This window comes from Natator depressus, chromosome 13, assembly GCF_965152275.1.
Source record: "Natator depressus isolate rNatDep1 chromosome 13, rNatDep2.hap1, whole genome shotgun sequence".
NCBI lineage: Eukaryota > Metazoa > Chordata > Testudines > Cheloniidae > Natator > Natator depressus.
In genome coordinates, this window is record NC_134246.1 from 33,087,975 (window position 1) to 33,159,716 (window position 71,742).

Sequence of the window (71,742 nt, forward strand, 5' to 3'; positions counted from 1 at the left end):
CTAAACCTCCCCCACTGCAACTTGAGACCATTACTCCTTGTTCTGCCATCTGCTACCACTGAGAACAGTCTAGATCCATCCTCTTTGGAACCTCCTTTCAGGTAGTTGAAGCAGCTGAGAGTCCCCCCTCATTCTTCTCTTCCGCAGACTAAACAATCCCAGTTCCCTCAGCCTCTCCTCATAAGTCATGTGTTCCAGTCCCCTCATCATTTTTGTTGCCTTCCGCTGGACGTTTTCCAATTTTCCACATCCTTCTTGTAGTGTGAGGCCCAAAACTGGACACAGTACTCCAGATGAGGCCTCACCAATGTCGAATAGAGGGGAACGATCACGTCCCTCGATCTGCTGGCAATGCCCCTACTTATACATCCCAAAATGCCATTGGCCTTCTTGGCAACAAGGGCACACTGTTGACTCATATCCAGCTTCTCGTCCACTGTCACCCCTAGGTCCTTTTCTGCAGAACTGCTGCCGAGCCATTCGGTCCCTAGTCTGTAGCGGTGCATGGGATTCTTCTGTCCTAAGTGCAGGACTCTGCACTTGTCCTTGTTGAACCTCATCAGATTTCTTTTGGCCCAATCCTCTCATTTGTCTCGGTCCCTCTGTATCCTATCCCTACCCTCCAGCGTATCTACCTCTCCTCCCAGTTTAGTGTCATCTGCAAACTTGCTGAGGGTGCAATCCACACCATCCTCCAGATCATTTATGAAGATATTGAACAAAACCAGCCCCAGGACCGACCCTTGGGGCACTCCACTTGATACCGGCTGCCAACTAGACATGGAGCCATTGATCACTACCCGTTGAGCCCGACAATCTAGCCAGATTTCTATCCACCTTATAGTCCATTCATGCAGCCCATACTTCTTTAATTTGCTGGCAAGAATACTGTGGGAGACCGTGTCAAAAGCTTTGCTAAAGTCAAGGAACAACACATCCATTAATTTCCCCTCATCCACAGCAACAGTTATCTCTTCATCGACGGCAATTAGATTAGTCAGGCATAACTTGCCCTTGGTGAATCCATGCTGACTGTTCCTGATCACTTTCCTCTCCTCTAAGTGCTTCAGAATTGATTCCTTGAGGACCTGTTCCATGATTTTTCCAGGGACTGAGGTGAGGCTGACTGGCCTGTAGTTCCCCGGATCCTGCTTCTTCCCTTTTTTAAAGATGGGCACTACATTAGCCTTTTTCCAGTCGTCCTGGACTTCCCCCGATTGCCATGAGTTTTCAAAGATAATGGCCAATGGCTCTGCAATCACATCCGCCAACTCCTTTAGCACTCTTGGATGCAACGCATCCGGCCCCATGGACTTGTGCTCGTCCAGCTTTTCTGAATAGTCCCGAACCACTTCTTTCTCCACAGAGGGCTGGTCACCTCCTCCCCATGCTGTGCTGCCCAGTGCAGCAGTCTGGGAGCTGACCTTGTTCGTGAAGACAGAGTCAAAAAAAGCATTGAGTACATTAGCTTTTTCCACATCCTCTGTCACTAGGTTGCCGCCCTCATTCAGTAAGGGACCCACACATTCCTTGACTTTCTTCTTGTTGCTAACATACCTGAAGAAACCTTTCTTTTTACTCTTAACATCTCTTGCTAGCCGCAACTCCAGGTGTGATTTGGCCTTCCCGATTTCACTCCTGCATGCCCGAGCAATATTTTTATATTCTTCCCTGGTCATTTGTCCTATCTTCCATTTCTTGTAAGCTTCTTTTTTGTGTTTAAGATCAGCAAGTATTTCACTGTTAAGCCAAGCTGGTCGCCTGCCATATTTACTATTCTTTCTACACATTGGGATGGTTTGTCCCTGTAACCTCAATAAGGGTTCTTTAAAATACAGCCAGCTCTCCTGGACTGCTTTCCCCCTCATGTTATTCTCCCAGGGGATCTTGCCCATCAGTTCCCTGAGGGAGTCAAAGTCTGCTTTTCTGAAGTCCAGGGTCCGTATTCTGCTGCTTTCCTTTCTTCCTTGTGTCAGGATCCTGAACTCGACAATCTCATGGTCACTGCCTCCCAGGTTCCCATCCACTTTTGCTTCCCCTACTAATTCTTCCCGGTTTGTGAGCAGCAGGTCAAGAAGAGCTCTGCCCCTAGTTGGTTCCTCCAACACTTGCACCAGGAAATTGTCCCCTACACTTTCCAAAAACTTCCTAGATTGTCTGTGCACCACTGTATTGCCCTCCCAGCAGATATCAGGATGATTGAAGTCTCCCATGAGAACCAGGGCGTGCGATCTAGTAACTTCTGCGAGTTGCCGGAAGAAAGCCTCGTCCACCTCATCCCCCTGGTCCAGTGGTCTATAGCAGACTCCCAACACGACATCACCCTTGTTGCTCACACTTCTAAACTTAATCCAGAGACTCTCAGGTTTTTCTGCAGTTTCATACTTGAGCTCTGAGCAGTCATACTGGTCCCTTACATACTAGGTAGACTTAATCCTGCCTCAGCATGGTGGGGAAAGGGGAAAGAAAATGGACTTCATGACCTCTTGAGGTCCCTTTTATTCTTACATTTTTATGTTTTCTATTAAGGATTAGCCTTTCTCAAAAAATGTTGATTTTTTTCAGCGGGATATACCTGCATCAGGAATCAAATCTAGGAGGTCTGGATAGTAAAGCATAAGCTCCTACTGCCTTGGCTAAAAGATACAGTTCTGTTGAGCAAGGCCTTTGCAACACATCAGCCTCTCCACAAAACCTAGCCTCCACTAGAGGGGGACAGAGCACCCCATCAAGTGAGCTGAGGGTTAGGTGCCTAACTCACTTAGGTGATTGTGTAAATTCCACCAGGTGCCTATCTGCATCTTTGGGTGACTAAATACAATTGGAAATATGCTCTAGTCCCTGAGCTCTGGAGCCAGATTATGTCTTCCTCAGTTCTGTTCAGATGCTTATACTTCAATTATGTTACCCATTGATTTTAGTATATGTGTCTGGGATTTGCAAAGAGGCCTGTGCACCCAACTCACACTGAAAGTCATTCATTTTAATGAGACTTGGCCATTAATATCCCTCCAACAACTTTGTTCTCAGCTGACATCCTTTGCTTCTACAACCTCTACATACCATACTAGTGTTTGGTGTTTCTCATCCTCTCACAAGGAACTATTTCACTACACAAATACTGCTCACTGAAATTGAGTGGTTCTGCTCATAAAAACATCTGCAAATCAGTTGCTTTTCTTTATGCTTTTCAACAAACTCTAGTCCTCACAATATTGTCAATTTCCATCTTTCTGGCAAGCATAGGTCTTGTTTATTTTCTAATTCAAATTCTCAGATGGTACAAGAATCATGTCCCAGATGGAAGGCAATGTCCCTGCTGACAGTTTGGTTGTTGCAGAGAGTGTGACTGTGATAAAAGGTGGCTCATTTGCACACGGTTCAAGGTTTGCTGAGCATCCAGTGTTCAATCCTCTCCGAAATCTCCCCCGCAGTGGACTTTATCCCATGCCATTGTTATTGTCATAAATATAAAGGGCAGGGTAAACCCCTTTAAAATCCCTCCTGGCCAGAGGAAAAATCCTCTCACCTGTAAAGGGTTAAGAAGCTAAAGGTAACCTCGCTGGCACCTGACCAAAATGATCAATGAGGAGACAAGATACTTTCAAAAGCTGGGAGGAGGGAGAAAAACAAAGGGTCTGTGTCTGTCTGATGCTGCTTTTGCCGGGGACAGAACAGGAATGGAGTCTTAGAACTTTTAGTAAGTAATCTACCTAGGTATGTGTTAGATTATGATTTCTTTAAATGGCTGAGAAAAGAGCTGTGCTGAATAGAATGACTATCCCTGTCTGTGTGTCTTTTTTGTAACTTAAGGTTTTGCCTAGAGGGATTCTCTATGTTTTGAATCTAATTACCCTGTAAGGTAGCTACCATCCTGATTTTACGGAGTTGATTCCTTTACTTCTATTAAAAGTCTTCTTGTAAGGAAACTGAATGCTTTTTCATTGTTCTAAGATCCAAGGGTTTGGGTCTGTGGTCACCTATGCAAATTGGTGAGGATTTTCACCAAACCTTCCCCAGGAAGTGGGATGCAAGGGTTGGGAGGATTTTGGGGGGAAAGACGTGTCCAAACTACGTTTCCCGTAAACCCAGATAAAGTTTGGTGGTGGCAGTGGAAATCCAAGGACAAAGGGTAAAATTAATTTGTACCTTGGGGAAGTTTTAACCTAAGCTGGTAAAAGTAAGCTTAGGAGGTTTTCATGCAGGTCCCCACATCTGTACCCTAGAGTTCAGAGTGGGGAAAGAACCCTGACAGTTATATTTCAGATTCAAAAGGAAATCCGTTTATCCAGGTATGATATGGAACTTAATAGCTTATAATGATTCACACATCTTTATCTAGAGATGCAAAACCTCAGTGTTCCCAGATTATGAAATCTTTCTTTCTTTCTTCTAGTTCATATTTTTCTTTTATCACTCCTCTCTCAATCTCCCCATTTTATCTTTTTCATTCTGTTTTCATTTGATTGGTTTACAGAGGATATGAGCTGACTACTGACTCTTGGAAGCAGCAAAAGCGACACATGAGGTACTGGAATACTTGGGAGCTGCCAGAGCGGTGGGGTGGAGGGGTGGAAAGAAAGAGAGACTGGTCACCATGTTTATGGTTGGGAAGGAATTTTCCTCCATGTTAGATTGGCAGAGGCCCTGGGAGTTTTTCACCTTCCTCTGCAGCATGGGGCAGAGGTTGCTTGCAGTTTTAAACTCATAGGGTCCTAGAGCTCAAGCTCCAGCCCAAGCCCGGACAGCTACATTGCAATAAATCAGCACCTTATCCCAAGCCCCACAAGCCCAAATCAGCTAGCATAGGCCAGCAACTGGTTTTTAATTGTAGTGTAGACAGATCCAAAATCTTTGAGTCTATGCTGGGCTCTGCCTGGCCATGTCCCAGAACCAGCATCTGGACTCTTCTACCTATGACCCTGGCCTCTTGGATAAATCCCTTCTACTACCATCCGCTAATATAATTAGCCCCATTGCTTAAGTCGTAGGAGCTTGTGCAGCAGTGCTCACAGTTAAGCCCATTATGATGACATATAATGGCAGTTTTATAGGTAAACATAACAGAATTAATGCAAAAAAACCCCAACACTTATGTGAATGAACATTGTTTAAGTTGCAAAGTGAAACACTAACTCAGCAGTGAGAAAACATCAGTTGTCTGTCGAACGTAAATTCTGGTCTTTTTGGTGTGTATGCATTATGACAGAGACTTTAACTGGATGATCACATAGCCTATGTCTACACTTGGAGCAAGGGGTCTGATTCCCAGCTAGTGCAGACATACTCATACTAGCCCTGCTTGAGGTAGCATGCTAAAATAGTAGTGCAGCTTTGGAATCATGGCCGTGGCAAGAAGCAGCATGGGCCAGCTGCCACAAGTAGAAACCTACCCAGACCCCATGGGTACATACTTTGGGGGGCTAGCTTAGCATACAATCATCGGACTGGAAAGGGCCGAGAGGTCATCTAATCCAGTCCCCTGCACTCATGGCAGGACTAAGTATTATCTAGACCATTCCTGACAGGTGATTATCTAACCTGCTCTTAAAAATCTCCAATGATAGAGATTCCACAACCTCCCTAGGTAACTAATTCCAGTGCTTAACCACCCTGACAGTTAGGAAGTTTTTCCTAATGTCCAGCCTAAACCTCCCTTGCTGCTATGTAAGCCCATTGCTACTTGTCCTATCCTCAGATGTTAAGAACAATTTGTCTTCCTTCTCCTTGTAACAACCTCATATGTACTTGAAAACGGTTATCATGTCCCCTCTCGTCTTCTCTTTTCCAGACTAAACAAACCCAATTTTTTCAATCTTCCCTCACAGGTCATGTTTTCTAGACCTATAATCATTTTTGTTGCTCTTTTCTGGATTTTCTCCAATTTGTCTGCATATTTCCTGAAATGCGGCACCCAGAACTGGACACAGTACTCCAGTTGAGGCCATATCAGCATGGAGTAGAGGGGAAGAATTACTCCTCACGTCTTGCTTACAACAGTCCTGCTCATACATCCCAGAATGATGTTCCCTTTTTTTACAACTGTTTTACACGGTTGACTCATATTTAGCTTGCAGTCCATTATGTCCCATAGGTCCACTATGCCACTGCTTCCCACTGCCTGGGCTACACTACTATTTTTAGCACACCTTCTGAAGCAGAGCTAGCATGGGTCCATCAACACAAGCTGGGAATAGCATCCCCAGCTCCAGATGCAGATGTGGTCATATTGTTTTCTTCCACAAGATCCTTTCTTTGCTCAGTGCATAGGACAGATACACAAGGGGCAAAATTATGGTGGCCTGGGCAACTGTACATGATCTGGCATTTCCTTGCTTTAAAGTTCTTAACTTTACAAGCGAATAAAACTTTCTAGCTAAAGATATATAGATAACACATTACCCCTCTCTACCTCCATTTCCACAACTGTAAAATGAGGAGACTAACCCTCAGCAGCACTGGGAACATAAGAACATTTGAATGGCCACACTGAATCAGACCAGTATCCTTTCTTCTGACAATGGCCAATGCCAGGTGCTTCAGAGGGAATAAACAGACCAGGTAATCATCAAGTGATCCATCCCCTGTCGCCCATTCCCAGCTTCTGGTAAATGGAGGCTAGTGACACATCCCTGCCCACCCTGACTCATAGCCATTGATGAACTCATGACTCATCCTCCATGAACTTATCTCGTTAATTTTGAACACTTTTTTAGTCTTGGCCTTCACAACATCCTCTGGCAAAGGTTTCCACAGACTGACTATGTTGTGTGAAGAAATACTTACTTTTGTTTGTTTTAAACCTGCTGCCTATTAATTTCATTTGGTGACCCATTTCACTGGGAAGGTTTAATTAATGACTTGCAGGCAATCTGGGACACTTGGGTGGAAGGTGTTCATAGAAATACAAACTGCAAGGATTGTTACATCTAGCGCGTCTCCCTCCTCTCTTCAGCGATGGAGAACCAGACAGAGGTGAGCGATTTCATCCTCTTAGGCCTGACCAATCTCCAGGGGCTGAAGCACTTCCTCTTCCCTTTCTTCCTCCTGCTCTATATGGCCAATGTGTTGGGAAATGGGGCCATCATAGTCATGATAGTGGCCGAGCCCCGGCTCCACACCCCCATGTACTTCTTTCTGGGCAACCTCTCCAGCCTGGACATCTGCTTTTCTACGGTTGCTGTGCCCAAGATGCTGTCTGGTTTCCTGTCTGAGCACCAGACCATTTCCTTTGCCGGTTGCCTGGCCCAGCTCTACTTTTTCCACCTCCTCGGCAGCAGTGAGGCCATGCTTCTGGCTGTCATGGCCTATGACCGCTATGTGGCCATCTGCAACCCGCTGCGCTACAGGCTGGTCATGAGCCCACAGACCTGCCTGCTCCTGGCAGCGGCCACCTGGTCCATCGGCTTCGTGCATGCCCTGATGTCCACAGTCATGACCTGCCAGCTGCATTTCTGTGGCCCCAACCTCGTCTACCACTTCTTCTGTGACATCAAGCCCCTGCTGAGCCTTGCCTGCGGCAGCACCCACCTCAACCTGACCCTGCTCAACATCGATGCCGGGGTCCTTGGTCTGAGTTCCTTCATCCTTACGCTCTTCTCCTACATCTACATCATCTCCTTCCTCCTGAAGGTCGACTCACAGGAAAGTAGGAGAAAGGCCTTCTCCACCTGCGCATCCCACCTCACCGTGGTGTTTCTTTTCTATATGCCATCCATTAGCAATTACATGATTTCCTTTCCAGGTTTCCCCTCTGAAAGAGACATGATACCCACCCTGATGTATTGCATCATCACCCCAGTTCTGAACCCCCTGATCTACACCCTGAAAAATAAGGAGGTGAAATCCACTCTGAAGAAATTCCTGAACAGAAAACTTTTCCCTGAAAGAATATGAGTTAAATGAAGGGAAACCCCATTCATTTACAATTAAAACACCTTTAGTCTTTGTTGACCTACAGATTTTCATAGCCACGCTGCATTTTTTTCCCCATGTTTTCTCCTTTCTGGTGTCTCTACAGGGCAGAATTAAGGTTATTTGGGTACCCTAATGTCATTTCTTAGAACCTATTTGGATTCTGTTTAACTTTAATGGTGAATATCCAGTGTGTATTTTGGAAAAATGAAAGCATTCTTGTATTGTATTCTACTCCACATTACTGACATATATCCTGTGATGGAGAAACTTTCAGTTAGAAGCACAATGGAGGTGAAGAGGGAATGACCATTAATCATATAAATAAATAAAATCATTGAAATATAGCCTATGCACAATATATCAATGAGTTTTGGTTATATAGGAAGTTGGTAATTTCTGTAACAGAGTAGAATTAAGATGATTTGGGTTCCTTATTTGTGTATTTCCAGAAATCAACACATCAGGATTTCTTAAACCTTAATTGAACTTCTTGGATTTTAACACTTGTTTTGAATAATTAAAACATCTCTGTAATGTCTTTCACTCCTGTTTACTTTATGTGCACTCTCAACCTTTTCTCCATCTTAACATAGATTTTGTATGGGAATTGAAAAAGAGAAAATGGAAATGGAATATATATATGTAGGTACCATTCAGCACTGGGCACCGGGTTCTTGAGATCTATCCTGTGTCTTGCTCAAAAAGTAAAGTTAGCGATTGGAACTAGAGCATAGGAGAACAATTTGTGTTAGCCACAGGAAACTAGAGAGTAGAGGACAATCCACAACAGGCAATGTAGGTGGGTGGGTCAAATATCCTAGCAGAATTTCTTCATCATTACTAGCTGTGGGACAAATGTTAAAATTAATTGTTATTTATTAGTGGTATATTACAGTAGCTCTTTTTGGCATCAAATGAGAGTAGAACCCCATTGACCGTAAGAAAACATAGTGAGAGACTGACCCAACTCCAAAGACATTTCAGTGTAAAACTGTTCCACCAAAAAAAGTCACTGGAGTGGGTGAACTGGATACTGGTTCCCCCACCTTGCAGACTTTTCACTTAGTCCTTAGTCCGTCCCATGCTTTGCTGCACATTGAACTACCCACATTTTCCATCCTTGCCAACTGCCCTGCTCTCCAAATCTTCCCATTTCTTGATGAGGTGCTTGATGTTGTTCAGAACTGTTCCTTTCCATGTTATTTGCAGTATTCCTCCTTTCTTCTTGTGTGTTTGGCTTCCATTCAAGGGTGGTATTTGGTAAGCGTTCTTTTTCCATTCTCAGTGCCTGTCCCAAGCCTGGATCAAAAAGGAGGAGAGTTGGTCAATGGGGCAGCTTCCCATCACCATAAAAAAAAAAAAGTTCTATCTAAGAAACTATTCACCTTGCAAAAGAGGACTGTAACCACCAAGCAATAGAATCCTTCTAGTGCTGTCTTTCCCTTTCTCTCTCATACCCTGTCCCGATTTATTTAATGCAAAGTGGAACAGTTTCGACAGGAGAGATTGAGGGAGCCCTGTTAGGGAACCCAGAGGGATGGGGGGTGGCTGAGGAGCCCACCCTCCTTGGTATATGGGTAGTGGAAGAAGGTCCCTGCCCATGGGGACTGAATGCCTTCCAGGGAAAGGAGGCACTTCAGTCTGCTTGTGAGAGGTTTGAAGTAAGGGCAGCATTATGGGAAGCTGCCAGAAATCTTTCAAGTTTGGTGCTGCTTCAGCAAGGGCTGCTGAAAGGTTGTAAATTAGTTAGGGGTAGTTAAAGATGATTTGGCACAACAAGGTTTAAAGTCAAAAGCAGAGTTAACAGACTACCTTTAGAGACTGGAGCTGGGACTTGGTCCTGGGGGAATGGAGAGAAAGTGCAAAATGGCAGGGTTTGCAGGAGCAGGTAACAACCCCCACTCTTCTCCCAGAGCCAGAATGAGAACTTGGGAATAAGGGTTCCCTACTGTTTCAACCCAGGCAGCCTACCCTTGGCTCAGAGCTGGGAAGGGGGACACTAAGGAAGGAAACTGGAATCATGCTTGCTGGAAGCTCACCTCAATAAACATCGAATTGTTTGTACCTTTGGACTTCGGGTATTGTTGCTCTCTGTTCATGCGAAAAGGACCAGGGAAGTAAGTGGGTGAAGGAATAAGCCCACTAACAAGCCCCACATCAGAATAATGCATAGCCCAATGGTTAGGCGATGCACCAGAGATGTGGGACACCCCTGCTTAAATCCCTTCTCCCCCTTAGGTCGCTAGGGGACTAGAACCTGGGTCTCTGACATCTCAGGTGAGTCTTGTAACCACTGGGCGAAAAGTTATGAGGGAGGTTCCCATGCAGGCCCATTTTGTATGAGCTCACCTACAGGGGCCTGAGTTCTGACCATGCCTAGATCCAGTTCGCCTGCTCAAAGGAAGAAACATTAGGTGCATAGGGAACTTTGACTGCAAGAACTTGGGCACCAAATTTAGGCATCTCCAGGGTTTGGAGGGGTTTTTGTGAATCCCAACATGGCCTGTTTCTGGGATTTAGGTGCCCAAAGTGTCAGGTAGGTGTCTAAACCCCTTTGAGTGTCTAGCCTCAGATGCTTGAAATAATTAATATTAATAACAAGGGGGAAGGATCTCAGTACAAAGCAGGAAAAGAACATGTTAAAGAATAGTTTGGTAAGTTGGATGCATTGAAGGCCTTGTCTACACTTGCAAGTTAGAGTGCATTAAATCAGCCCCGGACGCCCTAACTCCTGAGGTTTCCACACTGGCGAAGCACTTAGAGTGCCTGGACTCCGCAGCTGGAGCGCCCCTAGTAATCCACCTCCAACAAGAAGCATAGAGCTTTCTGCACCTGGGCTGAAGTGCTGCAGTGTCAGTGTGGACAATGTGTTGCATTACTGCACTGTGATTGGCCTCCAGAAATGTCCCATAATCCCTTGAAGTCAAGTGACCACTCTCACCATTGTTTTGAACTGTGCAGCAGATATGTGGATATCCCCTTTCAAAGCTCCGTTTCTCACAGCCGGCTGCTTATCTGCTCCGGGACACAAAGCAAACCATTACTGTGGAATGCTCCTGCTTCAGAGGCAGGCGTTTGTGCGTGTGTGTGTGAGAGAGAGAGGCGGGGGGTGGGAGCTGATGTTGGGGTTTCCCCCTTCTCCCTGCCGCTGTCTGAACTTATAAGACAGCTTGCTGACACACGCTCTGTCCCTCAAAACACACTGTCTCTCCCCCCACATACACACAACACACTTCCCTGTCACACTCCACCCCACCATTTGAAAAGCAACTGGCAATCTAGTAGGATGCCCTGGGACAATAGGATTGGAAAACCTGCATCATGTGATGCTGTGCCTGCCCCATTAGGCGTTGCAAACCCTTTCCAAAGTACACTGCAGCCACTTGCACACTGGGATAGCTACCACAATGCACTGCTCTCTGTGGCATTGCAAGAGCTGCTAATGCGGACCTGCTCCACCGTCACAAGGAGCACAGTGTGAACACACAGCAACGCTTTTCCTGCTGCTGTCTCTGAGGGTTGGTTTAACTCCCGGCACTCTACATCTGCAAGTGTAGACGTAGCTGAAGTCAGCAGAACCTCATGAATGTCATCCTAGAATATATACAGAACTAGCTGAAGCAATCTTGGAACCATTCATGATCATCTTTGAGAACTCTTGGAAGATGGGTGAGGTCCCACGGGAACAGAGAAGGGCAAACATATCTTCAAAAGGGAATAAAGAGGGCCTGGGGAATTATAGACAAGTCAGTCTAACTTTGATACCTGGAAAGATACTGGAACCAATTATTAAACATTCAATGTGTTCAAACCTAGAGGATAATATAGCGATAAGTAATAGCCACCATGGATTTGTCAAGAACAAATCATTTCAGACCAATCTTATTTTCTTCTTTGACAGGATTAAGTGGATGGGGTGAAGCTGTAGATGTGTTTTATCTTGATTTTATTAATCATAGAATCACAGAATATCAGGGTTGGAAGGGACCTCAGGAGGTCATCTAGTCCAACCCCCTGCTCAAAGCTTAAGGCTTTTGTTACAGTCGTTCATGACAGTCTCAGCATCAAACTAGGGAAATAAGGTCCAGATGAAATTACTGCAAGGTGTATTCATAACTGGTTTTCAAAGACTAGTTATCTATGGCATGCTGTCAAACTAGAAGGACATATCCAGTGGAGTCCTGCAGAGGTCTATCCTGGGTCTGGTACTATCCTATATTTTCATGAATGACTTGAATGGACGTATGATTCTAAAATTTGCAGCTAACACTAAGCTTGGAAGGGCTTCAGGCACTTTGGAGGACAGGTTTAGAATTCAAAATGATGTTGATGAATGGGAGTATGGGTCTGAAATCAAAAGGATGAAATTCAACAAAGAAAAGTGCAAAATGCTACACTTGGGAAAGAAAAATCAAATATGCAAATGCATAATTAGAAATAACAGGCTAAGCAGGAATACTGCAGAAAATGATCTGGGGGTTATAATGGATCACAAATGGAATATGAGTCAACAGTGTGACGGTGTGGCAAAAAGGGCAAATGCCATGCTGCAGTGTATTAACAGCAGTGTCATGTCTATTTTTTTAATCGTACTTAATTTTTTTGAGTTAATTGCAATTAATCAACAGCACTAGTTCAGAGTCTTCAAATATGTAAAAGGTTGCTATAAAGAGGATAGTGATAAATTGTTCTGCATGTCCACTGAGGGTAGGATGAGAAGGAATTGGCTTAGTTTGTAGGAAGGGAGATTTAGGTTAGATATTAGGAAAAAGTTTCTAACTCTATGGCTAGTTAAGCTCTGGAACAGGTTACCATAGGAAGCTGTGGAATCCCTGTCACTGGAGGTTTCTAAAAATAGACTAGACACACACCTGTCAGGAATTGCCTTCATTTACATGGTCCTGCCTCAGCACGGGGTGGGGGGCTGGCCTACATGACCCCTTGAGAGCCCTTCCAGTCCTACACTTCTATGTTTTCTATGAAAGGACTGGCTTTTCTTTAAAAAAAATGTTGATTTTTTCATCAGAAAAGTAAATCTCAATTTTCAGCTGGAAATGTCAGCATCAAGAATCAAACCTAGGACCTTGGGATAGAAAAGCACAAGATTCTGTTGCATAGCTAAAAGATACTGCTCTGTTAATAAAGGCAATAGGAACACATCAACTTTGCCATGCAGCATAACCGCCACAATAGTGGACCATAGCACCGCATCAGAGAAGCACCGAAATGTTGGACTGGAATAGGCCTCAAGAGGCCATCTAATCTAGTCCCCTGCACTGAAGCAGTGCTAAGTATTATCTAGACCATCCCTGACAAGTGTTTGTCCAACCTGTTCTTTAAAACCTCCAGTGATGGAGATTCCACAACTTCACTAGTTAATTTGTTCCAGTGCTTCGTTATCTTTACAGTCAGGAAGTTTTTTTCTAATGTCTAAACTAAATCAACCTTGCTGTAGTTGAAGCCCCATTAGTCCTTATCTTGTCCTCAGTGGTTCAGGACAACAATTTGTCATTCTCCTCTTTATAACAACCTCTTATGTACTTGAAGATTGTTATCAGGTACCCCCTCAGGCTTCTCTTCTCCAGACTAAAAAAAACATTTTTTTCAATCATAGGTCATATTTTCTAGACATTTAATCTTGTTTATTGCTTTCCTCTAGACTTTCTCCAATTTGCCCCCATCTTTCCTGAAGTGTGGTGCCCAGAAGTGGACACAATACTCCTGCTGAGGCCTTATCAATGTTGAATAGAGTGGAAGAATTTGCTTGCATCTTGCTTACATACATCCCAGAATGAGGTTCACTTTTTTTGCAACAGTATTACGTTGTTGACTCACATTTACTTTGTGATCCACTATAACCTAAGTTCCCTGTAAGCTGCGTGGCCACACGGTGGTGACACAGCCTATTTAACTCCGCACAGGCGCTCAAGGTACTCAACGGGGGACCTGCCGCTGCCGGGGGAGGGGCGCCCTTCCCCCGGCCCCAACTCTGCTGCGGCATGGCCCAGGCCAGCCCCAAGCATGGCCGGAGCGTCCTGGACCCAGCCACGGACGGGGCATCTGAACCTGCTGGGCAGTGCATCCAGGGAGGCCTGGATCCAGCCACGACCTGCTGGGGCCGAGGAAGGGGCACCTATCTTTCAGCCCCAGTGCTGCCATGATGAGGCCCAGGTGCTGCTGCAGGGAGAGAGACCTGGGGGGAGTCATCTCTCCCGCCATAGCCACTGAGCACCCTCCTGCACCCCAAACCCCTCATCCTTGGCACCACCCCATGGCCCACACCCCCAGCCAGAGCCCTCACCCCCTGCACTCCAACCCTCTGCCTCAGCCCTGAGCCCCCTCCCACACTCCGAACCCCTCGGCCCCACCCCCACCACATGAATTTTGTTATGTGCCCCAATATGAAGGTGATGTGTCGCACATCACCTCCATATTCGGGCACATAACAAAATTCATGCCGCATATGGGTGGGAAAAATTAGAGGGAACACTGACTATAACACCCAGTTCCTTTTCTACAGTACTCCTTCCTAAGCAATAGTTTCCCAACTGTAAATGTGCATTTCATTTTTCTTTCATAAGTGGAGTACTTTGCATTTTTCCATATTGAATTTCACCCTATGTATTTAAGATCATTTCTCCAGTTTGTCAAGAACATTTTGAATTCTAATCATATCCTCCAAAGCTCTTGCAACATGTCTCAGCTTGGTATCATCTGGAAACTTTATAAGTGTACTCTCTTTGCCGTTATCTAAATAATTTATGAGGATATTGAATAGAACTGGACCCAGGAGAGATCCCTGTGGGACCCCATTCGATGTACCCTTCCAGCTTGACAATGAACCATTGATAACTACTCTCTGAGTATGGTTGCCCAACCAATTGTGCACCTACGGTAGAGTAGGTTCATCTAGACTGTATTGTGAGACAGTATCAAAAGCCTTAGTAAAGTTGAGGTATCTCACATCTGTTGCTTTCCCCCAGCCACAAGGCTTGTTACTCTGTTGAAGGATATTAGGCTGGTTTGACACCATTTGTTCTTGACAAAATCATGTTGATTGTAACTTGTCACCTTATTTTCTTTTAGGTGCTTACAAATTGATGGTTTGATTATTTGCTCCTTTATTTTTCCAGGTACCAAAGTTAAGTGAGCTCAATAGGTGTTAGGTGCCTAACTCATTTAGGTGATTGTGTAAATCATATTAGGTATCTATCTGCATCCTTAGGTGCCTAAATACCTTTGGAAATATGCTCAAGCCTCTGAGCTCTGGAGCCAGATTTTGCCTTGTTCAGTTCTATTCAGATGCCTATACCTCTATTATGGTATCCATTGATGGGGTGAGCTGTAGGTCACAAAAGCTTATGCTCAGATAAATTTGTTAGTCTCTAAGATGCCACAAGTAGTCCTTTTCTTTTTGCGGATACAGACTAACATGGCTGCTATCTGAAACCTGTCATTGATGGGGTGTTTCCCAATCTCTCACACAGAACCACTTCACTACGCAAATACTGGTTACAAAAATTGAGTGGACTTGCTAGTGGAAACATTTATAGATCAGTGGCTCTTCTTTATGCTTTTCAACAAACTCTAGTCCTCACAATATTGTCAACCTCCATCCTTCCAGGAAGTGTTGGTCTTGTTTGTTTTCTAACTTCAAATTCTCAGGTGGTACAAGAATTACATCCCAGGAGAGCTGTCAGATGGAAGGCAATTTCCCTGCTCACAATGTGGTGTTTCAGAGAATGTGACTGTGTTAAAAAGGTCTCTCACAGTCATCAAGGTTTCCAGAGCAATTAGTGTTTGATCCTCTCTTAAGATTCCCATAGAGTGGATTTTGTCCTACATTGTTATAATATTTTATCTTCAGGAGGAACCCAGTTTACTCAGGAACTGAAGAGCTTATAACAATTCACTCTTCTTTATCTACAAACAGAAAACATCAGCATGTTCTCAGACTCTGAAATTATTATTCTTTCCTCCTTTTTTTCTACCTTTCTTTCTTACAGTTCATATTTTTCGTTTTTTTTTTCACTCCTCTCTCACTCGCTCCATTTTCTCTGTTTCATTCTATTTTCAGTTGGATGCTGAAAAGAGGATATGAGTAGTGACTTTTGGAAACAGCAACACATGAGGTAATGGAATAGCCAATTTCTTCTGGAACATTGGGGGATGGAAGGGCAGAAAGAAGGCGATATGAGCTGGGCTTCCCCTGGCCGTCTCTAAGACCAACCACTTGGCCTCATCTCTCTATGCCCCTGCCCTCTTCTATAAGTAGGGCCCTATTTCACGGATGTGAAAAATGCATCATGGACCATGAAATAAGCCATTCCACATGTAATCCAATGTTCCCTTGTTCCTATCTCCAGCTGGGCAGGGTGGGGCAGGACTTGTCCCTCTCCTTCACAGCTGCCTTTGCGGGGGAGACCAGAACCACCTCCAGGTGCCTGCTGCAGGACGCTCTCTGGGCAGCAGCCCCAGACGTTCCTGTAGCTGGAGGAGACTTGTGCAGTTGTGTCCAATCTTTCCTGTGCTGCTGGGAGTGCCCCAACAATGGGGGCTCCCAGCTCTGGCTGGGCATGGGAGGGACAGCACTCCACCTCCGAGAATCTCCTGCAGCTGCAGGAAGCTTTGTGGTTGCTGCCTTCACAGTCTAGCTCTGAAGGCAGCACAGAAGTGAGGGTGGCAATCCCATGACCCCTCTACAACAGGTTTGCAACACCCCCCGCACCACCACACACACACACACAATCCCCTTTTGGGTTGGGACCCTCATGGTTACAACACAGTGAAATTTCAGATTAAACAGCTGAAAATGTAACATTTACCAATTTTCAAATCCTATGGCCGTGAATTTGACCATAATAGACCATGGATTTGGTAGGGCTCTATCTATAAGACCCTTCTTCTGACACAAGCTAACATAATCATGCCTGTTGATTAAGTGGCAGAAATCTTTGCGGCATGGCTCAGGGGTAAGCCAGAACTGATTATCTTTATTTTTGCTGCACCTAAGAGAATTATGCAAAAAAACCAACCCCTATGTACAAGAATATCATTTACATTTCACAGTCAAATTTTACTTTTGGCAGTTAGAAAATGCCAGCTTTACAGTTGTCGTTGCAACCTTAATTCAGCCCCTTTTTTCATATGCGTTATGCTATGGGATTTAATCACATTAACGTATACTGTTTTCTTGCCCAAGAGCCTTGCTTTGTTCAGTGCATGGGATGGATGCACGAGGGGTAGAATGACAGTTGCACGGGGAGCTGTAGATGATCTGGCATTTCCTTACTATCAAGTGCTTAAATTTACAACCGAATAGCATTTTATAGATATAGGTATACAGATGATACATTGCCCCTCTCTACCAACATTTCCCAGACTATAAACCGGAGATGTTAACCCATAGGAGGACTGGGAAGGTTTAATGAATGACTGGCAGGCACTCTGAGACCTTGGGTGGAGGGTGCTTGTTGAAATACAAATTACAACGATTTGTGCATCTCTTTCTGCTCTAGCACATCTCCCTCCCATCCTCATCAATGAAGAACCAGACGGAGATGCGCGAGTTTGTCCTCTTAGGCCTGACGAATCTCCCAGGGCTGAATCATTTCCTCTTCCCTCTCTTCCTGCTGCTCTACGTGACCAGCCTGCTGGGTAACGGGGCCATCATAACCATGGTAGTGGTTGAGCCCCGGCTCCACACCCCCATGTACTTCTTTCTGGGCAACCTCTCCAGCCTGGACATCTGCTTTTCCACAGTCACTGTGCCAAAGATGCTGTCTGGTTTCCTGTCTGAGCACCAGACCATCTCCTTTGCTGGCTGCCTGGCCCAGCTCCACTTTTTCCACCTCCTGGGCAGCAGCGAGGCTGTGCTGCTGGCCGTCATGGTCTATGACCGCTACGTGGCCATTTGCAACCCGCTGCGCTACAGGCTGGTCATGAGCCCACAGACTTGCCTGCTCCTGGCAGTGGCCACCTGGTCCATCGGCTTCCTGCATGCCCTGATGTCCACAGTCATGACCTCCCGGCTGCAATTCTGCGGCTCCAACCTCGTCCCCCACTTCTTCTGTGATATCAAGCCCCTGCTGAGCCTTGCCTGTGGCAGCACCCACCTCAACCTGACCCTACTCAACATCAATGCCGGGGTCCTTGGTTTGAGTTCCTTCATCCTCACGCTCTTCTCCTACATCTACATCATCTCCTTCCTCCTCCTGAAAGTCCACTTGCGGGAAAGTAGGAGAAAGGCCTTCTGCACCTGCGCATCCCACCTCACCGTGGTGTCGCTATTCTATATGCCAGGCCTTAGCAACTACATGATTTCCTCACCGGGTTTCCCCTCTGAAAGAGACATGATACCCACCCTCATGTACAGCATCGTCACCCCAGTTCTGAACCCCCTGATCTACACCCTGAGAAATGAGGAGGTGAAAACAGCACTAAGGAAATTCCTGAACAGAAAACTCTTCCCTAAAAGGACACAAATTAAATGAAAACCAAAAAAAAATTACAATAAAAACATTTTAGTCTTTGTTGACAATTTTTTTTTAAGAACAGTACTTTTTTTTCCAATTTCCCCTTAGTGATGTCACTGCAGGGCAGAGTTAAGGTTATGTGGGAACTCAACTGTCATTTCTGATTGTAAGATGTTTGGATTTTGTTTAATTATAATGGCGACTATCCTATGTCCTTTTGGAAAAAAAATTACAACATCCTTGTAATATATTTATCCCCAGATTACTGACATGTGGTCTGAACATTAACTCCACTTTATAGTCTGCTGTTGGAGAAACTTTGAGTTAGAGAAATAATGTGGGGAAGACAAAGGGGAATGACTGTTAATTGTATAAAATAAATACAATTATTCAAATAGAGCATGTGCATAATATTTCCCTGAGTTTTGACTCTCTGGGAAATTGGAAAACTCTGTGATAGGTCAGATTTAAGGTTATATGGGTGCCCTATTTGTGTAATTCCACAAATTAACATGTTTGGATTTCTTACATGCTAATTAGGAAATTCTTGTGTTTTTTTTTTTCTAATTTACAATAGTCATCAAACCTAGGTGATAAGTGAGAGCCAGCATGGATTTTTAAGAACAAATCATGTCAAACCAGAGGCAACACATGGGGGGCACAAGGGGTCACATGCCCCCCTGATTTCTGCCAGTGTTTGCCAGCCCTGCTCGGTCACATGGTGCGGCCAGGTCCCCTCCCTGTGCGGCAGCTGCAAGAGCCAGCGAGCTGTGAGCTGTGCACTACAAAGAAGCAGGAGCAACAGCTGGGGCTGGGGAGGGGTGCTGCTTTACAGGAGGGGAAACTGAGGATAAGGGAGAGGACTATCAGTGGGAGGGGAGCAACTCGAGTAGTTACGGGGGTGGACGAACCTTTAAATTGTGCCCCCTGCACACACATGGTCAGCAGGAACAGGTCATCTCTGTGTCAAATTTCCTTCTTTGAGAGAATTACTGGCCTAATGGAGGGGGGCAGGAAACAGGAGATGTGAAATACCGTGATTTTATTACAGCTTTTGATACAGTCTTTCATGGTTGCCTCATCATCAAACTAGGGAAATAGGAGCTAAATGAAATTACCGTAAGGTGTGTGCATAATTGGTTGAAAGACTGTTTTCAAAGAATACTTATCCCTGTCAGACTGGGAGGATATATCCAGTGGAGTCCCACAGGGGTCCGTCCTGGGTCTGGTTCTATTCAATATTTTCATGAATGACTTGGATGAACGTATGACAATAAAATTTGCAGATGACACCAAGCATGGAGGAGCTGCAGGCACTTTGGAGGACAGGATTAAAATGATGTTGATAAATGGGAGTAACGGTCAGAAATCAAGAAGATAAAATTCAATGAAGTGCAAAATGCTATACTTGGGAAGGAAAAAAATCGAAAGCACAAATGCAAAATGCGGACTAGAACACTAGGCAGCAGTACTGAAGTAAAGGATTGGGGGCTTATAGTGGATCACAAATGGAATATGAGTCAAGAGTGTGATGGTGTGGCAAAAAAGGTAAATACCATGCTGAGGTGTATTAACAGCAGTGTCATGTGTGAGAGACAGGAGGCAGCTGTTCCACTCCACTCAGCACTGGTGAGGTCTCAGCTGGAGTATTGTATCCCATGTCACACTTTACAGAAAATGAGACCAATCTGAGAGACTCCAGAGGAAAGCAACAAATGTGACAAAGACAAAGCTTGTTAAGTTTATGGAGGAGATGATATGATGGGATAGCCTAATTTGGGCAATTAATTGATCTTCGACTACGAGCCATAGATATGCCCAATGGCCTGTGATGGATGTTAGACGGGGTGGGATCTGAGTTACTAAAGAGAATTTTTTCCTGGGTGTCTGGTTGGTGAGTCTTGCCCACATGCTCAGGGTTCAGCTGATCGCCTTATTTGGGGTCAGGAAGGAATTTTCCCCCAGGGCAGCTTGGAAGAGGCCCTGGGGGTTTTTTGCCTTCCTCTGCAGCGTGGGGCACGGGTCACTTGCTGGAGGATTCTCTGCACCTTGAAGTCTTTAAACCACGATTTGAGGTCTTCAATAGCTCAGACATAAGTTAGGGGTTTGTTACAGGAGTTGGTGGGTGAGATTCCATGACCTGCGTTGTGCAGGAGGTTAGACTATATGATCATAATGGTCCCTTCTGACCTTAAAGTCTATGATTCTATGAAGTTTGGAAAACATGACCGATGAGAAAAGGTTGAAAGAGCTGGGCATGTCCAAGCTAGAAAATAGTCAGTGTGACCCGGTGTGTCGAGGGCAGCCATCACTGGAAATGCCAAGGGCAGGGCAGACTACAGAAGGAAGACCAGATACTCCCAAGACTGGTGGATAACACTGAAGTTAAACTCCCCAATGAGTCACAAATTGTGCTTCTGATCCCCCACACTAGTTATCAAGAAGCAAAAAAGAAATCACATAGCCCCCTCTATTGCATTCCAGTTCTCTGGCTCCCAGTCAGCACATAGGTCCAGCACAGTGAGAAGTTATTTAAAAAACTCTGCTCACATATACAAAATGTTCTTCTGACCCCCAAAGAGTCAGCCATGTTACCAGGTCAATATAGGTTTGGATATTACCCAGAATACCACGCTGCCAGCCAATCCTTTAGTGCCTAAAACTAAAGGTTTGTTACAAAGAAAAAAGAAAGAACAAGAAGCGAGCTGTTAAATGATAAAACACTCACATACATACAAAGATTCAAAGTCCATGTATCAAGTTCTTAGCAGTATTGGTGAGTTTGCTGGCTTGAAAGTCCCTCTGGAACACATCCACAGCTTGGGTGGGTCATTCAGTCCTTTGTTCAGAGCTTCAGTTTGTAGTAAAAGATTGTTATAAAGATGAAGGTGATCAATTACTCACCACATTCACCAAAGGCAGGATGAGAAGGAATTGGCTTAATTTGCAGCCAGGGCAATTTCAGTTGGATATTAGGAAAAAGTTTCTAAGTCTATGGCTAGCTTAGCTCTGGAACAGGTTACCAAGGGAGATTGTGGAATGCCCATAACTGCATGTTTTAAAGAACAGTTTAGATAAACACCTGTCAGTGATGGTCTAGGTTTCCTCAGTCCTACCTCAGCAGTGGGCCTGGCCTAAGTGACCTCTTGAGGTCCCTTCCATTCCTACCTTTCTATGTTTTCTATTAAAGGATTTGTTTTTTTCTCAAAACATGTTGATTTCTCATCAGAAAAGCAAATCTCAATTTTCTGCTGGAAACATCAGCATCAGGAATCAAACTAGGACCTTGGGATAGTAAAGCACAAGCTTCTACTGCCAGAGCTAAAAGATACACCTCTGTTAACCAGGGCCATAGCAACACATCAACCACTCCACACTGCATAGTAGCTACGAGAGGGGGACAGAGCACTCCATCAAGTGAACTGAAGATGCATCAGATGCCTAACACGCTTAGGAACTCCTTGCTAGAGGATGTTGTGAAGGCCAGGGCTATAACAGGATTCAATAAAGAGCTAGATACGTTCATGGAGGATAGGTCCATCGATGGCTATTAGCCAGGATGGGCAGGAATGGTGTCCCTAGCCTCTGTTTCCCAGAAGCTGGGAATGGGCGATAAGGGATGGATCACTTGATGATTGCCTGTTCTGTTCATTCCCTCTGGGGCACCTGGCATTGGCCACTGTCGGAAGACAGGATACTGGGCTGGATGAACCTTTGGTCTGACAAGTCTTATGTAGGTGCTTGTGTAACTACCAGTAGGCGCCTATCTGCATCTTGAGGTGCCTAAATACCTTTGGAAATATGCTGTAAGCCCTAAGATTTGGAGCCAGATTCTGTCTTATTCAGTTCTATTTAGGCGCTTATACATCAGTTATGGTATCTATTGATTTTCAAAGAGGCCTGTACACCCAGTGCCCACTAATACTCATTAATTTGAGTGAGACCTGGACATCAATATCCCTCCATTAGCTTTGATGTTCTCAACTCATGTCTCTTGCTTCTACAACCTCCACATACCACACTAGCATGGTGCGTTTCCCAAACTCTCAAGAACTACTTCACTATGCAAATACTGTGTACAGAAATTGAGTGAAATATTTGTCAGTGAAAATATTTGCAAATCAGTTGCTCTTCTTTTTGATTTTCAGCCAACTCTAGTCCTCACAACATTGTTGACTTCCATCTCTCCAGGAAGCATTGGTTTCATTTGGTTTGCAGCTTGAAATTCTCAAGCGAAGCAAGGATCCTGTCCCAGGTGAGGTGTCAGATGGAAGGAAATTTCCCTTCACCGCTGACAATGTGGGTGTTTCAGAGACTGTGACTGTAATAAAAAGGTGTCTCACTTGCACAGTCATCAAGGTTTTCAGTGTTCAATTGTCTCTGAAATTTCCCCCGCAGTGGACTTTATCCCATGTCATTTTTATGATATTTCAGCATCAAGAGGAATCCAGTTTACTCAGGTATGATATGGAATTGAAAAGCTTATAACAATTCACTCTTTTTTTATCTGCAGAGGCAAAAGCTCAGAGTTTCTCAGTCCAGGAAATTATTATTCTTACTTCCTTTTTTTCCTATATTTCTTTCTTATACTTTTTTTTTAATTTATTTTTTTCACTCCTCTCTCATTCTCCCAATTTTCTCGTTTTCATTCTGTTTTCAGTTGGCTGGTGCACACAGCATATGAGCTGACTACTGATTTTTGGAAGTAGCAGCAGCAACACCTGAGGTATTGGGACACCTTAGAGCTGGGGGAACAGTGGGGGTGACGGAGCAGAAAGAAAGAGAGGTTGCCACACTTGGGTTGCCACACTTGGGCGAGGGAAAGAATTTCCCTCCAGGTCAAATTGGCAGAGATCCTGGGTTTTTTTTTGCTTCCTTGTTTAGCATGGAGCACGTGTCACTAGCTTGTTTAAAGTAGCATAAATGGTGGATTCTCTGTAATGTTAAGCCTTTAAACCATGATTTGAGGACCTGTGTAACAGGCCATAAGTTATGAGTCTATTACAGGAATGGGTGTGGGAGGGTCTTCAGCCTGTGATGATCAGGAGCTCTGACCAGATGAACACAATGGTCCCTTCTGGCCTTAAAGTCTGTGAATGAAAAATTTTGTAAAGGAAAATTAAAATTTAAAAGGTCAGAGAAATTTTTGAACTAAGGATTGGGGGAATGTTGACAGGTGCTTAGGAGCACACGGTTTGGACAGAAACATCTCTTAGGAGAGGATTTATTAACAGGGATTCTCTATACCCTAGTAAAGAGGGAAGGATAGAAGTTGTTAAAGTACTAATATGAGCTGAAGAGAAATAGTCAAATTAAAAACAGTTCCATTCAATTACATCACAGGAAGACAGACAGCTAAATATTGACCCATTTTTAAGTGTTTGTATACAAATGCTAGAAGTCAAATTATTAAGATGGGTGAACTTGAGTGGCTGGTGTTAAAGGAGAACATTGATATAACAGGCATCACAGAAACTCGGTGGAATGAGGATAATCAATGGGACACAGTAATACCAGGGTAAAAATATATAGGAATGACAGAGTAGGTCATACTGGTTGGGGAGAGGCACTATATGTGAAAGAAAGCATAGACTCAAAGATAGTAAAAATCTTAAATGAATCAAACTGTGCCATAGAATCTCTAAAAAGAAAAGGAGTACTTGTGGCACCTTAGAGACTAACCAATTTATTTGAGCATGAGCTTTCGTGAGCTACAGCTCACTTCATCGGATGCATACTGTGGAAATTGCAGAATACATTATTATATACACAGACACCATGAAACAATACCTCCTCCCACCCCACTCTCCTGCTGGTAATAGCTTATCTAAAGTGATCATCAAGATGGGCCATTTCCAGCACAAATCCAGGTTTTCTCACCCTCTGCCCCCCCACAGACAAACTCACTCTCTTGCTGGTAATAGCCCATCCAAAGTGAGCGCTCTCTTCACAATGTGTATGATAATCAAGGTGGGCCATTTCCTGCAGGAATCCAGGTTCTCTCACCCCCTCACCCCCCTCCAAAAACCACACACACAAACTCTCCTTACAACATGCATGAAAATCAAGGTGGGCCATTTCCAGCACAAATAGGCCAAAAAGGAATTTGAAGAGCAACTAGCAAAAGAGACAAAAACTAATAATAATTTTTTAAAGTACATCAGAAGCAGGAAGCCTGCCAAAGAATTTGGGGGTCCAGGGGAGAAGACATACCATATGATAGAGGTGCTAACAGAGCACCCCAGGAAGATAAGAATGTTGCAAGGAAGCTAAATGAATTCTTTGCATCGGTCTTCACTGGAAAGGATGTGAGAGAGATTCCTACTCTTCAGCCATTCTTTGTAGGTGACAAATCTGAGGAACTGTCCCAGATTGAGGGGTCATTAGAGGAGGTTTTGGAACAAAATTGATAAACTAAACAGTAATAAGACCCCTGCATCAGATGGTATTCACACAAGAGTTCTGAAGGAACTCAAGAATAAAATTGCAGAACTCCTAACTGTGGTTTATAACCATTCAGCCTGCATACCAGATGACTGGAGTACTTTAACAAGTTACTTTAACATTAGTTAAAGTAATATTAGTACTTTAAAGTACTAATATTAATTAACTAATTAATTAATTAATATTAGTACTTTAAAGTAATATTAGTACTTTAACAAGTCAGCCTGCATACCAGATGACTGGAGGATAGTTAAAGTAACACTAAATTTTAAAAAAAGCTTCAGAGGTGACTTTGCCAAGTACAGGCTGTTGAATCCAACTTCAATTCCACACAAACAGAATTGTGATACAGGAAAACCAAGGAGCAGTGGAAGAGTGCTAGAGGGGAAATATATAAGCTCAAGGCTAATTAAGGCATGGTTCCCTGTAGACTGGGGAAAGTGGCTGCAGGTTAATTGGAGCACCTGCAGTCAAATAAGGCCCTGTTAGGAACCTAATAAAACCCCCTGCATCAGGCAGATAGAGGAGGAAGAAGAAGAAGACAATGACAATGACGGTGTGTTGAGTGATTTGGAAGACCTGAGAATTGGAGGGAGGGAGACCCTGCCCAGCAGGATAGGGAGACTCCCTTCCCCCCAGCATCTAAGGACTGAGGGTAACCCCACCTCAGGGGGATGAGGGTAAGAATCTTCCAGTGGTTGAGATGGGCTGGGACTCTGAGCAAAGAGCAAACCCAGACCCCTCCCCTGCTTCCCTCCTCTTCCACCTTCCTGGGCTAGTAGCAGGGCCCTCGGCACCCAAAAGCAGGGGCAAAGGGTGGCATCTTGGCTCCCTGCCAAGAAAAGCGCAGGACCACCAGACTAAATCGGCCATCTTGCTACAAGGATATTTAGGGAAAGAGTCAGCACACCTTTGCAAAGGGAAATCATGCCTCCCTGATGTATTGTAATTCTTTGAGCAGGCCAACAAATATGTGGACAAGGGTGATCCAGTGAATATGTCAAGTCCAAAGGTGACTGGGAATAGTTACTGTCATAAATATAAAGGGAAGGCTAACCATCTTTAAATCCCTCCTGGCCAGAGGAAAAACTCTTTCACCTGTAAAGGGTTAAGAAGCTAAGATAACCTTGCTGGCACCTGACCAAAATGACCAATGAGGAGACAAGATACTTTCAAAGCTGGGGGGGGGGGGACAGAGGGTCCTCTCTGTCTGTGTGATGCTTTTGCTGGGACCAGAGCAGGAATGCAGGTCAGAACTCCTGTAAAGAGTTAGTAAGCAATCTAGTTAGATATGCATTAGATTCTGTTTTGCTTAAATGGCTGTGCTGAATGAAATGGATATTCCTGTCTGTGTCTCTTTTTGTAACTCAAGGTTTTGCCTAGAGAGATTCTCTGTTTTGAATCTGATTACCTTGTAAGGTAGTTACCATCCTGATTTTACAGAGGTGATTCTTTTACTTTTTCTTCAATTAAAATTCTTCTTTTAAGCACCTGATTTCTTTTTCATTGTTCTTAAGATCCAAGGGTTTGGGTCTGTGTTCACCTATGCAAATTGGTGAGGATTTCTATCAAGCCTTCCCCAGGAAATGGCGGGTAGGGTTTGGGGGGGAAAGACATTTCCAAGTAGGCTCTTTCCCTGTTCTCTGTGTAACACTTTGGTGGTGACAGCTTTTAACCTAAGATGGTAAGAATAATCTTAGAGGGTCTTTCATGCAGGTCCCCACATCTGTACCCTAAAGTTCAGAGTGGGGAAGGAACCTTGACAGTTACAAAAACTGGGTGACTTGGCAGCAAAATGGCAGATGAAATTCAGTGTTGATAGATGCAAAGTAATGCACATTGGAAAATGTAATCCCAGCTATACATACAAAACAATGGATTCTAAATTAGTTGTTACCCTTCAAGAAACAGATCTTGGAGTCATTGTGGATAGTTCTCTGAAAGAATACACTCAATGTGCAGCGGCATTCAAAAAAGCTAACAGAATGTTAGCTAATAAGACAGAAATTCTCATAATGACACTATATAAATCCATGGTTTGCCTACATCTTGAATAATGCATACAATTCTGGTTGCCCTTTCTCCAAAAAGATATTGGAATTGGAGAAGGGCAAGAAAAATGATTAGGGTTATGGAACAGCTTCCAGATGAGGAGAGATTATAAAGACTGGGACTGTCCATTTTAGGAAAGACAACTAAGGGAGGATATGATAGAGGTCTACAAAATCATGAAAGGTGTGGAAAGAATAAATAGGGAAGTGTTGTTTACCCCTTCACATAACACAAAAACCAGGGTGCACCCAGTGAAATTAATAGGAAGCAGGTTTAAAATAAATATTTCTTCACACAATACACTGTGAATCCGTGAACATCATTGAAAGGGGATGTTGTGAAGGCCAAAAGCATAACTGGATTCAAAAAAAGAATTAGATAATTTCAGAGAGGATAATCCATCCATGGCTATTAGTAGAGCCCTACCAATTTCACAGCCATGAAAAATGTGTCACGGACTGTGAAATCTTTCTGTTCCCTGTGAAATCTGATCTCTAAGTGTTGCTGGGAGCCTAGGCTCCTAGCTGCTAGTCTGGCCAGGCTGGGGAGGGACAGGAGTTGTCCTTCCCCTGCATGGCCACTCTTGGGGGGGGGGGGGGATCAGACCCACCTCGAGAAGCAGTGCAGAAATGAGGGTGGTACACCCTCACTTCTGCATTGGAGCAGCCCAGGAGCTGGGCTCCTGGCTTCTGCTTCCCCCTTCCCCAGGGCTCCTGCCATGGCTCGGGGCACGGAGCTTCCTCCACCCAGTGGCTCCAGCTGGGTCTGGGGCTTCTGCTCCCAGCAGCTGCAGATGGGGCAGCCTGGGCTTGGGGCTTTAGCCCCGTGTCTCCAGCTGGGGCTTAGGGCTCCCCAGGCTCAAAGTTTCTGGCCCCCATGGTCTCCAGCCGGGGCGTGGGGCTTCAGCCCCTATGACTGCAGCCGGGCTCAGTGTGCTCAGACTCAGGGTTTCTTCCCCCACAGCTCCTGCTGGGACTCGGGGGTGACTGGGTAGGGGGCTACAGACGCTGGAGCTTCTTCCGTGGCAGGGGCACCCATTTTTCATGAGGGCCCACAAACTGGCCGGGGCCCCCGCCTTAGTCTGCCAGTGGCCAGGACTAGCAGCTAGGAACCCCTGACACCTACCCACCTCCCCCTCTGGGAACCTCCTCTAGCCCAGCCCTGAAGGCAGCACAGAAGTGAATGTGGCAATCTTGGGACCCCCTTCCCACAACAACTTTGCCACAAACGCACCCCATGACCCCATTTTGGGTCAGGACCCTTGTCAGGGTTCCCTCCCCACTCTGAACTCTAGGGTACAGATGTGGGAACCCGCATAAAAGATCCCCTAAGCTTATTTCTACCAGGTTAGGGTAAAACTTCCCCAAGGCACAAACTCTTTGCCCTTGGAGGGTATGCTGCCACTACCAAGTGATTTAACAAAGAATTAGGGAAAGGACCACTTGGAGTTCCTATTCCCCAAAAATATCCCCCCAAGCCCTTACAGCCCCTTTCATGGGGAGGCTTGAGAATAATATCGTAACCAATTGGTTACAAAATGATCAAAGACCCAAACCCCTGGGTCTTAGGAACATAGAGAAATCAGTCAGACTCTTAAAAAAACCAGAACTTTATTAGAAAGAAAAAAGGTAAAAGAAGCACCTCTGTAAAATTAGAAGGGAAGCTAACCTCACAGGGCAATCGGATTTAAAACACAGAGGATTTCCCTCTGGGCAAAAAACTTTAAAGTTACAAAAAGAAAACCAGGAATACACCTTTCTCTCAGCACAGAGAAAATCATAAGCCAAAACAAAAGTAAACTAACACATTTCCTTGCTAGTACTTACTAATTCTAATGGAGTTAGATTGCTTGCTTTCTTGATCTCTCTCCAGCAAGCATACAACAGACAGAAAAAAGCCTCCCCCCACTACCCCTAGATTTCAAAGTATCTTGTCCCCTTATTGGTCCTTTTGGTCAGGTTCCAGCCAGGTTACCTGAGCTTATTAACCCTTTACAGGTAAAAGGATATTGTGCCTCTGGCCAGGAGGGATTTTATAGTACTGTATGCAGGAAGGTTGTTACCCTTCCCCTTATATTTATGACCACCCTCACGGTTAGAACACCCTGAAATTTCAGATGAATTGTGAAACTGACCAATCTGAAAACTCTCTGGCTGGGAAATTGACCAGAATGGACATGAATTTGGTAGGGCCCTACCTATTAGCCAGGCTGGGTAGGGACACAGCCCCATGTTCTGTGTCCCCCTAAGTCTCTGACTGCCAGATGCTAGGACTGAATGGCAGGGGATGGATCACTCAAATTGCCCTGTTCTGCCCATTGCCTCTGAAGCATCGGGTGTTGGTCACTGTCAGAAAACAGAATACTGGGCTAGATGGACGTTTGGTCTGACAGAGTATGGCCGTTCTCATATTCTTATTAGTCTATGCTGGGCTTCCCTTGGCCATCTCACAGACCCAACACCTGGCCTCACCCACCCATACCCATGATCTCTTGGATAAAAGCCTTCTCCTGTGCCCAGCTAATGTAATTAGTCCTGTAGTCAAAGTAGTAGCAGCAGTGCTCAGGGTTAAGCCCATGCTGATGATGCATGATGTGAGGTTATTAAAACTAAACACGATAGAATTTAGAAGTAACATTTATGTAAATTGATCTTATTTAAGATGCAAATTGAAACACTAACTCAGCAGTGAGAAAATGCCCGGTTTACAGGTAAGAACATAAGGACATCCTCACTGGGTCAGACCAATGGTCCATCTAGCCCACTGTTCTGTCTTCCAGAAGGGTCTGGTGTCAGGTGCTTCAGAGGGAATGAACTGGACAGGTCAATCCTTGAATGATCCATTCCCTGTCATTGACTCCCAGCTTCTGGCAGCCAGAGGTTTCGGGACACCCAGAGCATGGGGTTGAGTCCCTGACCCTCTTGGCTAACAGCCATTCATGGACCTATCCTCCATGAACTTATCTAATTCATTTTTAACCTAATTTCACTTTTGGCCTTCACAACATCCCCTGGCAATGAGTTCCACAGGTTGTCTGTGCATTGCATGAAGCTGCCTGGGGAACCAGAATTCTGCACCGTTGTGTGTGCACATTATGAGACAGTCTTTAATTACATGATGATGAAGGCTACATCTACCCTTGGAGCTGGCGGTGCAATTCCGAGCTCACATAGACATCCTCACACTATCTCTGCTTGAGGTAACACTTTGAAATAGTAGTGTAGCTGCAGTAGCCTGGGAAGGAGCAAGGAGCGGCACGGGCTAGCCTTCACCAGTACAATCCTGCCTGGACCCTTTTTATATGTTGTGACCAAGTGGGGATTTTCCCTTGTTATAGTGTATGTAAGCCTATGTGAGTCTTACTGTTTTGCATGAATGCTGTGTGTGCCTCAGTTTCCCTGTGTATTGCACTTGTGTCTAGGTGGTGGGAATAAGGATGTGTGACTTTTGTGGGGGCTGCTCCAGCTGCCTGCATGGTTGCTATGGCAGCCCCTTCATAACCTGAGACCCAGGAAGGGGATGTAACCATGTGACTAGGGTTGAAATTGTATAGGCCATATCCTTTGCCGGCTGCCTGGCCCAGCTCCACTTCTTCCACCTCCTGGGCAGCAGTGAGGCCATACTTCTGCCCATCATGGCCTATGACTGCTATGTGGCCATCTGCAACCCGCTGTGCTACAGGCTGGTCATGAGCCCATGGGCCTGCCTGTTCCTGGCAGCTGCCACCTGGTCCACCAGTTTCCTGCATGCGCTGCTGACCACCGTCTTGGCATCCAGGCTGCCCTTCTGTGGCCACACCCATGTCCCCCACTTCTTCTGTGACATCAAGCCCCTACTGAACCTGGCCTGTGGCAACACCCACCTCAACCTGATCATAGAATCATAGAATCATAGAATATCAGGGTTGGAAGGGACCCCAGAAGGTCATCTAGTCCAACCCCCTGCTTGAAGCAGGACCAATTCCCAGTTAAATCATCCCAGCCAGGGCTTTGTCAAGCCTGACCTTAAAAACCTCTAAGGAAGGAGATTCTACCACCTCCCTAGGTAACGCATTCCAGTGTTTCACCACCCTCTTAGTGAAAAAGTTTTTCATAATATCCAATCTAAACCTCCGCCATTGCAACTTGAGACCATTACTCCTCGTTCTGTCATCTGCTACCATTGAGAACAGTCTAGAGCCATCCTCTTTGGAACCCCCTTTCAGGTAGTTGAAAGCAGCTATCAAATCCCCCCTCATTCTTCTCTTCTGCAGACTAAACAATCCCAGCTCCCTCAGCCTCTCTTCATAAGTCATGTGCTCTAGACCCCTAATCATTTTTGTTGCCCTTCGCTGGACTCTCTCCAATTTATCCACATCCTTCTTGTAGTGTGGGGCCCAAAACTGGACACAGTACTCCAGATGAGGCCTCACCAGTGTCGAATAGAGGGGAACGATCACGTCCCTCGATCTGCTCGCTATGACCCTACTTATACATCCCAAAATGCCATTGGCCTTCTTGGCAACAAGGGCACACTGTTGACTCATATCCAGCTTCTCGTCCACTGTCACCCCTAGGTCCTTTTCCGCAGAACTGCTGCCTAGCCATTCGGTCCCTAGTCTGTAGCGGTGCATTGGATTCTTCCATCCTAAGTGCAGGACCCTGCACTTATCCTTATTGAACCTCATCAGATTTCTTTTGGCCCAATCCTCCAATTTGTCTAGGTCCTTCTGTATCCTATCCCTCCCCTCCAGCGTATCTACCACTCCTCCCAGTTTAGTATCATCTGCAAATTTGCTGAGAGTGCAATCCACACCATCCTCCAGATCATTTATGAAGATATTGATTGATCCTGATATTGATATTGATATTGATTGATATTGATATTGATACTGATCCTCATCAACATAGATGCTGCAGTTCTTGGTCTGAGTTCCTTCATCCTCACGCTCCCCTCCGACATCTACATCATGTCCTTCCTCCTCCTGAAGGTCCAGTCTCTAAGGCAGGAGAAAGGCTTTCTCGACCTGTGCCTCCCACCTCACCGTGTCTCTTTTCTATATACCAGTTCTTGGCAACTACGTTGCTGCCACCCCTGGGGTCTCCTCTGAAAGACATGATACCCACCCTCATGTACAGCATTGCCACTCCAGTCCTGAACCCCCTGATCTATACCCTGAGAAATGAGGAGGTGAAATCTGCCCTGAAGAAATTCCTGAACAGAATGACCTGTACCTGGAAGGACATGCATTACATGAATCCAGAATCCCCACAATTATGTTTAAGGCATTTCAGTCTTTGTAGATCCACAGATTTTTGAAAACATTTTTTGTCCCTCATTTTGTCACTCTGGGTCAGCCTTCTCTACCTGTGCCTCTGTCCTCATGGGGTTGGCCTTTCTCTATCTGTTCCTTCCCTTTGGTTTCATGTCACCATCCCTGCAAAGCCACTGTGAGAGGGAGGTGATAATCATCTTCATGTACAGCATCTTCATCCCAGTCCTGAACCCCTGATCTACGTTCTAAGGAACCAGGAAGTGAAATCCACCTTGAGGGAAACAGTGAGGATAAACCACTTCCTTGGGAAATAGTGAATGAAGTGGAGAGAATTCTCAGAAAGTGAAAGTCCTGTCTCTGATATTGTCACAGGAAGTGGGAAAATAGACAACATAGTGTAAAAATCACAGAGTCGATAAAGTCACTGGATATGGCTCATTGCAACAATCTGTAACCCATTAACCCACCTTTGTCCTGGGACTGTCAAGGTGTTAACTTCTCACTTCACCTTGAATGGTCTCTTGCAACATGTATTAACTTCTTATGCTTAAGAATCTGTTCCAGCTTATATTTAGCTGTCACTCTCTGAGTATCTGCCCCAGAGCTGAAGAAAAGCTCTGTAAGTTCAAAAACTTATCTCTTTCACCAACAGAAATTGGTCCAATAAAAGATATTACCCTATATCTCTCTAGTACTGTAAGGGACAATCCTGCTTGGGACACTTGAAAATACACTCTAGGGAACCATATTAACTATGATTGTATTTTTTTATTAAAGTAGTACTGAGAAATTACACTGTAATTTATTATTATTCTTGCTATTTGTATTACAGCTGTAATTAGGAATTAGATCACTGGCAACCATTCTGAGTCATCATTGCTATCAATACTTTTACTGCAGCACTGCATAGAAAATAGAAACATGATTCCCCCCGACCGTCCCGGACAGGAAAGGACCAATTGGTCAAAACTGAACTTTTCATGGGAAAGCGTTGGACTTGACAAATGTTTCAAGAAGAAAATTTTTTGAAAAGAATGTTCAAAAGTTGTTGAAACGTTTTGTTTTGACATTTTTGAAATGAAAAATGCCAGTTTTCCATAGTCTGAAATGCCTTTTCTTTCAGAAATTTATGCTAATAAGGGTGCTTTTAAAAAAGTCAACAATGGCCAAAATGTTTCTAAGTTATGTTGGTATAAGGTAGAAAGTTATACTGGTGTAATGGTGTTTTACACCAGTGTAGCTTATTCATCTACAGGAAGAGGAATGAGTAATACTAATAATAATCATCTTTATACCAATGTAGCATCATCCATACTATTGTATCTTACTATTGTAAGTATTTTGGTCATAACTAACAAACAAACAAAATACAAGCATTCCATGCCCAAGATAATTATACAGACAGAAAACACCGTGTGTTAAGCAGCTTTGACAATTTGAGCTTGAGTAAATCACTCGACCCATTTCCTCTACCACCTTCTGTCTGACTTGTCTGTTTTGATTGCAAACTATCTGTGTTAGAGCTGATGGGGAATTTCTGAATATATTTTTTTAACCAGAAAATGCTGATTTATCAAGACCCAAATGGTTTGCCAAACAGGGTCAGGTTTGACAAACTTCCCACATTTTAAGATGGTCAGAATGAAATATTCTGATATTTTTGAAATGTGTAAAAACCCCCAGATTTTCCAGTTTGAAACAAAAATTAGTTTCCAAGAGAGGGGGGAGGAAAAACACAAGCAGTGAATCGGCATTGACTAGATGCTGACCTGGGACAAAAAAAACACAACCCCACAACTGTTATAGTTGCCAGATGCACACCTAAGATTAGTATACATAAAGCATTTAGGGTGAAAATGTCTTTTCCTCTATTGATTCACTTTGTCTAATACATGTATTAGATCACACTTTTGATGAAATTCACCCAGGCTGGGATTTTCAGTGAAGACATCCATTCACTTCCTAATGAATATCAACAGAAGTAGTGTGCCTAAATCCCTTAAGCCCCTTTGAAAAGTTCACCCCTTTGCAGAGGGCCAGCACAATTCCAATACACCACTCAAATCCTTCCTCAGCTGTCAAAAGAGGAGTGAAGTATTGTATAGGCCTTTATTAGGACATTTATTATTATTGTTATTATTATTATTAAAATAATGTATTGATATTTAATTGTTGTCACATATAATACTGTATATTCGTTGTTTTGTTTATTACCCAGTTTATTAGTATGAATGATAACAGGGAATTAGCCTGTTTTCATATTTCTATTCTTACTCAAGAGGATAATAATAATTAATGTCAAGGTAAGAAGGTGAATGTTAAGATATGATTATTTCCTATTATCCTCCGAGCTAACCAAACGAATGTGAATAAGAAGCTGGAGAGAGACTGTTATTCTAAGAAACCAGTTTACTATGTAAAAATAAAAAGCCCTGTGTTTGTATTTTGCCTACTCTCTGTGCTTTCACACAGTCTATTACACAGACATGCACATAGAGATTCATTTCTCCGCTGTCTTTTGTTATAGGGGAAAAAAAATCTGAAGCTAATGTTTGTGGGTGAGTGTTTATTGATGTGGAGGCTTTTCTTGCTTCTAACGCCATGGGAGCACAGCCAGGTTGTTAGACCCCTGCTAGTAATTGCCTCTGTGTCAATGAAGAAAGGAAGCAGCGGTGCAGGACTAGCAAGGCTGCATATATCCGGTGGGATCTCATTAGACTAGCCGACCAAGCTGCTTCCCAGCTGGGTACCCTAGAGGCAAAGCTGTTTGCACCTTTGCTGTGGCTGGAACTCCAATGGCTGATACTCCCATTGCTTGTCATTTTGGATCTGGTTGTCCCCTTGCTGTGGCTCTCACATCTCTGGCCAGAGCCCGTAACTGAATCCAGTGTGCAACCACAACCCCCACCTCCACCCGATGAATCCCCTGTGTTCTGAGTTGAGCTCGATCATTCGTTTCAGTCATTAGCAGCATTTTAAATTTACACAAGCGCTGGGAAATCCCAGGGGATGGGGGGACTCAGCCAGAGAACTAGAAGCTGAGGTTTGCGGGCCATGAATATTCAATGGGAAAATCCCTGCACCTGGGGTGGGCTGAGCCCAATGAATTAGGATTTATTTGTATTGGGATACTGCCTGGGAGCACCAGTCACCACCAGGAGCCCCATTGCACTGCACTTGATCAGGGCTTGGGGAACTTGAGGTTAACTAGTAAAACTTTCAAAAGCATCTACAGGATTTAGGAGCCTAAAGGAAATATTTTATAAGCATTTAGGCTCCTAAGTCCCACTGACTTCAGGTGCCCAGGGCCAAGACCCTCAAAGGCATTTAGGCGCTTTATTCCCATTGAAATTGATGGGAATTAGGTGCCTAATAATTTTCGGGATCTGGGCCATAGGAACTTTTGGAAATCCCACCAGGCACTTAGCTGGTTCTTTAGGACCCTAAATACCTTTTAACATCTGGCCCTTTAGAGGGCTAGTTCAATTGACTTTCAATAAGTCTTAGACTCATAAGTGCCTAAGTCTCTTAGGTCCAGATTTTTAAAGGCATTTAGGTGCCTAACTCACATTTATTTCAGTGGGATTTAGGTGTCTAAATACCTTGGAGGACCTGGGCCTTGCCACACTGAATGTAGCAATGCATAAATATATTTCAAAATCTGGGCTTAAATCACTTTGAAAGTCAACGGGACTTCGGCCCTACCCACAGGGAAACTGGTAGTGATATAACTAAAAGTGCAATTTTATACTGGTTTAGCTGATCTAATGCAGCTTTGTATGTGGAGACTCTTACATCTGGGCTTGGAAGGATTAGATTTTCATCGGTAAATATCAGTAAACATCGACTTCAGCATACACACTCATACCGATGAAAGCATATTTCCATTAGCATAACATAAGAACATGAGAATGGCCATACTGGGTCAGACCAAAGGTCCAGCAATAAAAATCAAAACTTACAGACAGCCCAAGTAAGAAAAATGCTGCTTGAGAACTTATAAGAATTTGACTTAAGGATATTTACTTAAGGATATTTTGACATGTGATGCTGACAATTTGTGTTTTAATGGCTACAAAGTGTTAACGTTTTGAATCTCAGCATCTACTGATATTAAATAATTCTCTAACCCCCATAATTTCATGCTTACCTATAATTTTGCACAACTGTGAACATTTAAATCAACAAAAATAGAAAAAAAATGCTTAAAAATAAACATTGATGATATTTGTCAAAATTATATAAAAATCAAATTCAGTGTCATTGTGGCAGATAAACCTTTAGCCTGAGCCCAAAAATGTACAGGCACAACTAAATCCAAAGAATCAAGTGTGAACCAATGTGTGCATATTCACACTTAAAAGTTGCACTGGTTTAATAAAATTGACTGAAGTTCAGCTGATGCAATTGTAACCCACTGGTGAGTGTGTGTTGGACGACCCCTCGGGGCTGATGCACAGAAGATATGAGTTGTTAATGTCAGCTGCTATGGAACTTTAGCTCAAACTGTAGTGACTTGTGTATTTAGCTCTGGAGATTCCTACTTCAATCCCCAGTGTGCTGGTCAAGAGGGGGATCATCACATAGTATCTGGGAACAGAAAAACCCTTAGGCCTCATCTGCACCCACGTCTTGTACTGCTGTAACTATGTTAGTGCCAGGGGTTGTTTTTACCAAGATAGCTAGCTACACAGTACCTCCGCACTTAAAGTCGTCCCAGTTAACGTTGTTGTGTTGTTATGTTGCTGATCAATTAGGGAACGTGCTCTTTTAAAGTTGTGCAGTGCTCCCTTATAACTTCTTTGGCAGCCTCCTGCTTTGGTCCACAGCTTGCAGGAAGAGCAGCCCGTTGCAGCGAGCTGGTGGGGGCTTGGAACTAGGGTGGACCGGCAGCCCCCACATCAGCTCCCCTTAGTTCCTTGTGTGGCAGCTGCCCAGCAGCCTATCAATTGTGGGCAGTTCAGCTGTCCCTCCCCCACTGCCATGTGCTGCTCCTGTCCTCTGCCTTGGAGCTGCTCCCCGGAGCCTCCTGCTTGCTGTACAGGGGAGGGGGAAAGAAGGAGGCTAATGTCAGGGTGTCTCCCTCCCCCCTGCTCCTGCACCCTGCTTACCCCTTCTCCATATAGAGCAGGGTGGGGACACAGAGGGAGAGAGACAGAGAGAGCTTGGGGCAGCAGCTGCTGTCTCAACTTCCTGATCCACTTAAAAAGACAATGTACTTAAAGGGGCAATGCACATCTCTCTCTCTCTCCCACACACAGGGTGTGTGTCTCTGTCTCTGTCTGCCACGCTGTCTCCCCTCCCTCCATTCGTGCTGCCTTGTAGAGTGTGAGGCTACATGAACAACATGTTAACCCTTGAGGGCACAGCCAAATGCTAGTTCGTCATTTAGCAGCAAGGCATTCCCTGGGAAATATCCCACCCTCTTCCACCCTCTAGCTTCACCACCTCAACCAAGCTTCACAATCATCATCACTGTGTACAGTATTAAATTGTTTGTTTAAAACGTATACTGTGTGTACATATGTATAATATATAGTTTTTTGTCTGGTGAAAAAAATTTCCCTGGAACCTAACCCCCCATATTTACATTAATTCTTATAGGGAAATTGGATTTGCTTAACATCGTTTCGCTTGAACTCGAATTTTTCAGGAACATAACTACAACGTTAAGCGAGGAGTCCAGTACAACCACTACAATGCTTACAGTTCTACCGACATGAAGGGGACTTAAACCAGTATTGCTAGCCCCCCTTCCTATACGTGAACAGATAGAATAGAGGTGGTAAGGCTGCATTTAACCTGTATAGTCACTCAGTTAGGCCCTGCTCCTTCCAGCATTTAAATGTATGCACATCTTTACCTTAATGTCTGCCGGACTGGGGCCTTAGTTGTTTTCTGGGCTGAAAATACCATTACAATTCAGCCACAGGAGAGCAGAAAAATACTTAGGCAGGGATTTTCAAAGAAGCCTAAGCCTGGATTTAGGTTTCCACAGGTCTTAGCTTCTTTGGATATCGCAGCTTTCATATATGTGTGGTGTCCACATACCGGGCAGATTGAGAGATAGTTAAGCAGTGGAACCCTAGTCGACTCAGAAATATTCCTAGTCACAGAAGATATAACTTGTAATCAGAGCAGGTCGGAATTCAAACTTCAGTCCCACAGGAAATTCTGAGATTTTAAATTTGGTTTGTCCTGAAATGGGCCAAAATTTTGGAATTTTTCATTAAATGAAATATTCCAAAAAGTATTTCCTTTTAAAACTATCAAAACATTTCATTGCAATAAGGTTGAAAAGGTTTACTTTGACGTTCTTGTTTTTATAATATTCTATTCTATAGTCAAATCTGTACAATTGAAATAAAATATTTCAGTAAGTTCCTGTGAAAATAAGAACATCCATACTGGGTCAGATAGCCCAGTATCCTGTCTTCCGACAGTGGCCAGTGCCAGGTTCCCCAGAGGGAATGAACAGAACAGGTAATCAAAGTGATCCACCCCCTGTCACCCATTCCCAGCTTCTGGCAAATCAGAGGCTACGGAACAGAGTAGCACCCATGTTAGTCTGTATTCACAAAAAGAAAAGGAGTATTTGTGGCACCTTAGAGACTAACAAATGTATTTGAGCATAAGCTTTCGTGAGCTACAGCTCACTTCATCGGATGCATGCAGTGGAAAATTCAGTGGCGAGATTTAAATACATAGAGAACATGAAACAATGGCTGTTACCATACACACTGTAATGAGAGTGATCACTTAAGGTGAGCTATTACCAGCAGGAGAGCGGGGGCTGGGGGGGGGAACCTTTTGTAGTGATAATCAAGGTGGGCCATTTCCAGCAGTTGACAAGAATGTCTGAGGAACAGTGGTGGGTGGGGTGGGAATAAACATGGGGAAATAGTTTTACTTTGTGTAATGACCCATCCACTCCCAGTCTCTATTCAAGCCTAAGTTAATTGTATCCAGTTTGAAAATTAATTCCAATTCAGTAGTCTCTCGTTGGAGTCTGTTTCTGAAGTTTTTTTTGTTGAAGAACTGCAACTTTTAGGTCTGTAATGGAGTGACCAAAGAGATTGAAGTGTTCTCCGACTGGTTTTTGAATGTTATAATTCTTGACGTCTGATTTGTGTCCATTTATTCTTTTACGTAGGACTGTCCAGTTTGGCCAATGTACATGGCAGAGGGGCATTGCTGGCACATGATGGCATATATCACGTTGGTAGATGTGCAGGTGAACGAGCCTCTGATAGTGTGGCTGATATCATTAGGCCCTATGATGGTGTCCCCTGAATAGATATGTGGACACAGTTGGCAATGGGCTTTGTTGCAAGGATAGGTTCCTGGGCTAGTGGTTGTGTTGTGTGGTGTGTGGTTGCTGGTGAGTATTTGCTTCAGGTTGGGGGGCTGTCTGTAAGCAAGGACTGGCCTGTCTCCCAAGATCTGTGAGAGTGATGGGTCGTCCTTCAGGATAGGTTGTAGCTCCTTGATGATGCGTTGGAGAGGTTTTAGTTGGGGGCTGAAGGTGACGGCTAGTGGCGTTCTGTTATTTTCTTTGTTGGGCCTGTCCTCTAGTAGGTGACTTCTGGGTACTCTTCTGGCTCTGTCAGTCTGTTTCTTCACTTCAGCAGGTGGGTATTGTAGTTGTAAGAATGCTTGATAGAGATCTTGTAGGTGTTTGTCTCTGTCTGAGGGGTTGCAGCAAATGCGGTTGTATCGTAGAGCTTGACTGTAGATAATGGATCGTGTGGTGTGGTCTGGGTGAAAGCTGGAGGCATGTTGGTAGGGATAGCGGTCAGTAGGTTTCAGATACAGGGTGGTGTTTATGTGACCATTGCTTATTAGCACTGTAGTGTCCAGGAAGTGGATCTCTTGTGTGGACTGCTCCAGGCTGAGGTTGATGTTGGGATGGAAATTGTTGAAATCATGGTGGAATTCCTCAAGGGCTTCTTTTCCATGGGTCCAGATGATGAAGATGTCATCAATGTAGCGCAAGTAGAATAGGGGCATTAGGGGACGAGAGCTGAGGAAGCGTTGTTCTAAGTCAGCCATAAAAATGTTGGCATACTGTGGGGCCATGCGGGTACCCATAGCAGTGCATCTCTGTCAAGCATTCTTACAACTACAACTAAAAGTTGCAATTCTTCAACAAAAAATCTTCAGAAACAGACTCCAATGAGAGATTGCTGAATTGGAATTAATTTGCAAACTGGATACAATTAACTTAGGCTTGAATAGAGACTGGGAGTGGATGGGTCATTACACAAAGTAAAACTATTTCCCCTTGTTTATTTCCCCTCCCACCCCCCACTGTTCCTCAGACATTCTTGTCAACTGCTGGAAATGGCCCACCTTGATTATCACTACAAAAGGTCCCCCCCTCCCCCCACGCCCCGCTCTCCTGCTGGTAATAGCTCACCTTACCTGATCACTCTCGTTACAGTGTGTATGGTAACAGCCATTGTTTCATGTTCTCTATGTATATATATCTCGCCACTGTATTTTCCACTGAATGCATCCAATGAAGTGAGCTGTAGCTCATGAAAGTTTATGCTCAAATAAATTTGTTTGTCTCTAAGGTGCCACAAGTACTCCTTTTCTTTTTAGAGGCTAGGGAGACCATCCCTGCCCATCAGCCATTAATGGATCTATCCTCCATGAATTTATCTAGTTCTTTTTTGAACCCCATTATAGTCTTGGCCTTCACAACATCATCCAGCAAGGAGTTCCACAGGTTGACAGTGTGTTGTGTGTAGAAATACTTGTTTTCAACCTGCTGCCTATTAATTTTATTTGGTGACCCCTAGTTCTTGTGTTTATGAGAAGGAGTAAATAACACTTCCTTATTTACTTTCTCCACACCTGTCAAAACTTGCTCTGACTGTACAAAGTAACAGAGCAGGCCCCCACTGGGATTTCAACTCATGATGCCTGGCTTACAATGCCAGTGCTTTAACCCCTGAGCTATGGAACCAGTTGATAAATGAATTTCATTGAAAGCCGGTGTCCAACTTCTTTAGGTCCTTGGAGAATCCCAGCCTGAGTGACTGAAAACTCCACAATTGTATAGGGCTCAATCCTGCCAGGTCCTTGGCACTGCCCTTAAAGGCTGTCAGTTCCCACTCTGTAGTCACTGGGATGTGAGGACACAGAGGCTGTGATTTCATATAGAAGTGCCCAGCTCCCATTGTATTTCCAAGGGATTCAGGTGCCTAACTCCCTTAGGTTTCTTTGAGAATCCCAGCCACTCTGCTGAGCAGGATCAGGTGTTGGCAATGGGAGTCAATGCATCATGGGAGTCCCATGGCTGTAGTGTATGATGGGAGATGAAGTCCAGCTGGGGAGGCCAGCTTACAGAGGAGACTCCTAGGAGGTGCTGCTGCAGGATTTCAAAATCAAAATATCTCAATTTAAGATTTCACTCTTTGGCCAGAATATTTCACTGTGTTGGCTGAAAATAAAAAAAAAAAAGCTGTATGGTTTTGGGGTTTTCAGGTTTTTTTAACTCAGTTTTATATAGAAAGAAGTTATTTAGTTGAAGATCTTATTTTTTGTTGAACAGAAGTTTCAGCAGAAATTTTTGACCGCATACAACATAATGACTGAACCACAAAAAGCCAATTTATCGAACAGCAAAAAGGCACTCAGTGGAATACAACAACAGAAAACATGATTAAAGGGGACTACGTGAAATCCACTTCTTCTCAATACATCCTTAATTGTGAATGTTACATAGGCTAGTGGCGTATCAATATGATAAGAAATATGTTTAAAGGTGTAAATGAGTAGGAATAGCACCTGAAGCAGAACAAATGTATTTCGGAGATATTAACCCACATGCTTCAGGGTATAAGGAAATAGGAGTCAGGAATATTTTCCCCCTTTTGCTCTATAGCAGAGATGGAGCTGACACAAAATAACTATTATCCCCAACTGAGATCAGGGTCCTGTTGTGCTAGGCAACATACAGACATATAATGGGAGACAGAGCCCGCCCCAAGGAGCTTACATTCTAAGGGAATTATGTGTACATCTCTCATTGAATTTCAGTGGAATTTGGGCATCAAACATCTTTGAAAATTTCAGCCTAAATAGACAAGTCAGCCAAACAGTTGGCAAAAGAGGTATTGTTATTACTGATTCACAGATGGGGAACCAAGGGACAGAGAAACTCACCTATAGTCCAACAGGAATTCCATGGCATGATTGGTAGTTGATCCCAGATCTGTTGTATCCCATGGCTTTTCATCCTGTGACTGCACCTGGTGGCTACAACACTTGGAATTGTTGTGTTATGTGCTGGATTTTTAAAGATATTTAGGACATTTGGATGACCAATTCCCTTTCCTTTCTGACAGTCCCCAATCTCTTAGTGGCTTTGAAAAATCTCAGCCTATGGCTGGGATTTGAAAGGACCCTAAGGGAGTTATGCCCCTAAGCCCATATTGAAATTCACCAGGAATTATCTACCTACCAAGATATTTATATGGCCCTTATCCCCATAGTATCAGAGGGCTACACAATCTGTTATGGATTTATTCTTCACAACATTCCTGTGCGGTATGGAATTATTATCCCTATTTTATAGATGGAGAGAATCTTCCATACAGTAGATCAAGTTCCAAGGTCACACAGAGAATCAGTGACAGAGCCAGGAACTAAACCCAGGTCTCAGGAATCCAATTCTACTTCTCTATCTGCTAGACCAACTTTCTAATCCTAAAGAGCTGGACTTAGATGCCTTTGGGAATCCCAGATTACATGCTTGGTCCTGCCTCAGCTCAGGAGGCTGGACTTGATGACTTCTTGAGGTCCCCTCCAGCCCTACATTGCTATGATTCCATGCCTATCCGATTGGTTAGGGAGCAGTTCCTGTCCAGGGTTTTCCTCAGGACCTCTTTCACTTCCTTCTTCCTCAGGTAGTAGATCAGAGGGTTCAGCGCTGGGGTGACTACAGCGTAAAAGACAGACACCACCTTGTTGAGGTTGAAACGGTGGATCCTCCTGGGCTGGGTGTACATGAAGACAGTGGCTGAGAAGAAGATGACCACGGTGAGGTGGGAGGCGCAGGTGGAGAAGGCTTTCCTCCTGCCTTGGGCAGTGGGGATGCGCAGGATTGTGGTGATGATGCACAGGTAGGAGAGGACAGTGACAGCAAGCGGGAGCAGCAGGATGACCAAGGCCAGGGCAAAGTCCACCATCTCCGCCACCAACATGTCGGTGCAGGCCGGGTTGAGCACTGGGGAGATGTCGCAGAAGAAGTGGTTGATGACTCCGGGACAGCAAAATGTCAGCAAGAGATGAAGTACACTTTGACCAGGGAGATGGAGAAGCCGCCTGTCCAGGAGACAGCTGCCAGCTGTAGGCAGAGTTGGTGGGTCATGATGGCTGGGTAGTGCAGTGGGTAGCAGATTGCCATGCAGCGGTCATAGGCCATGACGGCCAGGAGGACGCACTCGGTGCACATGAGGAAGATGAAGAAGTAGAGCTGGGCCATACAGATGGGGAAGGAGATGCTCTCCTTCTGAGACCAGAAGCCCACCAGCAACTTGGGCAGGATGACCGAGACATACCAGAGCTCCAGGAAGGACAGGTTCCCCAGGAAGTAGTACATGGGCTTGTGGAGCTGGTGGTTCTGCTTCACCACCAGGATGATGACCACGTTCTCTGTGATTGTCAGCACGTAGGTGAGCAAAAAGATCAGGAAGAGCAAGGCCTGGACCTCCAGTTTGGTGGGAAATCCCAGGAGAATGAATTCCCTGAGGCTGGTTTGGTTCTCCAACCTGGCTTGGGTTTCAAATTCTTTATCTGCAGATGTGAAAGGAATGGAAAAAGCAGCTCAGTGAACTTGTGCTTGTGTGCAATGGATCGAGCAAGTGAATCCATCCATTAAGTAATTATAGGGGTCACATCAGTAGAGTAGCTGACCACCTCACAATCATACATGTATTAAGAGGCTACTTCATCATCATGTGCAAGTACTTATGTGGGTGATGATGATGCACACAATTGCCATCATGACCCTCATGTGCTAGGCAGACCTGGGTGGTATTTTTTGTCTGAAAAGTTTTTTCAGCAAAAAGTGCGGATTCTTCAACTCCAAAATATTTTGAAAATTTGTGTCAGTTTTACCAAGTTATTTTGGGTGACAAGACCTAATTAAAAAAAATCAAATTGTTTTGATACTTTGGTTCAAAATTACTTATGTTTCAAAATTGCCCTGATTTTATTAACAAACAAAACCATTTGAAAATGGTCAAAGCTAAAATGAAACTTTTTTTTGACCCACTTTTTTTTTTGATTTGTTGAAAATTTTGGGAAAAAAAAGTTTTTGGTTCAACCCCAAATAATTTTTTGGAACTGCCAGTGCCCTGAAAATCCATTATTCTCACAGCTGAGTGTTTCCCCAGATAACTTAAAAGACCTTTATAGACATTCTTGAACATACCGTTTGATCAAAACAGAAGGAAATCACCAAAAAATGTTCACTTTTGTTGAAACATTTTGTTTTTTGAGGAAATTTTTGTAAATGAAAAATGTTGAAAGTTGTCAAGTGTTTTGTTTAGGCAGAAACAATTCCATATATTCTAGTCATTTTTTTTCATAAATTCATAGTATTTAAGCCATAAAGGATAATCCAGTCTGACCCTGAGTATAACATGGGACATTACATTGCACTAGTTGTCCCTGGATGCCCACAACTTAAGAACAGCCATAGCGGGTCAGACCAATGGCTTGTCTAGCCCCATATCCTGTCTCTGACATTGGTCAGTGCCAGTTGCTTCTGACAGTTGAGGTTCAGGGACTTCTGTACCATTTGGTTGTGTCCTTCACCATCTTGGATAATAGCCATTGATGGACCTATTCACCATGAATGTATCTAATTTTTTTTTAATCCAGTTATACTTTTAGCCCTCACACCATCCCCTGGCTATGAGTTCCACAGGTTGGCTGTGCATTGTGTGAAGAAGTACTTCCTTATATTTGTTTTAAACCTGCTGTCTATTCATTTCATTGGATGACTCCTGGTTCTTGTGTTATGTGCAGGGATAAATAACACTTCCTTATTTACTTTCTCCACACCAGTCATGATTTTATAGACTTCTATCATATCCCTCATTAGTTGTCTCTTTTCTAAATTGGACAGTCCCAGTCTTTTTAATCTCTCCTCATTTGGAAGCCTTTCCATCCCTCTAGCCATTTTTGTTGCCCTTCTCTCTACCTTTTTTCCAGTTCTATTTTTTTTTTGAGATGGGGCAACTGGAACTGCAGGCAATACTCAAGGTGTGGGTGCACCATGGATTTATATAGCAGTATTATGAAATTTTCTGTTCCATTATTTATCCTTTTCCTAATGGTTCTTGACATTCACAATGACTCCAAGATCTCTTTCTTGTGAGGTAACAGCTAATTTAGATCCCATCATTTTGTATATATAGAAGGGATTATATTTTCCAATGTGCATTTCTTTTTACTTATCAGCACTGAATTTGTTGCCCAGTCACCCAGTTTTGTCAGATCCCTTTGTAACTGTTCAAAATCAGCTTTGGACTTATCTTGAGTAATTTTGTATTGTCTGCAAACTTTGCCACCTCACTGTTCACCCCCTTTTCCAGATCATTTATGAAGATGCTGAACAACAGTGCTCTCAGTACAGATCCTTGAGGGACCCTGCAATTTATGTCTCCATTGTTAAAACTGACCATTTTTTCCTACCCTTTGTTTCCCACCTTTTAGCCAGTTACTGATCCATAAGAGGACCTTCCCTCTTATCCCATGACAACTTAACGGTGCTTAAGAGCCTTTGCTGTGGGACCTTGTCAAAGACTTTCTGAAAGTCAAAATACACTATATTCACCGAATCCCCCTGCTTGTTGACCCCCTCAAAGAATTCTAATAGATTAGTGAGGGATGATTTCCCTTTACAAAAGCCATATTGACTCTTTCCCACAATATCCTGTTTATACATATATTGGCTAATTTTGTTCTTAGAGTCAACCAATTTGCCTGGTACTGAAGTCAGGCTTACCAGCCTGTAGCTGCCAGGATCACCTCTGAAGACTTTTTTTTAAAATATGTTACATTAGCTACCCTGAAGTCATTTGGCACAGAAACTGATTTAAGTGATAGATTACATACCACAGTTAGTTTTTCTGCAATTTCATATGTGAGTTACTGCAGAACTCTTGAACAAATCTCCCTCACATCCTCTGAAGTGAAGACTGATGCAAAGAATTCATTTAGCTTCACTGCAATGACCTTGTTGTCCTGGAGTGCTCATTTAGCAACTTGACCATCCAGTGCCCCCCCTACTGTTTTGCAGATTTCCCACTTCTGATATGCTTAAAAATTGTGCTTAGTTGTGTTTTTTTTGTCCGTAGCTAATTGCTCTCCAAATTCTTTCTTGACATACTTTATTATACTTTATGCTTTATTTGCCAGAGTTTGTGCTCCTTTCTATTTTCCTATCTAGGATTTTAATTCCAGTTTTTAAAGGATGTCTTTTTGCCTCTAACCACCTTTTTCACTCTGCTGTTTAGCCATGTGTTGTTTTTCAGTCCTCTTACTGTTTGTTTGATTGGGGGTATACAGTTAGTTTTAGCCTCTATTATGCTGTTTTTAAGTAGCTTCCATGAAATTTGCTGACAAATCACCCTTGTGACTGTTTCTTTTATTTTCTGTTTAACTAGCTTCCTCATTTTTGTTTAGTTCCCCTCATAAAGTTAAATGTTATTGTGGTGGGTTTCTGTGGCATTTTACCTTGTACAATGATTTACATTTCATAGAATATCAGGGCTGGAAGGGACCTCAGGAGATCATGGTCATCAAGTCGAACCCCCTGCTCAAAGCAGGATCAATCCCCAATTTTTGCCCCAGAACTTTAAATGGCCCCCTTAAGGATTGAACTCACAACACTAGGTTTAGCAAGCCAATGCGCAAACCACTGAGCTATCTCTCCCCGGCATTTCATCGTGTTATGGTTGATATTATCAAGCGGTTCAGATGTATTCACTTCCTCTACCAGATCCTCAGTTCAACTTCAGACTCTTGTGGGGTCCAGGACAAGCTGCTCCAAGAAGCAGTCATGAATGGCATCTAGAAACTTTACTCTACATCCCTTCCTAAGGTGACACATACCCAGTCATTATGAGGATAGAATTGGATTAGACTAAAGCATATCTGGTGTTTGCCTAAAGTATATCTTCCAGAAAGGTATCAGTCTTCAGTTGAAGCCATCAAGAGATGGAAAATCTACCACTTCCCTTGGTAGTTTGTTCCAATTGTAAGGGGACTGTTGTCCCCTTACTAACATTCAGTGGGGGTGTTTTAGTTGCTAAAAAATACTAAAAAGGGGAAAGGGTCGGTGGGGAATCAGGACCCTGAGACTGACAGCCCCCAGGAACAATGGGAAGAGGCCAATGCTCCAGGTCAGCCTGAATGACAGGGCGGGCAGGCTAATCAGGGAGTCAGGAGGCCAGGGAGGTCCTGTCCTCCGTGTGAGCTGGAATTACCTGGGTCAGACAGAGTGGGGCCGAGCTAAGGAAAAAGCAGGGGCCCAAGCTCAGCTGGGGAGCAGCGCTGGGCCAGATCCAGAGGGACCAGAAAAGCAGCCCAGAGAGAGAAGACCCTGTCCTGGGAGTAGAGCTGCAGCCCAAAGCCAGAGGCACAGCCCAGAGAGAGCAGACTTGCCCTGGGAGCAGAGCTGCAGCAACCAGAGCCAGAGGGGCCAGAAAAGCAGCCCAGGAAGCAGGTCAGTGCTGGGAGCAGAGTCACAGAAGCAGCCTGCAGAGCAGACCTGTCCTGGGAGCAGAGCTGTAGCAACCAGAGCCAGAGGGGACAGAGAAGCAGCCCAGGGAGCTGGAGGCAGAGCAGCAGCAGCAGTGCTGAGACAGAGTGGTGGAGCTGGGGCTGGAGTAGTCTGGACGGCTGGGTGTGGTGAGCAGCTGCGAAGAGCGACGGGGGACCCTGGGCAGTGGGCCCAGCACAGGGGGACGCCTCAGCCAAAAGGCTCTGCAGGCCAGGCTTGGATCGTAACCCTGACAGGGCAGGGGCGACACTGGGAAGAAGGGTCCTACCACTTAGAGCCTGAGAGCGTGTGGCCACCACCAGAATCATAGAATCATAGAATATCAGGATTGGAAGGGACCTCAGGAGGTCATCTAGTCCAACCTCCTGCTCAAAGCAGGACCGATCCCCAATTAAATCATCCCAACCAGGGCTTTGTCAAGCCTGACCTTAAAAACTTCTAAGGAAGGAGATTCCACCACCTCCCTAGGTAATGCATTCCAGTGTTTCACAACCCTCCTAGTGAAAAAGTTTTTCCTAATATCCAACCTAAATCTCCCCCACTGCAATTTGAGACTATTACTCCTTGTTCTGTCATGTGCTACCACTGAGAGCAGTCTAGAGCCATCCTCTTTGGAACCCCCTTTCAGGTAGTTGAAAGCAGCTATCAAATCCCCCCTCATTCTTCTCTTCCGTAGACTAAACATCCCCAGTTCCCTCAGCCTCTCCTCATAAGTCATGTGTTCCAGTCCCCTCATCATTTTTGTTGCCCTCCGCTGGACTCTTTCCAATTTTTCCACATCCTTCTTGTAGTGTGGGGCCCAAAACTGGACACAGTACTCCAGATGAGGCCTCACCAATGTCGAATAGAGGGGGACGATCACATCCCTCGATCTGCTGGCAATGCCCCTACTTATACATCCCAAAATGCCATTGGCCTTCTTGGCAACAAGGGCACACTGTTGACTCATATCCAGCTTCTCGTCCACTGTAACCCCTAGGTCCTTTTCTGCAGAACTGCTGCCGAGCCATTTGGTCCCTAGTCTGTACCGGTGCAGAGCAAGTGTCCAACCCACAGCATCCCTGCAGCACAGCCAGGGTCTGAGAAGAAGGCCTGGGGCTTACAAGGGACAGACTGTGAACTGCCCTGACATTCCAGAGACACTGTTTGTGATGTTCCCTGCCACAGAGCAGGTTGATGTGTTTCCTTTAACCTTTCCCATTTTCCCTTATTCTTTTTAAAATTAATTGTTGATTAAATAACTTGCATTTGCTTCAAATCTATATGTAATGATCAGTGGGTCAGAGAAGTGCCCAGTACAGAGAGAGTACCCCGGAGTGGGGACACCCTAGCCCCTGTCCTAAGTGACCACAGCAGGGTTGGGGGTCGAGCCCCCCAGGAATCCTGGGCCCAGTCTTGTTGGGGTTATGAGGACTCTGTCAGACAGGAGAGTGGAAGGGGAGTCCTCAAGGGAAGGGAGGCCACTGGGTAAAGGAAGTGGGAGCGAGGACTCAGATTCTTTCGCTAGCCCACTTCACTGGAGTAGTGCAGAAGCCAGGAAAGTTCCCCACAATAGCAGGACTATTCCCCCACTTACACAATGTTAAATCATCCTCACTGTTAAAAGTGTGTGTCTTTTTTCTAATTTGAATTTGTCTCGCTTCACTTTTGCACTGGAAAAAAAAAAGGTAGGGAAAAGATTTTTTTAAAAAGGGTGAGAAATAGTGGTTGTTGGGGGAAACACTCTCTCATCTTTCTGCTCTTTCCCCCACATCTTTTCCTTTGGCCAAAAAGGAAAAGAGTGAAAGATATTGCATTCTTTTTTCCCACCAAAAAAAAAAAAAGTAAAAGAAAATTTTAGTGAAACATTTTCTGTTTTCTTTCATGAAATATACTTATCTTTTTTTTTTTCAAAAGGCTGTGTTCTTTAATAGAGCAGCCCCAGGTGTAATGACATCAAATGATTGGAAGCATGCTAGATTAACCTTAACTGGAAATGGGGAGCAGGGTTTTTTTAACAATGAGGGTAAGTAACCACTGGTTATGGGTGCCAGTAGAAAAACATAGACAGGTATTTAGTACTATTAGAAATATTAATCTTTTTTAAAACCATAAAAAGCGGGACTGGGGGATGATGTTACAAAGCTTAACTCAAGGGAGCAATCTTTATTCACAGTACTCATCCTACTGAAGGCAAACTATTTTTTTTTCACATGATAGTAAATTCTGTAGAAAGTGATAGCTAGCTAGCTAGATAATATGAAGGCTTGGTAAACTTTGAACTCACCTTTCAATGCTACAAAAAGTGCTGCAGTATCAGTGTGGACGGTGAGAAGGTGCAGATAGGTGGGACAGTTTTCAAAAGTCTTCAGCTTTCAAGAAGTCAGTCTAGCAGCTTAAACCAGATCTATCTATCATCAAGACATTCCTGTCTACTTTATAATTAGATTTTCCCAAATTCTAGTGACCATGGTACCTAGGCATTGCACAGGAGTTATAAAAAACAATCAAACTGGCTGGAAGGTCAGTCAATAGTCCATTCCAAGTGTGGAGATTAGTCATGTTTCTCAACCTTCGCACACACCCTGAGCAGATTTTCTGATCTTCTGGTGATGTTGTGAGTCCTCCAGTGAGACCTGAGGTTGGCAAGGGAGGACTTTTTCAGAGTGACTGCAGAAGGATGTTCCAAATTCTTGCTCTTGCAGTTGAGAATTTCTTCCCCTAGGTCCCTGGGTGTATGCCTAGGCTATATTACTAACTATTTCAGTGTTGCTCAGGTCACTTAAAATGGGAGGAATCCTGCAAACACACCCACTGCAAACAGAACTAATGATGCTTCCATTCTTCTTATACTCGGTTCTTCTATCCTAGAGTACACCTGGACGTAGCCTTCAAACCCTTACAAATATCAGGGAACGTGTCCATGCTCAAAATATAATTCCACTAATCCCTGGGAAAGTTTACCCTTCAGAAGACATGCTGTTGTGGGTTTCTGAGCATGGGTGTTCCTTCAGCGCATACTTGCCTGGAACTGGTCCTCCATCAAAAGTTCCTGAGAAGAAGCAAAAACCTGGTGTTAATCTCCATTGTGTTATCTTTAAAGCATGCTGGGTATTTTCCCCAGGTGTTAATTAATGGGTCTAAACTGTTTAGGTGGTAGAGGAATTTCAGAAGGAGCCTTACACAGGACAATTGTCCTGAAGAGAACTTATTAAAGATAAATAAGAGCAGGACACCTATTTTTGAACCAGAAGTGGTAAGCTTGCTTCAAGAATGGCTAAGTAGAATTGTCTAGACTGTGTTATGCAGGAGGTTAAGATTAGATGAAATAATGGTAGAACTGGTTGGAAATTTTCCATTTAAACTTTTTTTCTTTTTTTTTTGTTGGAAAACTGGGTTTTCAACAACATGAAACATTTTGCAGAAGTGTCTGTTTTCCTCAAAAAATATTTTTTAATGTCAGAAAATTGAAAACAGAATTTCTGTGGTCATTTTGGGGTATCTGATACTTTGATTAAAAGTCAAGAATTACAAACATGAAAAAAAATCCTTTTCATTGAAATGTTCCATTGAAAAATATATAACCCCCATTTCCTAACAAGCATTACATAATGGTCCCTCCTGGCCTTAGAATCTGAGAATGGCTATGTGGGGGAAACAGCAATTGCGATAAGATAGTTCAGACATTGTGTTGAATTTGATGAATTGTTCTGTAATGATGGATACGATGCTGCTGCCTAGGACGAGCAGCAGAACCTCACTGACGTACTTTACGGTGACTCAGTGACCAGGGCTTTCCTATCTGTGCTGGAGTGGTAGATGGGGCCTATATCCTCAATCTGTGCCACCCATACACTCACCTTGCCTCTGGGTGCATAAACCAAGAGAACTGCTTTGCACTGCTCTGGCAGGCTGGTGATTTACTGACACTAATCTTGGCTGTCGGGATGCTCAGATTTTAAAAAGTACAGAATTTTTAGATAGGCTTGTGTCCTCAGGCAAGTTGCTTCTCTACATGTCTCTGTGTCATCTTCAGCCTCTCATTTATTCAGATAGGGGCAGGGACAGTCTTCTACCCTGTCCTTTGACTTCCAATGAGCATATTGGAACCCCAAACTCAGGGAAGGCTTGTAGGTACTACTCTTAACACTAATAATAGTAGATGCTGAGACAAATGTGAGGATTTTGGTAATAATTTCATCATTCCTATGCACACTTCTGTTTCCCTCTGTGCTCTGTACCACTATGCACTTAGGTCTGGTCTATAGTACTGACCTATATTGGCACAACTATGTCTCTCAGGGGTGTGAAAAACCCAGTTACACCAACCTAATACCCCATGTAGACAGTGCTATGTTGATAGGAGAGCTTCTCCCGCCAACATAGCTACCGCCTCTCAGGGAGGTGGATTAACTACACTCCTTCCCGTCACCATAGAGCATCTTCATTAAAGTGCTACAGTAGCACAGCTGCATCAGTGCATCATCTGAAGTGTAGATGTGCCCTAAGTCTAAAGGGAAGGGATAAGGAGGAATGGAGGAAGGGATAGCTCAGTTGTTTGAGCATTAGCCTGCTAAACCCAGGGTTGTGAGTTCAATCCTTGAGGGGGCCATTTAGGGATTTGGGGCAAAAATTGGGGATTGGTCCTGCTTTGAGCAGGGGGTTGGACTAGATGACCTCCTGAGGTCCCTTCCAACCCTGATATTCTATGATTCTATGAGATGATGGACTCACAAAGCTGCCTGGTTGGAGACCCAGAGTCACTGACATATTGAATAAAGCCTACGTATGTAAATGACGGTTGTGAAAGAGGTAATGGAAACACCTACCACAGCAAGGGCCCTGAGCTGGGGAACGGTGTCTGACGATGGCTGTGATAAGTGCTGGGCTCATAAAGATTCAGGAGCTGTCAGCTAGGACTGACAGACAAAGAGACAGGGGCAGAGACAAGACAGATTCTCCAGCAGCTTGGTCTGGGGGGAGCCCTGGCGTTGGCCTGTCTGAATTCTGAACCACCAAGGGACTGTTTAAAAGCAGATCTATGACAGAAGCACTGGGACAGGCCCAACTGAATGGTTATTTGGCCTATTAATGTCCTAGGATTCCCACCAAATAAACAACTGTAGAAGGAGCAAGATGTCTGTTAGATGCTGTGGCTGATCTCCCATTCAACTGTTATCACACCTCTTCTTTGGCAGGCCCAATTGCTTTTGACTTGAGTGAGAAGAAATGGTGTTCAGAACCACTGAGGACAAGAACAGTAGTTCACACTTGTACTATGCCTCCTGTGTCTGAAATACCCACGTATGTAGCTGTGAAAATAACCGCCTTTTCTAGTCACTAGCTGAATTGAAAATCTGAAAGAAAGTATTTTAGATGATGATGATGATTCAGTGAACCAAACAAGTTGAAAAAAATTATTTTGGGTTGAATAAAAAGTTTAGCCAGATTCCCCAAACACAATATTTTCCTTTTCTCATTTTGGAGTTTTTAACCATTCTTAAGAAAATAAAATTGCAATAAAATTCTAAATGAAAAAGTATTTTTTAATCAAACAATTAAAATCTTTCTTTTTTAAATGTTGAAAGGAAACGTTTTGATTTAAAAACAAATCTGTTTTTTTTTCTTTCCAACTGACAAAAATTTGGAAAACTCAACTCAAATTTGCCAACGGTTTTGGTCAACCTAAATCTGAATTTTTCATCCATAAAACATTTTGTCACTGACAGCAACACTGAGTGCTTCGGAAAATCGTAATTTACCTCCTTTGGTCAATTAGTCAGGGGGCCAGCCAGTAAACTGTGATATAACCACACACACACACACACATTAAGACAAGGTATTATTCTTGAGTTCCAGTGTTTGGATCATCATTAATAGAGCAGTTGTGAGATTCCAACACCAATCTCAAACACTCCCCAAGGTTCAGAGATGTTTGAATCCATATTTCCAGATCAGATGCATTACTAAGTTACATGAATAGATAACAATGTGAAAAAATGTAACATAGATACACAGAGGGTTGTTTGATTTATTTTTAAATCACTCTTATAATGGCATACTCCAGTGCTGGGAGTGGCATACAAATTTAGAGTGAGAGACGATTACAAATGGGAACTGCTAGTTTAGATAGATAGATTAGATAGATAGAAATTACGACTGTTACTGTACTGGTTTTACCATAACCCAAAGGATTATTTATTTCAATGTTCATAGAGAAGGTTCATTTTAGAAATACTGAGCTGATGGTTCTTCCCAAAGCTTCTTTCACATCCTTGTTCCTCAGGCTGTAGATGAGGGGATTCAACATAGGGATGATCAGGGTATAAAACACAGACACCACTTTGCTCTGAGCTGGAGATGCTAGCGAACTGGGCTGAGTATACATGAAGGTAAGAGTCCCATAAAATAAACTCACGGACATCATGTGGGAGGTGCAGGTGGAGAAGGCTCTGCGTCTGCCCTCAGCAGAGCGAATCCTGAGGATGGCGGAGATGATGTAGGCATAGGAGATGAAAATGACCATGGAAGTGCTCACAATGATGAGGCTGGATAAAGTGAACAGCACCAGTTCATTGATGTCTGTGTTGGTGCATGAGAGGCCTAGCAGGGGTGGAACGTCACAGAAGAAGTGATCTATCTCATTGGACCCACAGAAATACAGTGTAAAGGTGAAGACTGTTTGCACCATGGAGTTTACACCGCCGCAAACATAGGAACCCACCAGCAGCTGAACGCAAACCTGCTTGGACATGGCGATGGGATACAGGAGTGGGTTGCAGATGGCGGTGTATCGATCATATGCCATGGCTGCCAGGATGAATGTCTCAGTAGTGACAAAGACAGCGACTAAGAAGAATTGGGTGGCACATCCGTTGAAGGAAATGGTTTTGCTGCCTGCTAGGAAGCTCGCCATGGCTTTGGGGGCGATGGTGGAGGAGTAGCAAAGGTCTAAGAGTGACAGGTTCATGAGGAAGAAGTACATTGGGGTGTGCAGGCGAGAGTGGGCTTTAATAAGGAAGACCATGATGGTGTTCCCCAGCACAGTTGTCATGTAAATTGCCAGAAACACCACAAAGGGGCCCACCTTGAGCCCCAGACCACTTCCAAACCCCAGCAGGATGAATTCCGTCAGTGCTGTGTGGTTTCTCTCTTTCACTGTCTCCATTTTCTTGGGAAAAGGAATGAGATAAGCATTAAAAATAGAAGCAAAGGGCTAGGGCTAAGGAGAATACCACAGGTTACAGGCCCCATTTGTAGCTCTCTCCCATTGAAAATGAAGGCAAGTCTCCCCTTGGTTTTCATAAAAGTGGACTGAACCCTTAGAAATGTCATTAAATTTCTTCTTAATAAATCTCCAGAAGTTCTGTTAGAAGTTTTGACTTTTCTACCATAGAGCACCAATTTATTAATTTTCCCATATAACAGTTATTTACAAGAGGGAAATTTGCCCCTAGAAGACAGGATTCTGATACTCTTATTATGATATTACACACTGAGATCCATGGGACTCCCTTTGGAGTGAAGACACACTCGACACGAGGTGTGTGGTGAAATGTGGCCCTCAATCCACACAATCCTTTATTTTAAGGCTAGAAGACAGCAAGATGAGCATTTAGTATGCAGCAAACCCAATAGTTTGTGACTGAAGTAGAGCATAACTCTGTCTCTCTCAAAGTTAGGAAATGCCAGGATTAAAGTTGCCCGTGCAACTTTCATTCACCTCCCTGTACATATACCTTATGATTAGACTTGGACAGGTTGGATTTTTAGAGGTACTTGACAGCAAACACACACATTGATGAAAAAACATTTCCATCAGTAACCATTGAAATTTACAGACAGGCAGTCAAAAAAACGCTACTTGAGAACCTACTGGAGTTTGATATAAGGATATTTATTTTGTACACGTTGACATGTGAGGGTCACAATTTGTGTTTTATTGGTTATAAAGCTTTAACTTTTTATATCTCAATGTGTACAGTCATTAAATAATTAGCATCTAACCCCCTTTGTTTGACCCCCTCGCATAATTTCCCATAACTGTGAAAATTTCAATTGATAAAAATTGAAAAAAGGCTTAAAATAAACATTGATTTTTTGTTGAAATATTATTAAAACATTGATTTATTCCAAGGCTAATTATGATAGAGTCTTTAATTACCTGATTACATATTATTGTTTCCACAGGACCCCTGCCTCCTCCAGTGCACAGGATGGATGGGGCTCACCTACTGAACAGCTATTCAATATATTTTTTGTGTCTTCGTTATTCAATGGATGACCCCAAGACTTACTTACTTCATGCTATTCAAACCCTGCTCTGGAGAAAGAATGATTAATTTCCCCAGGGGCTTTCCCATAGTGCCCATCACTATACTATCTGAGCTCTTCGCAAACAAGAGTGAATTTGTTTTCACAGCACTGGAGATGAGAGATTTTTAATCTGCCCCCAAACTTTCCCTTTCCCAGTCCTGGCTCTTCCTCAAGCCTGACTCCTTGTATCATTCTGTTTTCCACGCCGAGCTAGTCCAAGTCCCATCTCCTCAGGTTTCTCATACCAGTCACAGTCTCCTTCCACATCCAGTTTCACTCATCACTTTGTCTAAGTTCCTCTTTCCCACAAGCTCCCAGACCCAATCTTCCTCTCCAGGCTCCTCATCCAATCTTGCTATCTTCCCCCATCCCCATCTCAGTTCTTTCTCCTAGTCTCTTTGCCCAGCCAGTGCTGGTTCTGCCATTTCACACTAGAGCCTCATTGGATTTGTCTACCATGCCTCCTCACCTCTTCCACGCTTTTCTACTAGTTCTCAGCCCCTGCTCAGCCAGCCCCAGTATCCCCCCCACACCTTCTGATTTTAGTCTCCCCCTCACCTACTTGCTATCAACACTCGCTCCCCCCTCCTTCATGTTCCTTCCTGGCCTCCAGTCTCCTTCCCCCTGTAGTCTCCCTCCCAGCTCTCAGCACTAGTTTTATTGCCCAGTTAGCCCCAGTTTACCTCCCAGCTCCCAGTTTCCAGGTTGTGTCTCCCGTCCATGCCAGCTTCTAGTTTTTCTCCCATCACCTTAGTAAAAAACAAAAACAAAAAAAAACCCTTGACTTAATCTGGAGACCTTTCTTTCTTATTTTCACCCAGAGCCTAACACATTGTGACCCTGGTCCTTGATTCTGGTGCTACTGTAACAATTGTAATAGTAAAGACCAGTCATAATTTTTTTTCAGCACAATAGTGGACTTTCAATTAAATGAAAGTATTCACATAAAATGTCTGCTTTCCTCAAAACAATTTCATTTTTTATTGGAAAATCATTCTCCCTCCCTCAGTGTGTAATTAAGTTTTCAACTGAACATTTTCAGTTTTTCAGTGAAAACTGAAAACTTTCGGTAGGGGAAAAAAATTCAGAGCAGTTCTTATGATAACAAACACAAACAAAAATTAGGTTTAGTGACACTTCAGGTTGCATCAGGCACTCTCCACCAACCAAAATCTAAAAGCATTGAAACCAGAATTGAAAGAAAAGTTTTCTGTATTCCTTGCCACCATCATATTATAGGCAGCACTGTTGATAATTCACTATGAAATTCCATAAGGCTTTCAGATTGATCTCCAACAGAAGCCTGAAATCAATACATACCACAGTCTCATTCGACTTGCAAAACCTTAATAGCAACCTCATGCTCTCTTCTGTCAATGGATCAGCATGTCTGCCTGTCACACAGCTTAAGCTCTTGCCATATTCACCTGCTTTAATGTTCCTAAGAGCTGGAATTTGAAAATGTCACTCCAGACCAAAGGGCCAAGACAATTGCAGCTGTTAGGGTTCTATCAACGGCCAGAAAAGTCACTTTTACCCCCGGCAATATCTCCTCCTCACTGATCTCTCAACAATGAGCACTAACTTCACTGATGAGTCTTTCTGCTTTGTTCCAGAACCCGCTGGGACATGGTCCCTAGGTGATTCAAACGGTTCAAAACTTCAAGCAAGATATTTGTTTTAATGTTGCTTTGTTTTGGGATTGCAGTAATTTCCCAGATTGAAATATTGGGCTCACATGAACTGAGTGTGTTTTTAGTCTTCTTTCTATAAAGACACTGGCTACCCTCCTCAAAAGAACACACTCAGTGAAGCCAACTGTGTGACTAGTTCCACAATGCTTACTCTCATTGAGTAGCGCTTACTGATGCAACTAGTTCCACTGAGTAAGGGGTGTGGAATTGGACCAATCTGAATAACAATTCTTTCTTTCTTCTTCTTTTTTTTTTAATTTCAGAATTTCCCATGGAATGGGAATTTGAGTTCTAAGCCAGCTCTACTACAGACAAAACTAATTCAACAGAGAGCATTCATATCTGGTCAATTGTGCAGGTGCACTGTGTCCACACAGCATCAGGTTTTATCAGGAAAAGATGTGTGCACTCTGGGTAGGAATTCCAGTGTCCCTTATTGGCACCTCCTAGCATGTTACCTTGTTGAACATTTTCACAGTGCATTGTGCCTCTCCCTTATACCTCTAGGAATCTAGGGTGAAATGGGAATCTAGGGTGGGAATCTAGGGTGAAATGTTGACAATTCCCTCCATTCCATCCAATAGCCTGCGGCTCTTATGTATGAATTGTCCACTGCAAAGATGCATGCAGTGCGAGAAACACAGCACTCTTCTCCATTGTATGTACAAAACAAACAATTATGTTTTATTTGCAAGGCCCTTGTGCTTAGGTAGAATCACCTGAGGATGAGTGAACAGACAGTCATGAGGATACACCTGTACAGCTTCCCAAGACCAGGTGCACATGCAAGAGAGGTGGTTTGGGGCCCATCCAATGAGCATCAAGTGCAGGGACTGGGTTGTGATGCAAACCTGGGATGACCAGCAATGGCTCCAGGACTTTCAGATGCAAAAAGCCACATGCCTGGAGTTGAGGGTCAAGCTCATTCAAACCCTGAAGTGCACAGACATTGAGATAAGCACTGTCCAGACCTTGGAGAACGGAATGCATGTTGCCATGTGAAATCGTGCAACCTCATATTTCTACAAGTCAGTGGGGAATCAATTTGATGCCGGAAAATCAGTTTTGGGGTATGTCAAGGTTCCTTCCCCACTCTGAACTCTAGGGTGCAGATGTGGGGACCTGCATGAAAACCTCCTAAACTTACTTTTACCAGCTTAGGTTAAAACTTCGCCAAGGAACAAACTATTTTACCCTTTGCCCTTGGACTTTCGCTGCCACCACCAAACGTCTAACTGGTATTATTATTATTATTATTAGGAAAGAGTCCATTTGGAAATGTCTTTCCCCCCAAAAAAATCCTCCCAAGCGTTACCACCCCCTTTCTGGGGAAGGTTTGATAAAAATCCTCACCAATTTGCATAGGTGACCACAGACTCAAACCCTTGGATCTTAAGAACAATGAAAAAGCATTCAGTTTCTTAAAAGAAGAATTTTAATAGAAGAAAAAGTAAAAAGAATCACCTCTGTAAAATCAGGATGGTAAATACCTTACAGGGTAATCAGATTCAAAATATAAAGAGAATCCCTCTAGGCAAAACCTTAAGTTACAAAAAGACACAAAAACAGGAATATCCATTCCCTCCAGCACAGCTTATTCTCTCAGCCATTTAAAGAAATCAGAATCTAATGCATACCTAGCTAGATTACTTACTACGTTCTAAGACTCCATTCTTGTTCTGTCCCCGGCAAAAGCATCACACAGAGAGACCCTTTGTTTTTCCCTCCCCCCAGCTTTTGAAAGTATCTTGTCTCCTCATTGGTCATTTTGGTCAGGTGCCAGCGAGGTTATCCTAGCTTCTTAACCCTTTACAGGTGAAAGGGTTTTTCCTCTGGCCAGGAGGGATTTTAAAGGTGTTTACCATTCCCCTTATATTTATGACAGGGTCCATCATCGTGCAGATATGCAAGGTGAGAAATAATGTCTTGCTGTTCTGAGTAGAAAACCTGGGCAATGTGCAGGGAATAATAGATGAATTCAATGACTTCCCTAATCTTGCTGAGTCCTTATTGGGTGCCCCTTTCCCCAGCTAGACTTTGAGTACATAAACCACAAGAGTTACTGTTCCATAGTACAGAGGCCTTGGTGAACCCTAGTGGGTGATTTACTGAACTGAATGTTGGCTGGTTGGGAAAAGTCCATAGTCCTCAAAGCTTTAGAAATGCAGGGCTTTTTGACAGACTGAAAGCTAGGGTGTTCTCCCCAGACTGTCCAACTGACTTTAACAGGGTTTCTGTGCCAGCTCTGCCTCTCTCTTGGTGACTCGGCCCACCCTTTCCTTCTCTGGAAGTCGTACATCAACAACCTAGAGAAAATCAAGGAGAGGTTTAGCGATCACCAGGGCAGGTTCAGGATGCCTAGGGAGTGGACTTTGAAAGGCAGGTGAAAGTGTCTCATGGAAAGGATCAATCTCTGTGGAGGAAAACATTCCAGCAGCCTCTGATGCATGCTGTGCAGTGCATAATATTGGTGAAATCAATGGTGAGACCCAGCTACTAGGCTGGATGAGTGAGGTGGACAGACTAGAGCTGTAAAAGTGTTTCTTGTCATAGGCCTACAGTTGCAGTAGCATTCCCGTTCTGTTCAATGGCAAGAGAAGAGATGGTAGAAGTTGATAAAGTACAGTTCGGAGCTGAAGAGAAATGGTCAAATGAAAAAAGTCCCATTCAATTATGTCACATGAAGGCAGACAACTCAATATTGACCCATTTTATAAGTGCTTGTACACAAATACTAAAAGTCGAAATACTAAGATGGGTGAGCTTGAGGAGCTGGTATTAAAGGAGGATTGTCATAAATATAAAGGGAAGGGTAACTACCTTTCTGTATACAGTGCTATAAAATTCCTCCTGGCCAGAGGCAACATCCTATTACCTGTGAAGGGTTAAGAAGCTCAGCTAACCTGGCTGGCACCTGACCCAAAGGACCAATAAGGGGACAAGATACTTTGAAATCTTGGGGGAAGGAAGGCTTTTGTTTTGTGCTCTTTGTTTACATGTTTGTTCTCTCTTGGATCTGAGAGAGGCCAGACAGAAATCCATCTTCTCCAACCCATCCTAATCCAAGTTTCCAATACTGCAACCAGTATAGGTGAGCCAGGCAAGGCGGATTAGTTTATCTTTTGTTTTATGTGAATTTTCCCTGTGTTACGAGGGAGGTTTATTCCTGTTTTCTGTAACTTTAAGGTTTTGCCCGGAGGGGTATCCTCTGTGTTTTGAATCTGATTACCCTGTAAAGTATTTTCCATCCTGATTTTACAGAGATGATTTTTACCTTTCTTTTTTTTAATAAAATCCTTCTTTTAAGAAGCTGACTGATTTTCCCATTGTTCCAAGATCCAGGGGTTTAGGTCTTTGATGATTTTGTAACCAATTGGTTAGGATATTATTCTCAAGCCTTCCCCAGGAAAGGGGATGTGTAGGGCTTGGGGGGATATTTTGGGGGAAGATGTCTCCAAGTGGGCTCTTTCCCTGTTCTTTGTTTAAAACACTTGGTGGTGGCAGCATACTGTTCAACGACAAAGCAAAGTTTGTACCTTGCAGAAGTTTTAAACCTAAGCTGGTAAGAATAAGCTTAGGGGGTCTTTCATGCGGGTCCCCACATCTGTACCGTAGAGTTCAGAGTGGGGAAGGAACCCTGGCAAGGATATTGACTTAATAAGCATAACAGAAACATGGTGGAATGATGATAATTAAGGCTAAGATTTAATCACGGGTATTTTTAATAAAAGTCATGGACAGGTCACAGGCAAGAAACAAAACAGCCTCGGCTCGGCTGGGGAAGCCCCAGGGTGACAGGCATTCCTCCAGCCGCCCCAGGACAACTGCTGGGCATTGCTGAGCTGTGGCTGTTCCCGCCGCCCGCAGGACTGCTACTCAGGCAGTCCCTGGTGCCCTCTGCATCAATCACTGCTTGGGCAGGGGCCAGGGGCCAGCTGCCCGGAGATGCCAGAACAATGGCTGGTGCGGCTGGCTGCGGGACCGTCCGAGCGGCTAGCTGCACAGGTGCTCCGACAGAGCCAGGCTGTCGCCCGTTCAACTGTTATCATGTCTCTTCTTCTGCAGGTGTAATGGCTACTGACTTCAGTGAGAGGAAATGCTGTTCAGAACCACTGAGGGTGAGAACAGTAGTTCACACTTGTACTATGCCTCCTGTGTCTGAAATACCCATGTATGTAGTGAAAATAACCAACTTTCCTAATCTCTGGCTGAATTGAAAACTTGAAGAAAAAAAAAGAATGTGTTTTGGGTTGACACAAAATTATTTTTTAGATGATGATGTTGATGATGAGGGGACTTTTTCTGTAATAGTAACTTTCACTTGGCCATCCAAACAATACACACACCACAAGCTGGTAAAGGAGAGAGAGACCAGTATTAATGTAACAAGTCCTGGTATTTCAGCACCAAGGCTGGGATTTTCAAAGAGACCAATGGTATTTTATCACCCATCTCCCATTGAATGACAATGGGAACTGGGCACCAGTAGCACATACCCCTGTCATTTGAACTGAAAATAAAAGGGGGCTGTTTAGAAGTGCTCATTGTTGGCTTAACAGTGTCACCCCCCCCACCCCCACCCATTGAAACCAGAGATAAAAGTGCCATTGACTGCAACACTGAGTGCTTCTGAAAATCCTACCAGAAAAGTAGGAGCCAGCCAGTAAAGTGTGACATAAACACACACACACGTGCGCACACACACACACACACACACACATTAAGCCAAGGGACTATTTTTTGAGTTCCAGTGAGTGGATCAACATTGATAGACCAGTGGTGAAATTCCGACACAGATCTCAAACACTCCCCAAGGTTCAGGGGCATTTTAATCCATATTTCCAGAACAGATGCATTTCTAAGGTACATGAATAGATAACAATGTGGAAAAGTGTAACATAGATACACAGAGGGTTGATTGATTTATTTTTTAAATCACTCTTGTAATGGCATACTCCAGTGTTGAGACTGGCGTACAAATTTAGAAAGAGACAAGAACAAATGGAAACTGCTAGTTTAGAAAGATATATAGATAAATTGATAGATAGAGGTGGTGTATGGGGATAGATAGATAGATAGATAGATAGATAGATAGATTATGACTATTACGGTACTAGTCTTTCCATAACCCAAAGGATTATTTATTTCAATATTCATAGAGAAGGTTCATTTTAGAAACACTGAGCTGATGGTTCTTCCCAAAGCTTCTTTCACATCCTTGTTCCTCAGGCTGTAGATGAGGGGATTCAACATAGGGATGACCAAGGTATAAAATACAGACACCACTTTGCTCTGAGCTGGAGATGCTAGCGAACTGGGCTGGGTGTACATGAAGGTAACAGTGCCGTAAAATAAACTCACGGACATCATGTGGGAGGTGCAGGTGGAGAAGGCTCTGCATCTGCCCTCAGCAGAGCGAATCCTGAGGATGGCGGAGATGATGTAGGCATAGGAGACGAAAATGACAATGGAAGTGCTCACAATGATGAGGCTGGATAAAGTGAACAGCACCAGTTCATTGATGTCTGTGTTGGTGCATGAGAGGCCTAGCAGGGGTGGAACGTCACAGAAGAAGTGATCTATCTCATTGGACCCACAGAAACACAGTGTAAAGGTGAAGACTGTTTGCACCATGGAGTTTACACCGCCGCAAACATAGGAACCCACCAGCAGCTGAACGCAAACCTGCTTGGACATGGCGATGGGATACAGGAGTGGGTTGCAGATGGCGGTGTATCGATCATATGCCATGGCTGCCAGGATGAATGCCTCAGTAGTGACAAAGACAGCGACTAAGAAGAATTGGGTGGCACATCCGTTGAAGGAAATGGTTTTGCTGCCTGCTAGGAAGCTCGCCATGGCTTTGGGGGCGATGGTGGAGGAGTAGCAAAGGTCTAAGAGCGACAGGTTCATGAGGAAGAAGTACATTGGGGTGTGCAGGCGAGAGTGGGCTTTAATAAGGAAGACCATGATGGTGTTCCCCAGCACAGTTGTCATGTAAATTGCCAGAAACACCACAAAGGGGCCCACCTTGAGCCCCAGACCACTTCCAAACCCCAGCAGGATGAATTCCGTCAGTGCTGTGTGGTTTCTCTCTTTCACTGTCTCCATTTTCTTGGGAAAAGGAATGAGATAAGCATTAAAAATAGAAGCAAAGGGCTAGGGCTAAGGAGAATACCACAGGTTACAGGCCCCATTTGTAGCTCTCTCCCATTGAAAATGAAGGCAAGTCTCCCCTTGGTTTTCATAAAAGTGGACTGAACCCTTAGAAATGTCATTAAATTTCTTCTTAATAAATCTCCAGAAGTTCTGTTAGAAGTTTTGACTTTTCTACCATAGAGCACCAATTTATTAATTTTCCCATATAACAGTTATTTACAAGAGGGAAATTTGCCCCTAGAAGACAGGATTCTGATACTCTTATTATGATATTACACACTGAGATCCATGGGACTCCCTTTGGAGTGAAGACACACTCGACACGAGGTGTGTGGTGAAATGTGGCCCTCAATCCACACAATCCTTTATTTTAAGGCTAGAAGACAGCAAGATGAGCATTTAGTATGCAGCAAACCCAATAGTTTGTGACTGAAGTAGAGCATAACTCTGTCTCTCTCAAAGTTAGGAAATGCCAGGATTAAAGTTGCCCGTGCAACTTTCATTCACCTCCCTGTACATATACCTTATGATTAGACTTGGACAGGTTGGATTTTTAGAGGTACTTGACAGCAAACACACACATTGATGAAAAAACATTTCCATCAATAACCACTGAAATTTACAGACAGGAAAAGTCAGAAAAACACTGCTTGAGAACCTACTAGAGTTTGATTTAAGGATTTTTTTTTTATACTTTGACATGTGACACTCACAATTTGTGCTGTAGCAGTTATAAAGCTTTAACTTTTTATATCTGAATGTTTACTGTCATTAAATAATTAGTGTTTAACTCTCTTTCTTTGAGCCCCTATAATTTCCCATAACTGTGAAAATTTAAATAGATAAAAATTGAAAAAAAGGCTTATAAATAAACGATATTAGCCAATGAAATTATATTAAAAAAATTGAATTTTCTGCCAAGCCTAATTATGATAGAGTCTTTAATAACCTGATCACATATTATTATGTCTGTAGTACTTCTCCTTCATCCAGTGCACAGGATGGATGGGGCTCACTTACTGGACCATTATTCAATATTTTGTTTTGTCTTAATTGTTCAGTGAGTGGCCACAAGACTTACTTACTGCACACTATTCAAACCCTGCTCTGGAGAGAGAATTATTAATTCCTCCATGGGCTTTCCTGCAGTGCCCATCACTATAGTGTCTGAGTGCTTCACAAACATCAGTGAATTTGTTTTCACAGCACTGGAGATGAGGGATTTTTATTCTATACCCAACCTTTCCTTTTCCCAGTCCGGGCTCTTCCCCAAGCCTGGCTCCTTGTTTCATCCTATTCTCCTCATCGAGCCAGTTTAAGTCCCCTCTCCTTTTTTTCTTATTTTCACACAGAGCCTAGCACAATGTGACCCTGATCCTTGATTCTGGTGTTATTGTAACAATTGTAATAATTAAGGCCAGTCATATTTTTTTATTAGCAGAATAGTGGACTTTCAATTAAATGAAAATATTCACAAAAAATGTCTGCTTTCCTCAAAACAATTCCATTTTTCATTGGAAAATCATTCTCCCTCCCCCAGTTTGCAATTAAGTTTTCAACTGAATATTTTCAGTTCTTCAATAAAAATGAAAACTTTCGGTAGGGAAAAAAGGTTCAGAGCAGTTCTTATAATAACAAATACAATCAAAAATTAGGTTTAGTGACACTTCAGGTTGCGTCAGGACACTCCCCACCAACCAGAACCTAAAAGCATTGAAATCAGAATTGAAAGAAAAGTCTTCTGTATTCCTTGCCACCATCACATTACAGACAACACTGTTGATAATTCATTATGACATTCCATAAGGCTTTCAGATTGATCTCCAACACAAGACTGAAATCAATACATACCCCATCTTCATTCAACTTGCAGAACTTTAATAGTGCCCTCATGCTCTCTTCTCTCAATGAATCAGCATGGGTGCGTAACATACAGCTCAAGTACTTACAAAGTTCATCTGCTTTAATGTTCCTAAGAGCTGGAATTTGAAAATGTTGCCCCAGACTCAAGGGCCAAGACTATTGCGGCTGTTAGCGTTCTATTAACAGCTAGAAAAGTCACTTTTACCCACGGCAATATATCCTCCTCACTGATCTCTCAACAATGAGCACTAACTTCATTGATGAGTCTTTCTGCTTCGTTCCAGGACCTGCTGGGACATGGTCCCTGGGTGCTTCAAATGGTTCAAAACTTCAAGCAAGCTACTTGTTTTAATGTTGCTTTGTTTTGGGATTACAGTGATTTCCCAGACTGAAATATTGGGCTCATATGAACTGAGTGTGTTTTTAGTCTTCTTTCCATAAAGACGCTGGTTACTCTCCGCAAATGAACATGCCTGGTGAAGCCAACTGTGTGACTAGTTCCACAACCCTTACTCTCATTGAGTAGAGCTTACTGATGCAACTAGTTCTGCTGAGTAAGGGGTGTGGAATTGGCCCCCATGTGAGTAACAGTTCCTTTTTTCTTTTTTCCTTAAAAAAAAAAGAATTTCTTACAGAATGGGAATTTGAGTTCTAAACCAGCTCTACCATGGACAAAACTAATTCAACAGACTGCATTCATATTTGATCAATTGTGCTGGTGCCTTGTGTCCACACAGCATTAGGGTATATCAGGAAAAGATGTGTTGTACTTTGGATAGGAACCCAAGTGTCTCCCATGCCACCTTTTAGCATGTTACCTTGTGGGAGATTTTCGCAGTGCATTGTGGAATACCCTTATGTCTCTCAGAGACTTGAGGGAATCCAGGGGGAAATGTTGATAATTCCCTCTGTGCCATCCAATAGCCTGCTGCTCTCATGCCTCGTGAATGAATTGTCCACTGCAAAGATGCATGTAGTACAGAGAAACACAGCACTCTTCCCCATTTTAAGCATACATATAGCATACGATTCTGTTTTATTTGCAATGCCCCAGTGCTAGGATAGAGTCAACAGAGGATGAGTGAACTGATAGTCCTGCAGATACACCCTTACAACTTCCCAAGACCAGGTGCACCCAGCAGAGAGGTGGTTTGGGGTCCATTCAATGAGCACCGAGTGGAGGGACTGAATTATGATGCAAACCTGGGATGACCAGCAGTGGCTCCAGGACTTTCAGATGCAGAAGGCCACATTCCTGGAGTTAAGGGCCAAGCTCATTCAAACCCTGTAGTGCACAGACATCGAGATGAGCACTGTCCAGACCTTGGAGAAAGGAATGCATGTTGCCATGTGAAATCGTGCAACCTCATATTTCCATCAGTCAGTGGGGAATCAATTTGATCCTGGAAAATCAGTTTGTGGGTACATCATCATGCAGGTATGCAAGGTGAGAAATAATGTCTTGCTGTTCTGGGTAGAAAACCTGGGCAATGTGCAGGAAATAATAGACGAATTCAATGAATTCCCTAACAATGCTGAGTCTTTATTGGGAGACCCTTTCCCCAGCTAGACTTTGAGTACATAAACCACAAGAGTTACTGTTCCATAGTACAGAGGCCTTGGTGAACCCTAGTGGGTGATTTACTGAAATGAATGTTGGCTGGTTGGGAAAAGTCCACAGTCCTCAAAGCTTTAGAAATGCAGGGCTTTTTGACAGACTGAAAGCTAGGGCGTTCTCCCCAGACTGTCCAACTGACTTTAACAGGGTTTCTGTGCCAGCTCTGCCTCTCTCTTGGTGACTCGGCCCACCCTTTCCTTCTCTGGAAGTCGTACATCAACAACCTAGAGAAAATCAAGGAGAGGTTTAGTAATCACCAGGGCAGGTTCAGGATGCCTAGGGAGTGGACTTTGAAAGGCAGGTGAAAGTGTCTCATGAAAAGGATCAATCTCTGTGGAGGAAAACATTCCAGCAGCCTCTGATGCATGCTGTGCAGTGCATAATATTGGCGAGACCAATGGTGAGACCCAACTACTGGGCTGGATGAGTGAGGAGCACAGACTAGAGCTGTAAAAATGTTTCTTGTCTTAGGCCTACAGTTGCAGTAGCATTCCCGTTCTGTTCAATGGCAAGAGAAGAGATGGTAGAAGTTGATAAAGTACAGTTCGGAGCTGAAGAGAAATGGTCAAATGAAAAAAGTCCCATTCAGTTACATCACATGAAGACAGACAACTCTGTATTGATCAATTTTTAAGTGTTTGTACACAAATGCCTGAAGTTGAAATACTAAGATGGGTGAGCTTGAGGGGCTGGTTTTAAAGGAGGACATTGCCATAATAAGCATCACAGAAACTTGGTGGAATGATGATAATCAATGGGACATGGTAATACCAGGCACAGAATATACAGGATTGACAGAATAGGTCATGCTGTTGGGGGAGAGGAACTATTGTGAAAGAAGGCATAGACTGAAATATAGCTGGGAGCAGACAACAAAGAGGATGGATCACTCAATAATTGCTCTGTTGTGTTAATTTCCTCTGAAGATCTGGCACTGGCCATTGTCTGAAGGCAGGACATTGGGCTACAGGGACCATTGGTCTGACCCAGTATGGCCATTTCTGTATTCTTATAGAAATGCAAATCACACTTTGAAAGAAATTTGCCAAACAAGACAATCCTACACATAATCTTCTCTGGACAATTAAAGCTGGACAAAAAAGGTGTCCCCCTCACCACCAAGAAAATGGTGAATGTTCATTGAAAACCTGAAAGCGAAATTTTTCAGCTAAGACTACTGAAAAGCAAAATGTATTTTTTAAAAAATCTTCAAATTTTCCATGAAAAATATTTTTTTTAATTGCTCCCGATTTTTAGTGAATATGAGATCATGCTCAAGGGAGACAAGGAAGACAAGTGGTCAAACCCAACACCCAATTCTCAGAGTTAAATTCATCCATTCCGGGAATAGAAAAAACATAGTCCAATTCATCTAATTGGACAAACACCCTGAGAGAATGTCTTAGGATAAGGCCGCAGACTGTGTGTCTGAGTTTCCTCTCATGAGTATAAACCACTCTCCAACCCTCCTGATTTTGCTACATATGTCTGAATCTAACCTTGTTGATTGAAAAGCCCAGTGACTCTGGGGGGGATGCTTAGTTCTGATTTGTCCTGGGGTTCCTGGGTGGAGACATGGGAGGGAGGGGAAAGCAAAGACCATGGATTTTAAGAAGTCTTGTTAGCGATGAGTCACCGCCCTATGCTACTACACCTTTGTCTGCAGAAGCCACGGGACTGGATGAAAGAGCACTTCTCCCTCCCCAGCAGCCAGCCACCAATGGGACTGACAGAACCCAGAGACATCAGCAACAGCTAAGAGTTCCCACAGCCTAGCGGATTATCACTCAGGAGACAAGCCAGCTAATGAAAGAAGCAGCAGCCCTGAAACCAACACCGTTGATGGCAAATAACATTCAGAAACACTATAAGAGTCAAGAAGTTAGAAAGACCTTCTTACGTGGCAAACCTTTCTTTCACTTAGTTCTTAATTCTCTGCCAGTTGGATTAAATATTGGAGTAATTTGCCATGAGGTGTGGTGGATTCTCTGGCAATTTTTTAAAATCAAGATCAGATGTTTTTCTAAAAGATGTGCTCTAGGAATTATTTGGGGGCAGTCATTTGACTTGTGTTCTACAGGAGATCAGGCTAGATGGTTACAGTGGTCCCTTCTGCCCTTGGAATCTGGGAATCTATTAAATTAAATAACCCTCTGCTGTAACAAAACCACCGAGATTCACAGATTTCAAGGCCAGAATGGACCATTTGATCTTCTAACCTGACCTCCTGTATAATGCCAGCCAGAGAATTTCACCCTGTTAACCCTGGTCTGTGCCCAAAAACTTGTGTTTTATTAAAGCATTTTCGAGAAAGGCACTCTGTCTTTATTTAGACAGATGCCACCATTCCCCTTGGCGCTTCGTCCCAATGGTTAAGCACTCTCTCACTGTCAAAAGTGTGTGGCTGATTTTTAACTTGAATTTTTCTGGTTTCTCTTTGAGACACTGGCTCTTGTTATGCTTTTCTCTGCAAAAATATAGATGCCTTTAATATCCAGAATATTCTCTCTGGGCTTATACTCTGTTATCAAGTCACCCCACCACACACACACACACACACACACGCGCGCGATCTTCTTTTTGGTAAGATAACCAGATTGTGTTCTCTACGTCTGGCGCACACAGACATTTCTTCCAGCTCTGAAATGTTTTTTGTCATTCTTTTTTGCCATGTCTCCAACTTTTCAACATGAATTGAGGGTAACTGTGGGGGTCACGAACTCTTAGTGTGATGTCGCCAAAAAGGCTAATGACCTCTGCTACCAGGGGTTTATAGACATGATCAAATCATCTCTTAACTTTCTCTCGAATAAACTAAATACACTGGTCTCCCTTATTATTTCACAGTGAAACCTGAAATCAATCTTTTATCTCTTCTCTGCACCATTTTCATTTTTTAAAAAATATCCTTTTTGAAGTATGCACCAGATGCAGATATTAGAGGTCTCTCCAGTGCCATATACAGAGGTAATTAACTTCCCTATTCAGAGCTAGCCATTGAATACAACCTCCTATTTACTGTGTTCACAACAGCAAATTCATTAATCACTCTGAGGTCTTTGAGGAGAGACGTTGGACTGGGGAGCTTGGAGCTGAAATGGAGGAAAGACAGAATTCAAGGATAAAATCGAAAGATTTTGCCTCTCATAAGACCCTCCAGGACTTGGCAGAGACTGAGAATTGCTAACTCAGTCGCTTCAATGGGATTTGGCCACCAGTGGAAGTCACAGCTTCGATAATGTAGTCTGATGCAGAATTAACTCTTAAGTGGAACCAGAGAACTGCAGTAATTTCTCCATCATCACAGAATTACCCGAATATCATTAGGTGTTGTCCGGGATTCCAGTGACCAAACCCCAGCTACCTTTCCTCTGATGGAACAGATTCTTATCTGTGGTGACAATCTGTAAATGCGCTTACAATTTTAAGCATAATACAGTTGAAAAGAAAAAATCCACTGTTATCAGTAAGACTGGGAATAAGGTGTTCCATGATGTAAGTAAGGAATCCAGTACTAAATGTGTATATGTAACTACTGTCAAAATAGCTTTTAGCTTAAAGAAAATACCTACTCCTAAATTTCTTACTAAGACTTTACTCCATTCTTATTCAGGCAAAAGTCCCTTTAATTTGACCTGGATTAAGACAGACAATATTCTATCTAAAGGTAAAAGCTCTCAAATGGAACCCCTGCAATCTTCCAGGAAAAGAAATTATGAAGAAATAATTCATATATATTCATCCATAGACCGATAAAATTCATATTTAAGGCACCAATTCTTCCACCCTTTTTATAAATCAGTGGGATTACTCATGGAAGGAGAGATTCTATCATTCATGCCTTGTATTACAACCATACAGAAAAGTTGATTAAAAATTGGTTAGAATCTCAAAAAGATTCACCTCCCAAAATAAATACATAAATAAACTCCAATTTTATTATGAATGGGTTGAACTTGGATTACTAGGTCTTGATCTTCTTACAGTGAAGCCAAAGGCTGTTTTGCCATCAAGTTCATCTCTCAAGGCTGGGATTGCCACAGAACTGCAGTGAATTAAGGAGTCAGCTGACTAATTCTGAAAATCACTCCAAAGGTACTTTTCTATCCCTCCCCATGGGATTTGAGCACTTCCAAAACATTCATGAATGTATCTTCTCAACA

General features: G+C 43.5%; 5 protein-coding genes and 1 pseudogene across 5 annotated transcripts; 3 read left to right on the forward strand and 3 right to left on the reverse strand.

The window, feature by feature from the left end:
• Positions 1–6,957: 6,957 nt before the first annotated feature.
• Positions 6,958–7,896, forward strand: LOC141997459 (olfactory receptor 12D1-like). Its single transcript, XM_074969840.1, has one exon. The coding sequence runs from the start codon at positions 6,958–6,960 to the stop codon at positions 7,894–7,896; it is 939 nt and encodes a 312-aa protein (XP_074825941.1).
• Positions 7,897–17,459: 9,563 nt separating this feature from the next.
• LOC141997708 (olfactory receptor 12D1-like) lies at positions 17,460–18,410 on the forward strand. The gene has a single exon (XM_074970142.1). The coding sequence runs from the start codon at positions 17,460–17,462 to the stop codon at positions 18,408–18,410; it is 951 nt and encodes a 316-aa protein (XP_074826243.1).
• An 11,173-nt stretch (positions 18,411–29,583) lies between these two features.
• LOC141997709 (olfactory receptor 12D1-like) lies at positions 29,584–32,186 on the forward strand (annotated as a pseudogene).
• A 10,788-nt stretch (positions 32,187–42,974) lies between these two features.
• Positions 42,975–44,995, reverse strand: LOC141997710 (olfactory receptor 6B1-like). Its single transcript, XM_074970143.1, is given in 3 exon segments — positions 42,975–43,438; positions 43,441–43,950; positions 44,932–44,995. Coding segments are annotated over 3 exon segments (1,038 nt in total).
• A 9,157-nt stretch (positions 44,996–54,152) lies between these two features.
• On the reverse strand, positions 54,153–55,097 carry LOC141997461 (olfactory receptor OR9H1-like). Its single transcript, XM_074969842.1, has one exon. The coding sequence runs from the start codon at positions 55,095–55,097 to the stop codon at positions 54,153–54,155; it is 945 nt and encodes a 314-aa protein (XP_074825943.1).
• An 8,008-nt stretch (positions 55,098–63,105) lies between these two features.
• LOC141997462 (olfactory receptor OR9H1-like) lies at positions 63,106–64,050 on the reverse strand. The gene has a single exon (XM_074969843.1). It carries the CDS (start codon positions 64,048–64,050, stop codon positions 63,106–63,108), a length of 945 nt encoding a protein of 314 aa, XP_074825944.1.
• Positions 64,051–71,742: the final 7,692 nt, after the last annotated feature.

Excerpts from the sequence above, each read along its gene's own strand:
- LOC141997459 (XM_074969840.1), top strand. The coding sequence starts at position 6,958 with ATGGAGAACCAGACAGAGGTGAGCGATTTCATCCTCTTAGGCCTGACC.
- LOC141997462 (XM_074969843.1), bottom strand. The coding sequence starts at position 64,050 with ATGGAGACAGTGAAAGAGAGAAACCACACAGCACTGACGGAATTCATC.
- LOC141997708 (XM_074970142.1), top strand. The coding sequence starts at position 17,460 with ATGAAGAACCAGACGGAGATGCGCGAGTTTGTCCTCTTAGGCCTGACG.
- LOC141997461 (XM_074969842.1), bottom strand. The coding sequence starts at position 55,097 with ATGGAGACAGTGAAAGAGAGAAACCACACAGCACTGACGGAATTCATC.